The sequence below is a fragment of the Sitophilus oryzae genome, unplaced genomic scaffold (assembly GCF_002938485.1).
Source record: "Sitophilus oryzae breed Bouriz unplaced genomic scaffold, Soryzae_2.0 scaffold_168_pilon_pilon, whole genome shotgun sequence".
Taxonomy (NCBI): domain Eukaryota; kingdom Metazoa; phylum Arthropoda; class Insecta; order Coleoptera; family Curculionidae; genus Sitophilus; species Sitophilus oryzae.
Genome location: NW_022146379.1, coordinates 97705 through 169793, shown reverse-complemented (window position 1 = coordinate 169793; position 72089 = coordinate 97705). Strand labels below are relative to the sequence as shown.

At 32.8% G+C, this 72089-nt stretch overlaps 2 protein-coding genes across 2 annotated transcripts; one reads left to right on the top strand and one right to left on the bottom strand.

The window, feature by feature from the left end:
• The first annotated feature begins 15774 nt into the window (after nucleotides 1-15774).
• Nucleotides 15775-54039, top strand: LOC115880980. The gene is made up of 4 exons (XM_030898325.1): nucleotides 15775-16028; nucleotides 32168-32467; nucleotides 38311-38544; nucleotides 53677-54039. Exons 1-4 carry the CDS (start codon nucleotides 15930-15932, stop codon nucleotides 53902-53904), a joined length of 861 nt encoding a protein of 286 aa, XP_030754185.1. The 5' UTR covers nucleotides 15775-15929; the 3' UTR covers nucleotides 53905-54039.
• A 16717-nt stretch (nucleotides 54040-70756) lies between these two features.
• LOC115880983 lies at nucleotides 70757-71686 on the bottom strand. Its single transcript, XM_030898328.1, has 2 exons — nucleotides 71528-71686; nucleotides 70757-70950 (listed from the first exon to the last, which is right to left on the bottom strand). The coding sequence occupies exons 1-2, from the start codon at nucleotides 71652-71654 to the stop codon at nucleotides 70772-70774; spliced, it is 306 nt and encodes a 101-aa protein (XP_030754188.1). The 5' UTR covers nucleotides 71655-71686; the 3' UTR covers nucleotides 70757-70771.
• Nucleotides 71687-72089: the final 403 nt, after the last annotated feature.

Genomic DNA, 72089 nt, shown 5'->3' with positions numbered 1-72089 from the left:
TTAATTGGGTTTGTAGACATTGTAAATGATCGTAAACTAAAAAGTATAAAGTGTAATTAATTGAAACTACTAATTTATTCCACTAATTGGGAGGTTCTGAATGAAGCTTTAAGTGTAATTGAAACCAGTAATTTATTCCACTAATTGCGAGGATATGACTGAAGCTTTATTCAGACAGCACCTCAAGAGCTCTATTACTCTTTAAGAGGATTAAGAGATATTGCAGAAAGTATTGTTTTTCTTTCAATCTAGCCTTGACGAATGTTTAACGACTTTCCTAAAGGGACGAAGAAAGAATATTTATAAAATATTAAGAGATCATAACAAACAAAGATATTTTACCAAGAATGGTTGGACAGCTTCCGGGGCAGATACAGGAATGTATTTTAGGGGGGCCCAAAATAAAAAGCCATGTATAATATGCTTTTTGGGGCACCATTTTTAACCCAAAAACCTAATAATTTACACAATTTACAGATCTAGGGGGGGGCGGGCCCCATGCCCCCCCCCTGTATCCGCCACTGGACAGTTTGAAGGAGAAATCTACTTAAACTGTTAATTCCTAAATCTCTTAAACTTGTGGTAGGTCTGAGTGACAAATCAAATTTATTAATTTTTGAAAACCCATAAGGTGTGGTAGTTTACTCAATAGGATTGGTGTCCTAATATTATTAGGAGTGCAATCGTTATATTTAGACCGGGTGCGTGCGTCTCAAAAAATGGGTTATACTTACTCTCTCTCATACTTACTGTAACCTTTTATTTTTTTCAGACAAAAAGGCAAGATTTGGTATATTACATAAATTAGGATTGATTAACGTATTCAATTGTTTTCGGCCACTTCCTCTTTCACCGTAAATAATATTTATTATAAATCTTAAAGGTACAATTATTTAAATTATTAAAGTGAATACAAGAGGCATCCAAATACCCCAACGATTAAGACAAATTTAGCTAACAGGAATTCTTTGTCATCGGCTTCTTTCATAAAACGTTCTATTTCCAGTTGTGTAAATACTTTTGATTTCTTCGCCTGATAACCGAAAGCCTTTGCAAACAAACCTTATTGCAAAAATGCAATAAGGTTTGTGAATTTGGTAATATCTACGTTTCTGTTCGGGTTAATCATGGTGCAGAGCATCGAATATTTACTCCACAGAGTTGACGGCTTTAAGGTAGTGAATAACTTCAGGAAATAGACTAGCAATACCTTTTCTGTGAAATTCTCAACATGTTTTTCTTTGACCCAGATTTCAAAGTTGTTGTAGGTGGTCTGGTATAAGTTTTTCGACTTCTCGGGCACTAACGTGGATACCCCAGTTTCAGCAGCTTATTGAATATCCCGTCATTATCACTCAATTTTTCACAAAACTTTGTAAGAAACACGGCGACGTTTGAACCTGACAGAACTTTGTCTTTAAACAATGCATAAACAATGCCTTAGAAACCGATTACCAGAACATTTTAAAAAATGTTTAAAAATAAATAATAATAATAGCATGAAAATCTCAAATTATCCGCTTTCACAAAAAATCTTTTAAGCTTTTAAGCCTCGACGCATTGTCAATTTTGCGTCCCGTGCTTAAAACATATTCATTTCGCAACTTGTTACATAAATAGCTATTTCCAAATAGTTTAATGAGCTACCCTCATTCCATTTGAAAAAATTGAGATATGATAGTGATCAGATATGACTTTTAACCGACCAATTTTTAATCGACCAGTAGTCATTTCCGGTGAAACAGGAAGTGACCGAAAACAATTGAATACGTCAATCAATCATAACAATTAATATCATTTATGTCATATAGATACTATCGTACCAAATCTCGTTTGAATATCTGAAAGAATAAAAAAGTTATAGAGGTAAGCCACTTTCTGCAAAACAAATAATCAACCATGCATATTATTTCAGAATTTTTTATTTAAATTAAAATTCTGTCGGAGAAAATCTTTTATGACTGGTTTGACATGTGGAACCTCAGGCAAGTTCAGGTCGCAGAGTGTTTCACTTTTACTTCATTATCATAATTCCGTATCGGGCAGAAAACTGGACGCGAGAATTTTTAGGATTTTCTTTTTATACTGACACAGTTATTATTTTCCGCATACAGTTATAATAGTTTTTATAAATTTATCAATCAACAATATTTTCTTACCATTTTTAGAATCTTTCTTTGAGCTTATCATCTTTCTTTGTAGTACTCGTCTTTCTGAAAACAAAAATAGAAGTTCAATAAATATTATTACAACACAATTGATATTTTATGAGTTATATCTTCCCTCTTTCAGATCGTGCATGAAAATTAAAATGCAAATATTTTATTACTACTGCCACTGCTATTACTCGCTGACGAGTATTATTGACACGTATCAGAATATGGTTACGCAAGGCGTTTTCTTTCATGACTTTTGCTGTGACTGAAAAGCCCGATACGTGCTGTTATCTCTCTTCGGACACTCTTCGAATCTCATTGCTTTGCTGCCCTTTACTTTTTGGTTGTCGCTGTTAAGTGAGTTTACAATTCTTCTCCATTCCGTTTTATTGTGCGCTGCTTCTTCCCACTTATTCTGCATGCTTATCTCCTTTAAGTTGTCGTGAAAAATATACTTGTACCTTTTGAGTTGTCCACTCAGTTTCCTGTTACCGTATAAAAGCTCATTCGGCGGATTCCTTGCATCCTGCATACGTGACCAGCCTGTATTACTCTTTATACAGGGTGGTCCGAATTATATTCCGGAAACTTCGGCAGCATATTCTAAAGATAAAAATAAGTAAAAAAGTTCGTATAAATGTATATCCGAAAATGCTTAGTTTCAGAGATACAGGGTGTAGAAGTTTAATTTTTATTTGGATTTTTTCCAAATAGTTTCTGAAGTAACGTCAATATTTTGACGAAAATTGGTGTCTCGGAGTTTTTTCACATGAAAAATTTTATTCTGAAGTCAATATGACTCCTACTGGTAGAGGGCGCCACCTACATGTGTTTTAACTGTTTTGAAGCGTAATAACTTTTTGTCCGTACCTGTATAAAACTAGCGAGGGAAAAAATATACATCTCTGTGACTTTTTACGTAAAAAATATCTCTTTGTTCGCTAAAAAAATCGCTACAAGCAACCGTTCTCCAGATATTTAGAATGGAAATAGTAAATAGATGTCATTATTGACGAAAAATAAACACGTTGAGTAGATAGTTGTTATTTCACTGAATTAATAAATTTGGGAAATTTTTATTTTTTTAAATTAATCATAATTTTTTCTGCAAAAAATAATGATAAAACAGTTTCTGTTGAACTTTTGGCACAAAAACTTTCAAATTTATGATGTCAGTCTAATAACTATTTAGTCAACATGTTTAATTTATGTCAATGATGACAGGTATTGATAACTTCGATTCCAGATATCTCGAAAACCAATACTAGAGCGATTTTTACCAAGAGACATTTTTTACGTAAAAAACGTCGTAAATATGTGTATTTTTGTGTATCCAGTAGTTTTATACAGGTACGGACGAAAAGATATTACTCTTCAAAACAGTTAAAAAATATGTGGGTGGCGCCCTCTACTAGTAGGAGTCATATTGATATCAAAATCAAATTTCTCATAGCAAAAAACTCCTAGACACCAATTTTCATCCAAATATTGACGTTACTGCAGTAATTATTTGGAAAAAAATCGAAATAAAAATGAAATTTCTACACCCTGTATCTCCGAAACTAAGCATTTTAGGACATACATTTATACAAACTTTTTTACTTATTTTTATCTGCAGAATATGCTACCGAAGTTTCCAGAATACAGTTCGGACCACCCTGTATATCACCCAAATATTGTATTACTCTTTTAAAGATACATCTATTTTTTCTCTTTAATTCTTGATGTTCTGATTCAAGTAACTACGACTGATACAAGATATTTGATACAAGATATAAGAGTTTCTAGTTTACAGTAGGATAGTATATTCGTATTATATGCAATATTGGTCCACAGCCAGTACTGGAAATACTGATATACCCCGCTGGCAAGCGAACCTTTGGGTCGGCGTTTACATGTATACGAGTGAGTCGTTATGGCAATCTAGTAAGTCGGAGTAAACAAAAATACGGAGTATTTATTACATAACTAGATTCCATGCGCTTGGTTTCATACGCTAGATTCCATGCGCTTGGGAAAATACTCGCATTCTGTCTTTATTCAGTACATCTTATTTTACTAAGCATGTTGGCCGTACTCTTCGTATACATGAAAATCGGCACCCAAGACCAGAAATGCCGACCCTTAGTATGATAATACTGAAATATAATCCGTAGTGCCATAAAACACTGGATCAAGAAGAGTAGACCGTAAACCAATTCTAAAACAACAAACAACTGCTAAAGCATAGCTGAAATAAAGTTTTGTATTGCTGTTAAATGCCACTTGATCAAACTTTTTTGCTTTCAAAAGCTTTTCAAACTTTTTTTCTCGTAGCTAAAGTAAAACAAGCTTTCCAAACTTTTTTTCTCGCAGACAATTTTCAAAATTTTATTGGTTTTGGTAGATTTGCTGCTACATTTTTATTCCCAAAACTCGTCACAAAATGTGAAAATTAGATCTAACGATAGAAATTCATCACTGACTGTAGATTCCCAAGCGACAAAGATCCTGAAATAGCAGAGTACTGAGTAGTAATATGTCACTTTGAGGCTTTCGATCCAAAGCGATATTTTCTATTGGTAAAATCTGGGCTCAAACTAGAGGAACTGTGTGCTCATATCCTGTCAGAGACATAAAAGATTAGAGCGGGGCACAGAGATAGTGGCCTGGCTGCAGACATAGAAAGAGAATACAATAGACCTTGTAGGTTACAGCGTTTCCGGCATAGAACCGCTCCTTAAGATCGGGGAAGAATATGTGCAATAAATGTATCGTATTTATATTCATCATCATCATCATCAACCAGCCACTAAAGTGTACTGGTGGATGTTGGCTTTCCTCGTTTACTTCCATAACTCCCTATCTTGAGCTATTTGCATCCAGTTACTGTGGATGAAAGAGTCGATGGCGAAACCAGAAGAATGGGCTGGCAGAAGGGAGCGTGCTGGCACCAATTCTTTTCAACATATATACAAATGAAACCTATTCCAGATAACGCTAGAACCTTTGCATATGCAGATGACCTAGCAATAACCGGTAAAGGCAATGAGTTCGAAGATATCGAGGAGAAACTAGAAACCGCCCTAAAAACAATGTCAACTTATTACAAAAAGAATTCTTTAAAACCCAACCCTACCAAAACTAAAGTGAGTGCATTCCACCTGAATTCAAGAAAGGCGACTCGCAGACTTAGTGTCATGGGACGGGACACCACTACAACACACAGATAAGCCTACCTATATTGGCGTCGTGCTGGACAGAACATTGACTTACAAATATCACTGCGAAAAAACACGCAAAAAAGTAGAAGCACGAAATTCCCTTATAAGGAAGCTGACCAATACTAAATGGGGAGCCAAACCTATCGTGGTCAGAACTTCAGCTCAAGCTCTATGTTTCTCAACTGCAGAATATGCCTACCCTGTGTGGTGTAGATATGCCCACGCAAAAAAGGTGAACATCAGTCTGAATGAAACATACAGAACAGTGACAGGTTGTATGAAACCCACCCCCTTAGAAAACCTTTACAAGGCGGCATGTTTTACAAGCCTCGATTTACGCAGAAAAGCTCCTGAACATACTGAGAAGCTAAAACAAACCTGTCATGATCGTCACTCAATTTTTGGCAAAGAGTGCGGTACAGGTAGACTTAAATCCAGACGCCGTTTTCTAAGCCACCCCCTGGATGAACCTCCCTCCCACTATCCACTTAGAGAGAACCCACCAAATGGTGTTTTTAGCGACTGGAAAAGCTGGAGAATGCTCAACCGATTCAGAAGTGGGATGGCCCCAGTAAAATCTAATTTGATCAAATGGGCTTTGCTGGACAGAAATAACGACAAATCCCATATAGCACATCCAAATGAAATTACGTTTCTACAAGGGAGACACATGAGAAACAACATATGTTAAAGTGCACCTAAGTGTTCATCTAGTTCTGACATATGCATATGAGATACACGCAGGTTTATATTGATAGAATTGTATGATACAGTGTTTACTAGTTGTATACCGTATGCACTCAAGATTCTAAAGAGTTTTTTGAAACGTAACAAATCATTATTAAAATGATGAAATCTGACGTCGGTATATGAGACATACAATGTATATGTCATATGTATGTGTGATACTTCGTATCATAGTTGTGCCTATAGTACACACCTTGTAAAAATGTGACGTATACACATAATATAAATTTCTATATAGACACTTTGTAATAGTGTACTGTGGTACTATTGTGTCTACATTCTAGCATGAAATGAAGGTGTGTGCCCGCGCGGATAGCCTCAGCGTAGATACACCGACTAAGTGTATCTTATGTGTTCTCTCTCCTTTCCCCTTTCTAGGAGTGGTATGTGTTAGCTGCCATTATTGTTTTATCATTCGGAAGCTCTATATAAATGTTCTGTTTGTGTGTAGTTTAAAAGAGATTTTAAGGTAAGCACAAGTTTTTAATTACCTTGTTACACCTTCCTAAGAGTATTATTAATATTACAGCAGCGACTCTTCCCTTATTCGATACCCAATTTACCAAATTTTGACTCCAATGAATGAAAACTCCAAATATTCTCGTATAATGATAAAGAGGTGAGCTGAGTTAGCTCTGCAATATAATTTTTTTTAATTTGGAAATAAAAATCTAAATGTACCAGAGAAAGAAAGATTTAAACACTTCAAAGAACTTCTTCTTAAGAAGTTATTGATGGATCAATATACAGATATGTTTAATATTCAATAATCAGTTTCATAAAAAATTTAAGGGTGAGATTGTTAATCTGGAAATAAAATACAACAAAGTCCAACAGAGTGCTCGATGAATGAATATGCTAATAAACCAACTGCTTGGAGGGAAAAGAGGAGAAAAAAATGACTAAACGAGGTCCACCAAATCGTGGCGATATACAGTGTTTACCATTTTAGTATGTTGTTATACTAGGTACTTATATTTTTAATACATTTTGATACAAATTCTGTTCTTTTACAGTGTTTTCTTACTTCTGGTTTCTGCAGTGTAAATAATTATTATTATTGTGTTATTTGCGCTATTGCGTTTCATGATATAAAGAAATATATGAATTTTATTTTTTAACCACTTCATCCATTTTATGGAAGAAAAATGGTACATTTAATACAAAACAAAAATGGAACAATTTTAAGGCTACTTCTCTTGAACTTACCATCGAGATACTTTTGGAAAATACAAAGTTTTGCATTCCTAATTTTCATTCTAAAAATATATAACTGGTATCATTGAATAAATATTTCTTAAAAAGAACGAAAAGTTAGGCATCAAAACTTGTATTATTTCCTAGATTCGTTCATAAGAAGTAGTTTTATCTAGCACAAGATGTATATACGAAGCAAAATACATACGTATACAAGCGGTAGTCACAACTACAATGTGTAAACATAATTTAAACGTAATACACAAGCACTGTGTATCCTACGGCACACTGTGTATCCCTTACTTTGTGTATACGTAAATGCTATACTGTGGCTGACATTGTGAGGCGGACGTTTAACCTTTGTGCATACGTGTTGAACTACAATGTGTAAACGTAGCATATTTACATCGGGGGAATTGTGTCACCCTGTGTCTACATCTAATAATGTAAACACATCGTAAATGTGATTTGATGTACTGTATGGGATGCGACTGCGGCGCCTTTCAGGACATGGAACATCTTCTTGAATGTCCTGCATAACCTAACCTCCCACTACCCACTTAGAGTGCACCCACCAAATGGTGTTTCTAGCGACTGGAAAAGCTGGAGAATGCTCAACCGAATCAGAGCTGGGGTGGCCCCAGTAAAATCTAATTTGATCAAATGGGGTTTCCTGAACAGAAATAACGACAAATGCGACTGCGGCGCCTTTCAGGACATGGAACACCTTCTTCAATGTCCTGCATGCCCCCGCAGATGTACCCTCGATGACCTATGGCTGGCTAAAATAGCCATTACTGGGTTAATAAACTATAATATAATCCGGATACGAAAAAGTAATGTAAGTACTGTGGATACGCCTTAAGTCGTCATGCTATCTGGTTCGAAGACCAGCCTCTGCTTCTGAATGCATCATGTGTTGATCTCCATTTTATTATTTTCTTCGTTCATCGGTCATCGCTTTGCAATGTGTCCTGTATAATTCAATTGTAAAGTATTTTCTCTATGACATTCATGATTTTTGTTCTGGCTCGTACTTCGATATTTGGTACTTTGTCCCTCAGATATAGTCCCAACAATGATCTTTCCATTGCTCTTGTGTTTCTGTTATTTTGCTTACTGTTTTCTTGGTTAATATTAGGGTCTCCGCACCATACGTTAGAACAGGTAGTATTCATTGATTGAACCTTTCTCTCCAAACATATCAGAAATGCTCCTCTCAAATATTATATAACATGTATTTATATTAATCCCTAATAAATAAAAAAATAAATCAAAAACATCTCAAACATGTTTTATAACTAATAACTATTCATATTTATATCATCTACGGAACTGGTGTGATTACTAAAAAAAACGAATTGATGGAAAGTGTAATACATTTACCAGTTTTAAGTTTAATTAATATGTATTAGTAACGCTTCTTGCTAGTATGGTTGTAATAATTATGGTAAGTTCTTATTCCGAATTATATAATACACCAATACACCATTACTGAGCTATGAATAATATTAGAAACATGAATATGCAATTATTCTATAAATAAATTTAATTAAATTTGAATAATCAATTACTTTGACATTTTCTTTAAAGGGTGTAAAAACATAATTAATTAATTAATTACCTTTTATGACATTCTAACCTGAAACTTGATATACATAAACCAAAAAATAAAAAAAAAACTACGAAAAGAAATTTAATTGGCATAAAAACTTTAATTAAAAGAACTGGTTGTTTCGTTTATATTATTATTTCTTTTAACTTTAAAATAGTAAGCGTTTCTTTTCTGTTATTTTCATTATGTGTTTTGTATCAATTAATTCTTCAATTAATTAGGTATTATAATTTGTCTCGATGACTGATTATGCTGAAATTGTGTTTAATAATTAACACTATCAATGTAGAAAAAAATGTTTATGCGTTGCATGTCAAACTTATGAAATGAAAAATCATGCGGCATGGTGTAAACAAATCTAACAGCATTATCCTACATAACCTTCTGCTACCACCTGAGGACGACGACGAGTGAAATTTTCAAAATTTCACTATCTCCGCGCGAAAACTTGTTTTCCCTTAAAAGAATCTCTTTCTCCAACTAACTGTGTTCCTACTATAGAGATGGGCAAAGATTGAACAAATCACTGGCCATCTCTCATAAAAATATGACAAGAATATGACATAAATTAGGATTGATTTGACGTATTCCATTCTTTCGGTTACTTCCTGTTTCACCGGAAATGACTACAACTTTTGATTTTTAAACGGCACCGTCGGTGTTATTTTACTTTATTCGATAGAAAATGACACTCTGAATAGAATGACATTTCATATGTCAACTTTTTACATATTCGCTTAAAAAAACATCGTATTTTAGATTTCAATAGTGCCATGGCTGTGTTAAAAATATTAATTTTTAATCTAGGAGTCTTGGAAAAATAGATTTGACCGTCTAATGTTTTTAGTGTCTGGTCGGTTAAAAGATGTCCAAATCGTATTTTTAATCATATCTCCATTTTTTTGAAATGGAACTAGGGTGGTTTATTATCATAATATTTGGAAAAAGCATTTTACGAATAATTTGTTACCACACACTTAATATTTCGAGTCAAATTCTCGTTATGAACTGCATGTTTCAATTTCAAATAAACCATATGCAAAAATGTCAAAAATTGACATATTATATGGCATTCTATTCAGAGTGTTATTTTCTATCGAATAAAGTAAAAAAATATCGAGGATGCCATTTAAAAATCAAATTTTGTAGTCATTTCCAGTGAAACAGGAAGTGACCCAAAACAATTGAATACGTCAATCAATCCTAATTTATGCCCAAGTAGCATTTTCACGACTTGCGACCACATGCTTACTAAACACAACGTTGGATTAGTTACAAAAAATAGTCAGTGTACCTTGGATATTAAAATAAATGTAAACGTTGTTGTAACGTTGTGCCGACGTTGAACTAGTACTACAACAAAGTAAAAGCTTCTGCGACGTCGAATAAACGTTGTCTTGTAACCTTTTTTTGCTTAAGTGATCTTTAGGTGATTCGGACAACGTAGTTACAATGTTGGGCAATAAAGAGTTTTCCGACGTCACTTTCAGGACCTATTCCAACGATATGCAAACGTCGTCTGTTTTGCTAATTCCAACGTTGTTTAAATTTCCTTATTCTTATGTTGGTAGGACGTCGAGCCACTACCTTTTTGCAACTGTATTGAACCATAACCTTAAATCTTAAATTTTCATTTCATTGTTCTGTTCAGTCAGACAGTTCAGTGCTGTTTTTGTTTTTATAAAAAAAACTTAATTAAAATGGGACGTAAGAAAGGCACATATAAAACTAAATTTAAATATACATCGACTTATTACCGATACTTTATCCACTCCCTCGTTTATTTAGAATACCTACAGGGGGCGGCACAAGCTAGACTCTAGGACCTCTAGGATGACTAAATTAGGCAATCTTGTGACTCCGACTTTATTAGTCCAGTACGCGACTACTCGAACTACTCCATCTTAATCTCCAAAACAACAAAGTGAAAACCGCCATGTTGTTGAATAAGAAAATGTTTCGTTCCTAAAATAGCAATTCCTGCTTTTTTAATACATTAACTTGAAATATTTGACCCTAAACAACACGCGTTAACAATTTTTTTTCGACTGCGAATAAATTATTCTCATTTTACTAAAAAAATTTCAAGAAACTTTTTAACCCTTCTTTAATTTTAAGGGCCATTAGTATTTTTCAAAGTAGAAACAATACATTTATCAATAAAGTTGTTTGCGTTTAACTTTTTTGTGTTGGGTAATGAGTTACAGAGTTGGTTACAGTGTTTCATATAACATCCTCCACACTTAAATACTTTTGTTTTGTTTTCCTTTACTGCCATCTGGCATATGTCTCTAACTAAATCATAAAAATAATATTTTTACTATAATTATCCCAATTTATGATAAAACGCGACTTAGACGCCATATTATTATAGTTTTGTATTTCTGTGAATAAGGATTTTAAACTACGTTGCAGTTTGTATTAAATTAGGCTGCTAGCCAACGTAGGTATCCAACGTCGTTTCGATCCAAAAATTATTCTCCAAACTAGTGCAGATTAGGGTTGGCACGAGGTTGTGCCGACGTTGCGCCCCGACGTTTGATCGCGTGACACAACGTTGTCCCGACGTCCAAATGCTGCTTGGGTGTCATATACTAACACACTAAATTTCGTTCTTTTATCTGAAATAATAAGAAAGTTATAGGGATGAGCCACTTTTGACATAGTCTTAATTGCCAATAGTCCCGAAGAACTACAAACACAAATTGCAACACAATAAAACAAAATGATTTAGAAATATGTGAAAAAGTGCTGTACTTTTATGCCTAGGCGTTAAAATGACTTTTTTATATTGTCAATCACGTCGCAAAAATTGATACTTTTGTGACGGAAAGAAATAGTACGAGTATATAATATGCGTAATTAGGAGTAAAAATTATACTTCTCGTAGCCAGGGTATACCTCGAATACCTCGGATGCAAAATTACAAGCTCAGGATTCCTGGAAGAAGAAGTAAGGAAACAAGCCAATAAAGCTGCCGCAATATCAGGACATCTTAAATATCCCATATGGAAAAATAAACATTTGAGTACAGAATGTAAGTCAAGAATATACAAAATCTGCATACGACCAGTGATGACATATGGTGCGGAAACCAGAGCTGAAACATCAGTAACAAAGAGAATCCTACGAACTACTGAAATGAAGACCTTAAGAATGATATCTGGATACACATTGAGGGACAGACAGAGAAATGTAGACATAAGAGAAAAGTGCCAAACAAACGACGTTGTCAGATGGATAAGGCAGAGAAGAAGAGAATGGAACCAGCATGTCAATAGAATGGGCCCCGACAGAATGGCCATAATAATTCGCAACAACGTACCCCTTGGCAGAAGACCTACTGGACGACCACCTAAACGATGGCAAGTTGGCAGTCAACCTCGCAAGAGTTGCTTAGACGAGGAGGAAACCGGAACTAAACAGGCGCTACGCCTTCTAAAAGAAGAAGAAGAAGAAGTAGCCAGGTTGTTTGACATACAGCCGAAGCACAAAAAGTAATTTTTACTCCAAATAGAATATGCCATTTTTTTCAAACGCCACAAATAAGTTTTTAAACAGTTTCAAACGTTCCAAACAATATAAAAAAATTAAAAGTCATACCTTGTATGTAATTATATATCGAGAAACTATGGTTAAGCTCGTTGAATTTGACACTTTATGTCAGTTTAATAATATATTTTCGTACTTTTATGCTTAGGCGTAAAAGTTCTTTACTTTAATGCCTAGGCGTTAAAATGACTTTTTATATTGCCAATCACGTCGGGAAAATTAATACTTTCGTGACGTTTGAAAAAAATACAATTATTGTACCAATGAATAAAGTAAATATTTTTCAAAATTTATTGAAAAAGCAAACTTTCCGCAGCCCTAGAAGTCGCGCGTTGCAAACTCGAAGGTGGTAATTTTAAAACAACTGTCTCATTTTGACATCACTTGACCTACGTAGTTCGTATATATTTATCGGAGTACACCTCTATCTGTCAATACCTGAAAAACTGTCAAACTCATGCTATAAGTTAAGTTTTGAATGACTTGTAATTTTGAATCTATTTTAAATAAATAATACTACTTTAAATAAAAGTAGAGTTTTAGTGCACTTTATACAGAGTGGCGCACCTCATTGGCCTCGGTTGATTATACGAAAACGAAAAGATGTAGAAACAAAATATTTTATGGGGATATATGGGAAGGTAATGCATAATTTAAAATGATTTTGAAATGTACAGGTTGTGTCAGCACGAAGATTTATACCAAAGTTATATTTTTTCTTATGGAATACCCGGTATTTTATTTCATTTTTGGATTCCTGGATATAAAATAAGGCATTTATTATAAGGGTTTAATATGTTTAAAAGCTTTGGTTTTTGAGATATTTAAAGATATTTAAATATGCATGCCATAATAAAAAAATTTTCAACACCTTGTACATTACTTTTCAGAATTAATTCTTGTGCTGAGTTTTAGGTCAGAGAAACAACACATAAACTTACTAAAAAACTGTATTGCTTCCTAAAATGTATACAGGGGTATCAAAAATTGCTGGTCTATTTTAAGTATTTATTTTATACAAAAACTTTGTCATTTCAAATGTAACACTATGTATTTTTTTAAATAAGTCGAAGCAGATTTAAATGCTCTTTCAAACTATATTAGGATTTCCTATACCTATCTGGCTCAGATTTTGAATAAAAAGCGATTTTTCAATAAAATTGTTATCAAGATGGCTGGTGTCGCCATGGCAATTTTCTAGTAACACTTATCTTATGAACTTTATTTAAATTTATATAACCAGGTTATTTTTATTTAGTTTACCTACAATAAAGTTAATAATTAAGTATTTATTATTTTATCAAGAAAAATGAAGCAGTATCTGCTGGCGGAAGGAATGGATATGTTACTAATGATTTTATTTTGTGAGAACACACAAACATTTTGTGAGGACACATATTTTATGTGGCCTGAAGGGTTTATACTCAAAGATGTACAAATAGGAATTTTCTTGACAAGCGTTCCTTAAAAAACTACTTTTTCTATTTCGCAGAGCTGATGTATAAGTGTGGTATATGAAAAATCCATTAGGCAGAAACCTCTCATTGGGAGTGAAGAAAATGAATTTGCTTTAATTGGTTCTTTTATAGAAAATCCCATATAACTACAAGACATCGTAATATAAATCAAAAAGAACTACTTCTTTATTTTTCTTGATAAAATAATAAATACTTACTTATTAAACTATTGTAGGTAAACTAAATAAAAGTAAACTGTTATAAATTTAAATAAAGTCCATAAACAAATGTCGATTTTCAAAATAGTTACTAAGTGTCACTAGCAAATTTCCATGGCGACACCAGCCTTCTTGATTGCCATTTTATTAAAAAATCACTTTTTATTCAAAATCTGAGCTAGGTAGGAATACAAAACCCTAATATAGTTTCAAAGAGCATTTTAATTTGCTTCGACTTATTTAAAAAATACATAGTGTTGCGTTTGAAATAACGAAGTTTTTATGTAAAATAAATATTTAAAATAGACCAGCAATTTTTGATACCCCTGTATACATTTTAGAAAGCAATAAAATTTTCTAGTAAAGTTTATTTCTCTGGCTTCAAAGCTAGCACAAGAATTAACTCTGAAAGTTAATGTACAGGGTGTTGACAAACTTTTTTATTATAGCATGCATATTTAAAAATCTTTAAATATCTCAAAAACCAAAGCATTTAAACATATTAAACCCTTATAATAAATGCGTTATTTTATGCCCAAGAATCCAAAAATAAAATAAAATACCTGGTGTTCCATAAGAAAAAAATATAACTTTGGTATGGATCTTAGTTCTGGCACACCCTGTACATTTCAAAATAATTTTAAATTATGCACATTGCCCCACAATTGCACCCATAAAATATTTTGTTTCTACATCTTTCCGGTTTCGTATAATCAACTGAGGCGAATGAGGTGCGCTACCCTGGATATCTATAAACCCCCCAAGAAACAAAGCAGTGGTGTCAGAAGTGGGATAGATATATAAACTCGTAAAATTGCAACACAGAAACGAAATCTACGAACTGCAACGCAACCTCGTCAAACTTCGTGCTCAAATACAATTTCATCGCCACGTTGGTAAGTCTGCTGTTTATAAATGTTGTTCAACATGGCTCAAGTAACACCAGAATTACTCCAACAACTATCGGGATGAGTTGTCAATGCCATACGACAGTACCAAATACCTGGTCCAATAGAACAAACGTCATCAGCACAGCCTGGACCACCCCAATTCTCCATGCATATCGCGCTGCCGACGGAACTTCAATCACGGACTACTTTACACGGTTCACCTGGGCGCTCAATCTGAGTAAAGTCACTGAAGAACAACATGCTCATTATGTAAGTATCTATATGGGTTCTGAGCTCAACGATGCCTTAAAGATCCTTGTCAGTCCTGAAGATCCAGAATCTTTAAAATGTTCACAAATTCAAGCTAAAATTAATTCGTGCAAAAAAGTATAAATACGATTCCTTAAAGATCCTTGTCAGTCCTCAAGATCCAGAATCTTTAACATGTTCTCAAATTCAAGCTAAAATTTAATTCGTGCGAATCGCTTCAATAAAAAGAATCTTAGATCGCCCATCACTAGTCCGCGACGCGCGGAGGGCGCACAAAATCCAATCGCCCATACCGACTCGTCGAGAGATCAAGGTCTCGACCGTGACCTACCCGTTCCTCCTCTGCTTCTTCCGTTCTCGGTTTCTCGTAACCCTAATTTCTACGGCCGTCTTCCACTCTGGTCCATCCATATGACACACTTCCCCGGCCGGTGGTAGAGCTTCTAGGCTCGATCGTATAAAACGATCCCTCTACTTTTTCCATCTTCATTTTAGCCGCTAGTTTGGCCACGTGCTTTTAGTACCAACCGTAACATTCTGAAGTTGGTACCTAATTTTTTTTTCAATATACATATATTGATTTTTTGCTTGGTATATTGATTGAATATACGAAAGGGTGCCAAAATGAACTGTCAAGTGATATGTGCAGTGTTCCTTATTTCGGTGGCTGTTGTCGCTGCTGGACCTGTTGTAGATGACCATAAAGCATCACATGCCAATGCGGTAGGTTTTTCGATTTAACAAAAAATAGTTATTTTTTATATAAGACGATAATGCAATTTTATCGTCGTGTATAAAACAATATTTTTTCCATAGCGAGTTACGTTTTAAAAAATATTCAGAAATTATTATTTCAAGGAATTTATTACGAGTAGAAAAAATATTGTGCTGGGTTGGCGTTGGTTTCTATGTAATTTGACAAATAAATAAAGCTCTCTCTTTAGTTGTCAGTTTTGAATCAATATTTTTTAATTCTCTTTCGTGTCAATTGCTGATTGAATTGAAGCCAGAAATGGCTCAAAATGAAATAAGTAAATTACCAACAATGCCATATCCAAACTACTTCCATTTAAATCCCGAATAACTTATGAAAAGGAATACAAAAATTTTCAAAAATGGAAGCAATTAAAAAACGTGCGAGAAGAAATAAAGTTTTTAATCTATCCTCGCTGTTATAGTAGCATTTAATCTACCCTTGCGGTTAAAATACTATTTTATCTACTATTTTTGATAGATATAAGGCAAATTTAACGGTTGCTATGGAAAAAAGCTATTAATACAATACTTCACTCAAAATAACGTGTAAGTATTTGGGTATAAAGCAGATTTTTTGCAGAAATATCATTAATGTTCAATCCTGAATATTTGTTAATTCTTAGTTTTTTAATTTTAATCTATCTAAAATCTAAAAGAATTACTAAAAAAGTTTCAAAAAATTCCAAATTTTCGAAAGTTTTTTTCGTAGAAAAATCTCTATCGTGTTTCTGCATTCGAAATATACTACCCCTAATAATATTTGGACTTATTTAAGACTCACCCTATATAATCAAGTCGGTATGAAAACAAAAAGTAAAAATAAAATCTCTACAAAAATAAGCAAGAAAAATAGTTATTAATTCAAGAATAAAAACATATATCTGCACTGCCTTTTGAAAAGATTAAACTGTTACTAACAAAACTTATACCTAAAGCAGTTTGGTTTCAATATAATTTAATCTCTTGAAAATATTCACTGTAATATTTACTAATAAATCAATTATAATGATCTGCTGATGTTGCTAACATGCCTAATGAAGGATGCATACCTTGTTCAAAGTAAAGGGTTTTGGTGTATTGTGATGAATTAGTGATTAATTTTAATAAATATTAAAACCTCCAAAATTAGGAAGTAGGACAGGAATTGACTATATATTTGGTATAATGTCATCATTAGTATAAACTCATGTGTAAAAGTATCGAATGTTTTTTAATTTTTTTCATAATAAATTTTTGTAATCTAGTCATTTATACATTTACTATGAAACACAATTCATTTCTTAAAAATCTTTACTATGGAAAGCAGTTTAATTTTTAGAGTATTTAAGATAAAAGTAATTGTCAGAAATATAAGCATTATAAAAATGAATATGCTTACTTAATGCTTGTAATCTTCTCGACATACGACTATGTCGAGTTTGGAAATTGAAGCTCTTGTGCCGTATAGGGAACAGGATTTTTTCTAGTATTTTTATGTTATCATCTTACATCGAGTTAGTTAGTCACCATACTAGTCCAATTAACCAAACCAAATAACACCAACAAATTCAACATTAATGTAAACAACATTACCATCAGTTAACATTTAAAGTTATTATCTACAATTACTATTCAATAATTTTTTTATAACTTTAATTCGTAAAAATAAAAAATAATAACATAAAGTCAAATTTGGAGTTATTACATTATTATGAAACATTTTTATTGCATTTCGTTCGTTAGGCTAATTTGTATAGAAGTAAAGAACCGCTCAGAGATTAGTCATAGATGCGAAATAATTAGTCATTTTCAAGAAATAAACCCGTCAAAAAAACAATGGCATTTAATACTGACGTTATTTTGCTCCGAATTTTGTACCATCTCTTTTAAAAAAGAAGATTTGGATCTCTATCAAAATTAGCAATTCTAAATTTTAATCATTATACCAAACTTCCCTATGAAACAAATAAAGTAAGAATATAAAAAATATCTAAGATATATATTGTATAACATCTGTAATTATTTATTAAAAAATATTCCTAGAAAATCAAGCTTTCCTGGAACAGCTTTCAATACTATTTAATCATACTTTATGTGAAAAATTATATGCAAATGAATAATATTTTAAATTTAAACTTGATTTGGATAAATGTATATTGGATATCTGCTAATTTACACAGTCATGTTCAACAAACCGTTCCTATCTGTAAGAGTGCACCTGCTAGGCAATAATAAGAAGTAGAAAATAGTATTAACAATAATTACAACCTGTAATATTAAAATTATAACTATTCTAATACCGCTATAAACCTAGAATTTTCATCTTAAATACCAGTTTTCTCAAATAAGTAGCTTACACACTTTTATTTTATGAAATCCGCATATAAAAAAAATTTAACACTTCTTGTAAAAAACTCTTTATACAGGGTGTCCCATTTAACATGGATACAAGCCAATATCTTAGTTGTTTGTTGAGCGATCTTTTTCATTTTTGGCAGGAGGCTGTATGGCTATAAGACGTACGTTTTGCCCAGGGTAAGAAATGCGATACCTCATAGAGGTACGTTTTAATGGGGTTTGATATTTTTCGAGTCAAGAGTAAACTACCTTTAGGACAGTATTTATTTCAAATCTGATAAATTATATTGAATCCTCCTTACCTAAGGTACTTAAATTCTAATTTTTATAAATATTGATAAAGGGTGTGTCATTAAAATAAGACATTTTTATTTTTATTATTATATTTTTAAGTACTTACGACGCCACTGGATAAACAACTGGTTTATCATCAATAACCAATTATCAATTAATAATCGATTTAAGTTTGGTCGAAGATGGTCGAAGATGAGTTTTAGTTCGTTACAGTTTTATAAATCTTTGTTTAGAGCATATTTTTCAAAGTTAATAGTGATTGTTTTAAATAACTAATTTGGATTTTTTTAAATATTCCTTAATAAAACGAATAAAAATCGTATTTCAGATCCCATTGAAAACTGGGGTTTTAAATTATTTTGTAACTCATTTTATTCATTTGTATTAGCAAACTTAAAAAAAAATGAAAATATTTAGTTTTTTGTATCGTATCTTAATTATTATAGAAGCTATCTGAAAACTTAAATCGATTATAATTGATAATTGGTTATAATTGGTTATTGATAATAAACCAGTTGTTTATCCAGTGGCGTCGTAAGTACTTAAAAAATAATAATAAAAATAAAAGTGTCGTCTTTTAATAACACACCCTGTATCAATATTTATCAAAATTAGAACTTAAGTATCTTGGGTAAGGAGGATTCAATATAATTTATCAGATTTTAAATAAATACTGTCCTAAGGGTAGTTTACTCTTGACTCGAAAAATATCAAACCCCATTAAAAGGTACGTCTATGAGGTATCGCATTTCTTACTCTGGGCAAAATGTACGTCTTAGCCATACAGCCTCCTGATGCCAAAAATGAAAAAGATCGCTCAACAAACAACCAAGATTTTGGCTTGTATCCATCTTAAGTGGGACACCTTGTATATATTTTATTATTTCAAATTGAAATTTGAATTTTATTTTATTTATTTATTAATGTGTGGGTGCATGGAAATTATTGTTCTTATTCATTATTATTCATTAGTATTATTCATTAATTATTCTTCTGTGATAGAATTTTAAATAGAGTATGTCCCCGAATTTTCTTTACAAGAGAGAAAAAAATTATTATTGACATTTTCAGGTAAATGTATGCTTCTTAAATATTTTTGCTTGTTTTAAAATGGCCAATCCTGTTTATAATTTTCCAAATTTCCATACCGTTTTAGAGAAAGTAAAAAAAACTCAAAATATAGTTTAATATGTTTTTTTAAGTCCATGGATATATATTATTTCGATTTCATTCTTTGATAGATGGTTATTATTAATCTGGATTAACGTCATATATACTTTTTAGAAGTAGTAATACAGTAGAACTTCATTTTTATTTCTAGAATTTTTAGATAATTTTGTAGAGATGTATATTCATGTTTATTTTATTTTCCCTAAGCGGTATAGAAATTTGCAAAAGTATAAACTGGATTAACCATTTTAGAACAAGCAAAAAATTTTATGAAGAATATATTTTTCCAAAAATGTCAATAATTAAGAAATGTTCCTCTTGTAAAGGCAATCCAGGAATATACTGTATAAATATTAAATTGAAACTTTATATTCCTTTGATATCCAATGTGTAGAATTTTTCCTTTATTTAATAACTATTAACTCCAAATCTTGAAACTTTACTGTTTTTACATTCAATAAGCTAATTATTCATTTTTGTTACCTAATTGTAATCTTGAACTTGAACTAGACAAGTCAATATCATTGTATCATCAAGTATTTACACAATTAGTACCAATGAAAAAACTTGTCCTCCTAATGACTTCTGTGAAATTTTAAACATTCAGGTTAACCTCAATTTTTGTATCACACACGGCTGTTTAAATGTGGGAACGCGAGAATTAGAAGCTGCACCCACAGTAGTAGAATTAAATACAATGAATTATTTGAATAGCACACTTTGATTAAACAGAGATATGCAAAGTGAAATTGGATACACTGTTTCATTTCTTTATTTAAATTTAACAATAAAATAAACAAGTTAAAATCTTGTGAATAGTCTATAAGAAATTAATATAATTTGATTTCTCAAATATCTAATATTCCAGTTAGTTTTAATATCCTAAATAGTTTGACTACAATAACATTTTTGATAAATGATTATTATTATGTGAATATTTGAGTAAAACTATTAGCTCTATTTTCAAATACAAGTCAAATAATAAGAATTACAAATCATATTCGTACTATTTATAAATGTTTATTTTAAGCAAAAGACTGACAATGCTATTTGTATAATGTTTTGTATTCTCTTTTGTTTGTTTGTTTACTTCGTTTGTTTACTTTACCTTTGTCTACAAATTTAAAATAATTTTGACAATAAAGGTATTTATTTATTATTTATTATTCAGTGTTGATTGAATGGCATAATCAACCAAAAATATGTTATAAAATGTTTATAGTATAAATGTTTGAGAACTTTTTATCTGTGAAATTTCTAGATTCCTAAATGTTTGAATTAAGTACTATAAAGGGAAAATGGCAACGTTAGTAGAACACAGGCAATAAAGTAGACAATAATAAACAGAAAATAATAATAAATAAACCGAAATCTAGTAAAAATACAAAAGTATTGACAGATGGAGAATTACCCAAAAAAAAAACAATTGACCGATAAGAAAATTACCCGAAAAGATGGATGCCCGAAAAGAAAAATCACGGAATTAAGTTGACAAAGTAAAAATTCAACGAAATGTATTTCATAAAAGATCACTCTAAAGCCGCGTTCAAGCTAAGCGAACAAAATGTTCGCGAACATATATAATTAAACAGATATTAAGTGAAAATTGTGAGATAGGTGGATTTATAAATAATAAAGCCAACAAGTACAGCTAGCCTAGGCCTACTAATGAGCGCGGAGCGCCTAACGGCTAGCTTGTACGCCAGAGCGTGCGTCTGCCTATGCTAGAGCGCGCGCGTTCTTTTTCCGACGGGTGTCGGTACATCAAAAGGAGCGAACGGCGTGCATTTTGGCGGACATTGTAGCGGACACTTGGAAGGGTCTCATTTAATTTCGGGCGTCCATTTGTGATTTTTATTTTTTACCGAGTATTCGACAATGGGAGACGCAGTTATTGACTGGGATCGTGAAAAACATTTACAACTAATTTGTTTACACAAAGAAAAGATTTTATAATTTTAATTTTATTGTGGGTTGAGTGTGAATAGATATGTAGCTAGACTTCGTCCATATAATTTCATTTTGGTTAATAAAGACCTTTATGATTATTTTTATTCAAAACCGGAATTATTATGGGATTCTGAAATTAAAAAAAACTACTTAATAGGAAGTTTGACACCGGAAATGAAATTTTACAATTACATTTTTAGAAATAAATATACCGGGTGTTTCAGAAAATTGGTTCACTTCTATAACTTTTTTAATTTTTTAGATAAAAAACGAGATTTGGTATGTTAGTATAGGACATAAATCAGGATTGATCGACGTTTTCATTTATTTTCGGTCACTACCTATTTCACCGGAAATGACAACAACTTTTGATTTAAATGGTACCCTCGGTATTTTTTTACCGTATATGATAGAAAATGACATTCTAAATAGAATGATATATTATATGTCAACTTTTGACATTTTTAATTAAAAAATGCGCATAAATAAACGTAACGACAATTCTAAGTATGTAGTATCAAATATGCTGAGCCAGCCTAGTACCATTTGAAAAATTTGAGTTATCATTAAAAATACGATTTGGGCATCTTTTAAGCGGCCATGAAAGTATACGAAAAAAAAATTACACGATCCAATATATGTTTCCAAAGTTCTTTGATTACAATTTAATAGTTTTAACTCAGTCTTGGCATTCTAGATTGAAATTTAAAATGCTCTTTTTATTTAATTGGAAATGTCTAAAATTGATGTATGGTATGTCATTCTATTTAGAATGTCATTTTCTATAAAATAAAGTAAAAAAGTACTTAGGATACAATCTAAAAATCCAAAGTTGTGGTAATTTCCGATGAAACAGGAAGCGACCGAAGGTAATTGAATACGTCAATCCCGATTTATGTCATATACCTTTGCATATACTAACAAACCAAATTTCGTTGTATTATCTCAAAAAATAAAAAAGTAAAAAAGGAGTTTTGAGAAACTTGTCACTTTTGAGAAACACCTGGTAGAATCGGCTGAAAATGAATATAGGTCTTAAAAATACACTATAACTAATATAATCAAAAAAAACCCTGTGACCCTCGGCCTGCTAAATATTGATTCTTCAACGACAAAAGTTCTTAAACTGTTTACCGGTTAATTTATTTAATAAAATGCTTGCACTATAGTTTTCTCAGCTTTGCATCAATTTTGTTTTGCTACAGAGTTTCTTTTTTTGTTTTTTTTGCAAGCCTCAGCCAATACAATAAAAGCAGCTGCCGCAATTTTCACCTTATCATCCATATTTATTTTTTCAACTCACATTAAGACGGGCACTCAAAAAAACAGCGATTGACTAAACGCATCCTAGATCTATAGAGTAAACTGGTTGTCGCATTCTTCCCCGCACCTCAGTCCTCGGGACCGATGTGATGGGCTGTGCCGTCGTTTACGACCTGCTGCTACGAGTATATAGTGCCAATTATATATGTTCGCGAACGTTTTGTTCGCTTAGCTTGGACGCGGCTTAATACAGAGCATTTAAACACGAATTTAATAAAAACCAAATCAAATCAAACATTTTCTGTTTCCCCTTTTTACTGACTACAAATTCCAATGACAATGTAGGCGTTTATATACTCGTACATAAATAAGTACAATAAATACAATTTAGAGAAATTGGCAGGAATGACAATGAGAAGGAATTACTGTTTCTTTTTTCGGGAAACTTTCTGGTTCGGTAAAATATTTATGGGCGAATTATATCTTTTTGGGCAATTCTCCATTATGGCAACGTACGTTTCGGTCAATTGTTCATTGGCCTTTTCGTGCAATTTTCTGGACCCAAAAGCATCAACAGCCTCTAGAAGAAAAAGAAAATAAGCTTCTCTAATACAATCAGTTACAAATGACATTAATTTTCAGGCATTTGTAGATGTGATTAATGTATGGCTGAAGCATAATACGTTTAAAATTGAAAAACACATGAATATTAATCGTCCCACAAAATGTATTGAGATATACGCAAGAATATTCTTATTTTGTTTATAAATATTTTAGATTTCTAAAGGCAAACCCTAAAAATAATAACTATAATATTCAGCTATTAAACACAGGAGTTTATCTTAGCAAGAGATCGGAAAGGATATCTATGACCAAAAGACTATAAAATCAAGCGCAAAAAGTAGGTTTAGTGTTTAATGAGAAGAAAACAAAATTTATGGAGTGGTCAGATAGGGATTTTGAGAAGGGAAGATGTCTACAATTGACATCTGAGAGAGGTAAACGATACAAGTTTGAGGAAGTAGATACATTCACATATCTAGGAGCAGTATTTCTAAGGAATCCAAATGGAACTCAAGAAATTATGGCAAGAATAATGGCAGGAAATAGATGTGTCAGCGCATTACAGAAAATTATTAAGAGTAAGAAAAATTCTAGAAGTTTAAAAATCAGAATGTACCAAACAATGATAAGACCAATAATAGTGCTGTATGCATATGAAACGTGGACGTTCAATGCAACGGAAAGTTCGAGGCTAAAGATTTGGAAAAGAAAAATACTGAGGAAGATTTTTGGAGGAAAGAAGATAGACAACATATGGACCAGAAGAACAAATAAAGAAAAGTAAAGCAACTATATCGGGCACCGAGTATAACGGAAGTAGCAAGAGCACAAAGACAGAGATGGCTGGGACACATTGAACGAATGGTCGAAGGAAGAATTCCTAGTATGATAATGAAACGTGAAATAAGTAGAAAGAGAAGGAGGGGTAGACCGAGAATCAGATGGAAAAAGGATGTAGAAGAGGACTTGAGGAGGATAAGCGTGGATGGGTGGAGAATAAAGGCAAAAGACAGAAACAAATGGAGAAAGATAACCAATCAAGCCATGACCTTTTAGGCTTTTAGAGCTATTTATATATTAAACAAAAATTGTGTGAATCTTATAAATTTTAGAAATCTAACTTATTAATATTTTTAATATATTCTTCAAAAAATACCAAAATATTTTTTCAGAAACTTAAACATTAATATATAGCAGATGATACTTGTATCACTTGATTTATGTATAATTTTTGTTTTAATTATTTAATTTAAATATCGATACCTTACTTTCAGTTGTATCAAGTAATATATAACCACAACTCAATGTATTGAGTTGTGGTTCTATATCTAAAAAGTTTGGAAGGAATCATAATAATTTGTTTCTAAAGTTAACTAATATTAATTGTATTGTATATAATTATATACAAAATATACACAAACTTTCAGTTATTTGTTTCTTTGTTTTAACATCCTTCCAAAAAATTCTGTTTATCAAATTAAGCCATTTATTCTTATTTGATTTCATCCAATCTCTAATTTTGCTTTACCCGATTTTGGTTTGACTTGGAGCCATGATGAATATGTCCTGAATATAGAACGTTAATTATATCACTCGACGTATGCTTGTACCTCTAATAAGACGCTTGATGTTACCATTTGGATTGAAATTACTGGGTATGAAGTTATAATAATCATTTGCAAATAACATCAATTGAATATAATTGCTTAATACGACTATATTGAGATATTCTAATTAACAATTTTATTTTTTTTCGCTTTAGCCTTTTTTACTCACCCAGTACAATAAGAAAAACTTCTATAATAAATGCTAAAAAGGCACGTGGTTTTTTATTCTAATTAAAATATAAAAGAAGGTTTTTAAAAGCTGATGAATATTTATGGAGAGATTTTATCTTGGGTACTAAAAAAATTTAAATCCAAATAAATTGAATTTTTGAATTGAAATGCTCTATTTTTAGGACCCCTAGAGGCTTTTGTTAAGGACTATTCTATCACATTTAATGAATTTTGTGCAGTTAACTATACCCTGTGTGCAAATTAAGGAATGCACTCTGTTTAGTCCAGATTTAGTTCAAAGAATAATAAAGTTATTAAAAAATAATTCTGTAGGTCTAAATTTACCAGATTTTTAATTAAATCTGTTTAAATATTGATCAGTTTTAGCTGAATAACAGCTCTATCTTACATAAAAATTACGAGAAAAATAACATTTTACTTCACTGCAAAAATAAACGCAGAAGTTACTTTAACCAGCCTGAATCAATGTTTTTGTGTAACAAAGTAATATAAAAAGGGTAATTAGCTTGAAAAAAATACCCCCACTGACTAAGCAGAAAAAATGAATGTTTCCAATAGATTCAGTTTATTTTTAAAATACTAAGATTTATTTTCAGGCGATTTGAGATTTTGTAGGTTTTTTTTATTCAACTTATTCTAATTAGAGTAATTATAGTTCAAATTAAATAAACTTTTAGTCACGTAATTAAGCTTATTAAGGGAACAAAAATAAATTAATTATTATAAATATATAAACAGTTATTATTTACATCAACAAAACTCACCTTCCTAACAGCATTTTAAGGGACATAAAGGGCCATTATTATCGCTTTCCCTTTCAACATATTCTAATAAAGTTGCGATGATTTCTTTACGGCTATAAAGTTATCTTGTACACTTCGCTCAAAAAGAGGTTCTAAAAAGAACAATGTGCGACTGCAAGTTTGTTTGTTACGTTCGGTTGGTTCTGACTCACTTGGCTAGTTTTACCACCTCTGCGCCTACTGGATGCCAACTGACGTTAAGTTTGTAAATATTAGTTTAGTTCTATTCATCTGATGATAATTTTTTTTTCATAACAAGGGGCCGTCCTCTGCCGGAAACACTGCGACCTGTAAGGCCTGTTGTGTTTGTCCCCTTCCTATATCTGCACCTCGATCTGCACCCATTCTCCTATCCCTGTGCCCTGCACTAACTTATGCAGGTTCTAGTCTAGCTTTCCCAAATAAAAAGTGTCGCTGGCGATCCAGAGCCTCGCAATGACATATTATGTGCTCCACTGTTTCAGGATCTTTATCGCAGAGTCTGCAGCAAAGACTTCCTTGATACAGGTTGAGCTTATTCAGGTAACACTTGACAGCCATGTGTCCTGCCAAGAGGCCTGTTGTAATCCGCACTTTATTCCTGCTAAGCATTCGCAGTTCTCTTGCGGTTATAGAGCTAGTCCTTGGATAAAAGCCTTGCCGTGCCTGTGCCCCTGTCTGTTTCCCCAATGGACATTCTGCTTTTCCCTGATCCAGAGTTGTAGTGTACTACAGGCCATACATTTGTGTATTCTCAGTACTGGCTCTGGACCAAGATAGGATGCCTATGATCCTTGCCTAGCTAGCTCATCGTTGCTCTGGCCCGGCACACAGAATAATTTAATTCTGTTCCTTCGTGCCAGAGCTCCCAGTTCACCTAGGCATTCCCAGACGAGTCTCACGATACCTTTGGGCTCATAAGCGCCCCAAGTGCCGCCTGATTGTCTGAGCATATATTGATGAGCTTACCTGAATAAGCTCTTCTATTGTTTTCTCTCACACATTGTAGAATGGCGAAGATTTCTGTCTGGAATACGGTTGAGTGTTTACCCAAGGAAAAGGATAAGCTTACCCCTGTTCTTTCCCCAAATACTCCAGCTCCTGTTCCTTCAGCGGTCTTTGACCCGTCTGTATACCAGGTTAGTCCATCCTGAAGGAATGTTGTATCTGTCCACATTCTTCGATCCATTTTATTCACCTCGAATGGTTTGTGGTAGTGATAAAGAGGGGTCATTTGGTCCAATCTCATTTGCTGTTACGGAATACTACATTATCACCATTCGCTTCGGCATTAAAATGCGTGTAAGAGTGCAAAAGTTTTAGAAAAACGGTTTACCAATGTTCTTAAAAATAAACAAAATAAATTAATTACCTTTTCGAGGGTCTGTAACTTCTTTGGGAAGCATTTTACGGCTTTTTCTTTTATTTTTATCTATAGAATCACCCACCAAAGTTAAATATACTCTTTTTTGAAACCCTGTATATATAACAACCATAATTATATATAAATTTTAAAATCTATTGCAAAGTTGAAAAATCAAACGAGTTCAGTTAAGTATAAACTCACACAAATTTAGCTTTACCTCCCTTATTTCTCATTAGAAGAGGTTTGTGACCCGTTTATCAGCGGAGAATATGGAAAATCACGACTTAACTTACGATATTAATACAGTGCGCGACTGGATGTGTTGGATCATTAATCTCAAATTAATGTTCGCTTAATCCAGAAATTAAACGGCGGATACGGATTAAAGGCATGGAATACGGGGAATGAACGCTAGTGGGAATTCTCACTATACTGAAAATAGATCCATGATTATTATTTGATTGATTATTATAATGTAAAATAATTTACAATGTTATTAATTAGGCAAAATATAGTTCTTTCGCCGTAGTTGTTTTAACAATATTTCGATGTTTGGCATAAAAACAAAAAGTTTCGTGATATTGGGCTAATGAATTACTATCTATACAGGGTGTTCCTTAATGATATTATGCTAATATTTAAGGAGGTGATTCTTAGACCTATTCTAAAGAAAAATACTTCATATGAATAATGTCCTAAACATTTTAACTTTTCAGATACATATTGGTAAAATTCTCTAGTTTTTTTAATGCCTCTTATGTTATATTTGATACACGTTTTCCATGCATCAAAATACTTATTTTGAGAATTGTTTTATTTCTTAATTTCTTGCCAGCCGATGCAGAAATGACTTCCACACAACAGTCACTACATCAGATTTTCCGCGATTTGACCCTGAAGTAAATTGACGAAAAAATCAAGAGATAAAAAATGTTTCGAAATGAATGGAAATTTTGAAAATAATATTTATTTTAAGAGAAGTCAGTGGTGTACTACATTTTTCTTCAAAAATATTCATATATTAGATCACGAGACCTATAAATTTAATCGATTAAACTATTCAAATATATTTTGCGCGTGATTTTGCTTGGAAAATAGTTGAATACACAATAATTTAATAAATTTATTCTAAAATTATTGTGCATGAAACTATTTTCTAAAAAGCAATATTATGGAAAAATTTATTTGGGTAGTTTAATCAATTAAATTTATAGGTTGAGTGATATACGGCTAGATTATTTCTGGAATGACTTAGAAATGAAGCGAATGACTTAGGATAAAGCATATAACTATAAGAATTTTATTAACTAGAAAATTTAACATTTACGGGCAACATTTTTTTTACAAACAACAAATTCTAAATTTAAAATAAAATTTAAAGACGTTTCAAAATGACGTCTCGTAAGTAATGTTTGTGCTTCTGCTACCTTGGTTACGCATCCCAATAATGCATAGAGGACCGTTCATGCCCTAGACACTCATTGGTAATTTTATAGAACTACAAATTTAGTTTCTGCCGCATCGCCAGACGGCGCAAAAGATATTAAAGTACAGGTTTCTAATTTATATATGAAGATGACATGACAGTCTCTATGTTAACTACTGTCTATGGTCTAGTTTTTGTCTAGTTGACAAAATGTTGGTGATCCGTCAAGTTATTTCTAAATCATTATTTAAATAATTATTAATTCAGATATTCCTGATTTGTCGGAAATTTCCTTAGATTAAGAAGAAATTTCAGTGATTTCAGTGATTTGTGTTTATAGTTTGTGTTTTTATTAGTTTGTGCCTTCTGATATTTACAGTCGATCATCATTTTCGTGTTAGATACTAAACATTTTTATTAAAGTCATTTTGACATTTTAGAAATGATAAATTTATGAACCAAATAAAAAATTAATTTAATCATAAATAAGTAAGTACATAGTTGGTAATATATAGTACTTTTAGTAACAGTTAATAAGTAGTCTATAATATTTTTTACTATATTATAATTTAGTTGTTAAATCAAAAAAAATAGGCGCTATGTGATCTATTGTTGGTGTTTAAAATGTATTATGTATTCATACTTTTAATTTTGTTTTAATTATGTTACACTTCTAATGGTCTAATAAAACATAAAATGTAGTAAAACAGTCTATATTTATTATTTTATATTTTACAAGGAATAATTTTGCGCTTGAATAACGTTACCGTTTTAGTTAGCGTTAATAAATAACGGAGCGCTAAAATTCGGTTATGCCAAAACTCTCCATTAGTTTCTTCCGGATCACCAGGTGGCTCTAAATGACGGACCCATTTGTTTTATATCAGTGTCCAATCTATCTCTAGTACGTGACGTTAGTCTATGGGACCGTTTCGCATGTCAACATATCAAATTCTGACGTATTTTTTTCCACTTATTTGTTCAAAATACTGTCGAATAAGGAGTTTTCACCGATTAAAATCGTTATTAAGTCATACATATGAGTTGTAAATCAATGTTTTTAAATGAACTGTTGCCAAAATATCTCAGAATTAGTGATAAACGACAAAAAGAAAACCCAAAAGGAAGCCGAAAAAATAATCGCGGAACAGATTAGCTGATTAATCCATTTTACGATGAGGGAAATAATCAAAGTAAAATCCGTATGTACGACACTTGTTGAAATAAATAAAATTCTTTTTAAAGGTATTTTGATGCATAGAGGACGCGTATTAAGTTTCATAAAGATAGAATCACTGTTATTATGAAAAAAAGTTTTTATTTTTAAAATGTTACCACCCCTGTATCTCAGAAATTAAGATTTCAGGTTAAACCAAGAATCACCCCCTTAAATATTAGCATGTCAATAAGGAACACTCTGTATACCAGGTATCTCTCGAAAGTGGTTCTCCGCTATACCTTTTTTATTTTATTTTTTCTGATAAATAAACGAGATTTGATACATTAGTATATGACAAAACTCAGGATTGTTTGAGGTATTCAATTGTTTTCGGTCACTTTTTCATTGTTTCACAGGAACTGACTACAATTTTGAATTTTTAAACGACACCCTCGGTATTTTTTTACTTTCTTCGTTAGAAAGTGACGAATAGAATGAGATATGTAAACTATTGCGGGACATCGCTTAAAAAATCGTATTTTAAATTTCAATCTAGAGTGCCAAGGCTGTGTTAAAAACACTAATTTTTAATCAAGGAGCCTTGGAAAAATACTTTTGGTTGTCTAGTATTTCTCATGTCTTGTACTGGCTGGTTCAAATCGTATTTTTTTAAACATAACTCACTTTTTTTCAACTGGACCATTAGCATATTTGGAAAAAGCATTTTTTCCGAATAATTTAGTACTACACGCTTAATATTTCGAGCTAAAATGTTATTATGAACCGCTTAATACAATTTCAAATAAACCATAATGTGAAAATGTCAAAAGTTGACACGTGCTGATATCATTCTATACAGAGTGTCATTTTTTATCGAACAAAGTAAAAAAAGGCCGAGGATGCATTTACAAATCAAAAGTTGTAGTCATTTCCGGTGAAACAGGAAGTGACCAAAAACAGTTTTGAATCCGTCAGTCAATCCTGATTTATGTCATATACTAATGTACCAAATCTCGTTTTTTATTTGAAAAAATAAGAAAGTTATAGGGGTGATAAACACCCGGTATTTTATTATAATTATGACTGTGCCAAAACATTATAAACTAATCTTATAGAGAGTTAAAGGAATTTTAAAACTTTAACTTTTCCATTATTATACGAAAATATGTTTTCGTTTCAAATAAAATGGTTAGATAAGTTTTCGTATCTGACAAGAATATATTTGATATTTCTATGTTGCATGTCGACAAGGTATAAGTTATAACCATTGTTTCCGAGAATAATAAGCTTATCCTGTGCATTGCTGTTCCCTGAAACAATGGAAGCAATATGGATCTCGTCTTCATTTCCCTAGGACTAATTTCGTTTGTTAAAGCAAACCAGACATTTCATAGCAAAATGTTTTATTCAATGTTCTTTATTTTTGATTTAAAAGAATCCTGACCTATATCAACTGACTTCTGAAAAACTATACCTTGTTAACAGTATTTTAAAATCGTCGATCTATACCCTTCTGAGATTTAATATACAGGTTGTGTCTTATATAGGCAAGTGTAAATATTTTCAGAGTTGGTAAATCTCGATAAAAGAAACATATTTTCCCTTTACCGTTTTTCGAATAAGTCCAAATTAACTGAGTTAGTTTACTTTGAACATTTACAAAAAATTATCCTTGCTCAAATTGTGAGAACCATTGGATCTTAAAAATTAAAAACAAATTCAATTTTTTTTTCAATGGAACAAAAATTTCAAAAAAATAAAGAAAAGCCAAAAGAAAATGGATGTTAATGAATTGACATATTTTGCTGTCATAAATGGCATAATAATTGCTGATCGCTCCGTACAAATTTGACATATTTTACCTGCTTTACACATAACAAATTTTTATAAAGCAATATATTATTTTCTATTTTCACATAATATAACATTTCCATTATATCTGTTTCAAACGTGAATCAGGAAGATTAATCTAATAAATATCTTTATCCTTTTTCAGATTCACTCAAATGAGATCTCCACAGAAGAAACCCTACTGAAGAAACTCAAAACAAAATGCTACAACGGCGACTTCTCCCCCTGCATGATCTTCCTGGCAGTCAGTTACTTCAACGACATGTTGAAGAAACCCCAGGCCGACTTTGGAAGCGTGGAAATCACCAAAAACACCAACTCGATCATCCCAGAAACGTCCAGAAGCTTGAAAGATATGGAACATCTGTCGGATGAGGCCAAAATCAGTCAACTCATGGCAGACAAACTGTACAATTACGTTAAATCTAGGTCGATGAAATGGCATGTAAGTTATCCATTTTGACAACTCAAAATATACACATTGCTACGCACTCCTAAACACTGGATGGCCTTGTACGATGGTTTAAAATTGATCAGTTTTAATCATCTGCTTATCCGCGCATCCAGTGTTTACAAGTAAAGTGTTCTGGTGCACCTGTAGTGAATTAGTGATTTATTTTGCTGTTATAACACCAAAAGTTCCAACCTCAACTGTAATCTCCAGATATTAGATAACTAAAATAATATAATTATTATCAATTCTAATAAAAGCCATCTAAAAATACTGTAATACTAATAATAGAAGAAATTTTCACTACAAAAAACGCAGTAATTTCATAAGAATACCCTATATTCTTATGACAGCATGAATCTTAAAAATTGACAATGATGGCTATTGAAATATTTCCAAAAACTGTCAGAAATTATGTTGGCCTTGTATGGGTAAATACTGATGGACTGTCAGTCATAGATAAAGGAAACAAGGACATGTATGAAATACCTATGAAACATTGGAAAACGATGTTATGCCTTGATCCACGATGGTTTTTGCAGTTCACACAGCTTTTTAAGCTTTTAATGCCACTTTTTTCTTACAACTATCACGGGTTTGAGTAAATAAAATTTAAATTAAACTCACAAGATAGCAATAATTGCTTTGAAAATGGACGCTTTAAACACTTTTCGGGATTTTTTACGGGGAGCGGTTTACATTTTGGAAGATTCTATAATTTTTGAAGATTCTGACTTTGACAAGAGAAAATTATTTCTATTCTTGTTTGGCGGTTGGTCTTCGCACCCGCTATAGCCCTATAACGTATACACTCCAAAACAATTATAAGTTTTGGCGGAACGCTGAGCATTCCTACCTAAACTTGTTTCCTTTATCTATGCTGTCAATATACAGGATGATTCATGAGAAATGTCAATACTTCAGGTTCATACTCAGAGCTCAAAAATTAACATAAAAGTACATATAAATACATGTGCGCAAGGCTTTCGTTTTCAAGATATAGAGTTATACAGAAGACAAAAAAATTCCGAAGCTGATTTCCAAAAAGAAAATTTTGTCACATCAAGCTATGGAGGCGCATAAAATAAATTATGCTCTAATAATCTAGTTGGCGAAAATATGGAATTTTGTGTTAATATCGCAAATTATAATTGACAATAAGCTTCATAAAAAGCTTAAAAAAATTAATAAATTTTAAATTAATTAATGTTAGGGTTTATTTTTTATTGATACATACATACATACTGCCATTACTCGCTGGCAAGTATTTGACACGCATCAGAAGATGGTCACGCAAGGCGTTTTCCTTCATGAGCTTTTCTGTGACTGAAAAGCCCGATACGTGATGTTATCTGTCTACCGCACTCCAGACATTCAAAAATCTCATTGCTTTGTTGCCTCTTTACTTTTTGGTTGTCGCTGTTAACTGATTTTACAATTTTTCTCCATTCCGTTCTATTGTGAGCTGCTTTTTCCCACTCATTCTGCTTGTTAATACCCTTTAAGTTTTCGTGGAAAATATCCTTGTACCTTTTGAGTTGTACACCCGGCCTCCTTTTACCGTCTATAAGCTCACCGTAAAACAGAGATTTAGGTATGCGGTTTTCTTGCGTTCTGCATACGTGACCAGTCCATCTTAAGCGGGACTTTCTAATCATGACTTCAATACTCAAGCAGTTAGCTTTTTCAAGGACCGATACGTTTGAAATATGATGGAACCATTTTATTTTTAAGAAGTTGGGTCTAATATATCTGTTGCAACTTGTTTAATGCGATCATGTGTCGGCGGTACGGCACCCAGGTTTCGCTTCCATATAACATGGTGGGAATTATTATTGCTCGGTACACTGCAAGTTTCGTTTTTGTGCTCAAGTCATGATTGTAGAAAATCCTGTCTTTTAATTTCCAGAATGCTCTTGAGGCGCTGCTAATCCTGTGTTGAATTTCAGAGTCGATATTGGCCTTTTCCGAAATCAAACTGCCGAGGTCATTGAATTTCTCTACATATTCAATAGTCCCGATTTTTATAGCATTGTTGTGATCTTCCGGGGGAGTGCACATGATTTTAGTTTTATTGATGTTCAGCTTAAGTCCCAAAGCCTCGTATGCCCATGTATATGTGTTCAACATTTCTTGCAATTGCTGTAACGTATTTACAACTAGAGCACAGTCGTACATGTACGTACAACTAGCACATGTACGTACAACTAGAGCACAGTCATCAGCGTATTGAAGTTCTGTGATGAATTTTGTACGTGTTTTTGTCCTGAGTCTTTTTATGTTGAACAGACCGCCGTCGTAACTGTATCTAATGCCCAAACCCCTCTACTGCAGTTTGCTGTCCACTATAATGGAGAGCGCTGCCATGAATATATTGAATAGGAGAGGCGCTAAGACACATCCCTGCCTAACGCCTGTGTTTGTTAGGAAGGGATCGCTTAGTGATCCATAATATGACACCCTTGATTTGTTCTTGTTATGGAGGCTTTTACACATTGTAAGAAATTTGTTGGGTAGTCCGAACTTTTTCATAATTGCCAAAAGTGCATCTCTGTTGACAGAGTCGAAGGCTTTTGTTAGATCGATGAATGCAACGTAAAGTTTAGACTGCTGTCCTTTTACTTTTTCCTGATGTTTATTGATGCCCTCTAACGGACAAACGAATCACTTTTATATAAAGGTAAATTATGTGCAATAACTTATTCTGATTCAAAAGATACTATGTCCACGGAATATTAGGACACCTTGTATAGTGAGAGATTTATATACTTAAAATTATAGATTTTATTAAAAAAATAGAAATATCTCAGAAATCAAAGCCTTGTGGAAACATATTTATATGTATATACCGTATGACTGAAAAAAACGGCGTCCAATTGGCTTGGAAATGAACATCAATGACATTCCCCATATAATTTTACATATAAAATGACATCGTTCTTCATTCCATACCATAGCCATCGCTGACGCAGTTTTTTTTCGATCATACAGTGCTTTTTTATACTATTTTTTTCCTCGGGTATCATCACCCTGTCAAAATATTATCCGGAACATGTTTTCCAATTTGCTTTATTTAGTTAGAATAATAGTAATAAGCAATATACAAATTACTAATTTTCATGAATTAACAACATATAAAAACATAATATACCTCGACAACAAATAATGAAGAATATCCATAAATACACCCATAAAAACATTTCGGATGTGAGTGATCTTCTATAATATATCGTTACAATTTGCTGAATGACCATATAAAGAAAACAAATTGCCCGGAATATGTATTTTTCCTTTTTTTTATCCGTAATAAACTCCACAATAAAGAAGAAGATCGTTCAGATAAAAACGCAAATTAATGGCTTGTTTCTATGGTCATAACGCACCACTTGAACAATATCTTTTAATTAAGAGATTTCGTATACTTGGTTTAATTAATGATACTTCAACATACAAACTAAACCATCTGTCATGGTGTTTTTTACTATTTGACAATGAGGTCTACATCTAATTATCAATTATATTATTACAGCTTTCTTTTCTATAAAAAAAAAACATCTGGTTGTAAAGAACCTATTTTAGTAGGTTGTCCATATTTTGCAATATAAATCTTTGGGGCCACTAAAACGATTATTATATTTAAACTTATTTTAGGTACAACCTTTATATTTTGTGCTTTCTTTTCATACTCATATAACATCTACATTTCATATAACAACTTTTCATTCTCATATAGTATCTCCATATTCAGTAGATACAAATAAGATAATAAAAAAGTTCGTATAAATCTATATCTTAAAATGCTTGGTTTCAGAAATACAAATTTCTTTTTTTAACAACATACAAGTTTCTTTTTTCCAACCAACCAAATCAAATCTATTTTCAGTGGTTTTGTAGAATGCCTAATGAAAACTAGTCAGATTGCACAAAATATTTTACTATTGGTAAAACTCACCTAAAATAATCTCAAGACATTACTTGAACTTCCCTTTCAAAATGAGGAAATAATGGCACAAAAAGTGATAATTCTGTTAAATAGAGTATGGTTCAGGACGATTATTATAAAGATCTAAATTTTATTCTAAAAGAATAAAAGTTCCAAAAACAGAAAGCAAAGTTCCACAAAGAAGCAGCCCTGTACACAGAATTGAATCACAGAGTATAATAATTAAATGAGATATTAATATTAAGGTTTTAATATACAGGGTGTTTGAAAACAAATGCGAAAAACTTCAGGGGGTGATTCCTTGTTAAAAATAAAGGGTAGTTTGCTTTATAAATGTTGGGTCAAAAGTCAATCATTAGGGAGATATCGCAGTACATAGATGGCGGAAAAACAATGTTTTTATTTTTTATCTTGAAAACGAAAACAGATAGACTAATGAAATTTTATGGAAGCATTACTGTTATGAAAACACACTTTCTGGTAATTTTTTTACTTTTTTAAAATGAGTGAAAGGGGTTGAAATAAACTACCCCTATCATTCTTGTTAACGAAATTTAAAGAAAAATCGTATCAAATACATGCAAAAAAGTTAATTTGGATAGTTCAATTTATTTAGCAACTTTTTTATCTCTTGTGTTTTTTTGATAAAAGTCACCGATTTAAAATTAAAAAATAAAATGTAAAGCATTACGTGTCAGGGCAGAAAACATTTTTAGATAAAGAAAAAAGGCTTTGGAATAATTAATTGATCGTAAGATAATAACGTATTGCAGTAGAGTAATGTCAAATAAAATAATATTAGAAACATCCTAAAAAGTGACAACCTAACCTAACCTAACCTACTAGATTCTTTATCTAAAAATGTTTTCTGTCCTGACATGGTAATGCTTTACATTTTATTTTTAATTTCAAATCGGTGACTTTTATCAAAAAAACACAAGAGATAAAAAAGTTTCTAAATAAACTAAACTATCCAAATTAATTTTCTTGCATGTGTTTGATAATATTTTTCTTTAAATTTCGTTAACAAAAATGATAGGGGTAGTTTATTTCAACCCCTTTCACTCATTTTAAAAAAGTAAAAAAATTACCAGAAAGTGTGTTTTCATAACAGTAATGCTTCCATAAAATTTCATTAGTCTATCGTTTTTCGTTTTCAACATAAAAATTAAAAACATTATTTTTCGGCCTTCTTTGTACCGCGATATCTCCATAATGGTTGACTTTTGACCCAACGTTTATAAAGCAAACTAGCCTTTATTTTTAACAAGGAATCACCCCCTGAAGTTTTTCGCATTTGTTTTGAAACACCCTGTATATTTTGTATTTAAAATTATGTTACTTATAATTGTAATTTATGAAATAGGGTTCAAGTTGTTTTCGTTTAAACAAAATAAAATTTTGACATAAATTATTGTTTTTGTATATGAAAATATGGGGTATTTTTATTAATTTATTTAAGCGTTAATTATTCAGTATGCTTATGCTCATAGCTGACTAAACTTTCATCATATTTTAATCTGAAAACAGGCACTCTTTTTGCAGAAGTGTACAGAAAATATCGCCATTGTTTAATATGCTTAATTCTGATTAGGTTTTTTGCAAAGTTACTGAAGATAGATAGGCTTTTTGTAAAAATTCCTTCTTTTGTTTAAAAAGCCAGCGTTTGATAATATGCCTAGTCTTTTTGCAAAAAGCCAATTTATTCTATGCGCCTGCTACGTGTACAATATTTTTTTATATCAAACACAAAAAGAACTTTAAACTTTAGAGGCATTTAACACACTTTTTTTATTTATTTATAAAACAAAATATCTAGGGAATATTGGAGGTTTTTGAGTTGATAAAACTAAAAGCTACATTAAATCATGATAATAAAATGCTATTACTTTAGGTTACCGATGATGCTGACTTGGTTGTCAGTGGTCGCAGTGACGCAAGCGGCGGACTCAACCTTGGCATTTCCCTCCAACCCAACGGTGCCACTGAAGAAGGTCGTAAGAAGAAAGACCAAGGAGGTAACATGAACGGACTGATCGCCGCCGCCATCATGAAAATCGGTCTCCTCAAAGCTTTGGCTTTCAAAGCTCTGGTTCTCCTCGTCGGAAAAGCAGTAATCGTCAGCAAGGTAAGCTTAATAATCTCTCTTCAGCTCCTCGCCCAACACGAGGGTATAGTGGCATCAGAAATTGTTTCTACCGTTGTATTCAATTCTGATTCTCCTAAAAAATTTCTCTTATTTGAGCCCATATATGTTTTATACCACTTGTTGTGTACTTGTAAAACTTGTGAAACACTGATGACACACATCGCAAGTACATGCGAGAGGTAGCCGACGCTCTATATAGAGTATGGCACTGTAAGAAGAAGATATTTTATAGTTGTGCCGATTGTAGCTATTTTTTTGTTCCAAATTGTTGTTTAATCTTGTAGTCCCATTTTATAATAGGATGCCTCCTCGAGTCTTTTACGTCTCTCGTATATCAATATATAATTTTCATTGTCCGTCTTTCATCAGTTCTACTTGCTATGTGTCCTGTCCATTGCAATATGAGGAATATATTTCTTAAAAAATAACGACTGTTATCTGGTTCTTGTATCTTATTCAATATATCCTGTTGTGATACCACTGTGTTATTCCAAATCTACCTACATTAATTTATAGATATTTGTGTTACCAAGAGATTCCTTATGAATTCTTGTTTAAAAGCATATTTTTTGCAACCATATGCCATAGCTGGTAACGTCATCTCTTGTCATCTGACAAAGTTCCATTCTTGACTTGAATGAATGGTTATGGAATTCCTCTCCAATATGTCACAAATATACTACATATATTATATATACTGCCATTACTCGCTGACGAGTATTCGACACGCATCAGAAGATGGTTACGCCAGGCGTTTTCCTTCATGAGCTTTTCTGTGACTGAAAAGCCCGACACGTGATGTTATCTGCCTACCGCACTCTGGACATTCAAAAATCTCATTGCTTTGTTGCCTCTTTACTTTTTGGTTGTCGCTGTTAACTGAGTTTACAGTTCTTCCCCATTGAGTTCTATTGTGAACTGCTTCTTCCCACTCATTCTGCATAATTATGCCCTTTAAGTTTTCGTGGAAAATGTCCTTGTACCTTTTGAGTTGTTCACCTGCCCTACTCTTACCGTCTACAAGCTCACAGTAAAGCAGAGATTTTGGTATGCGGTTTTCTTGCATTCTGCTTACATGACCAGCCCATTTTAAGCGGGATTCTATATATAAAATTGCGTCACAAATAATGTTCTATTTCGATACAAAAAAGTAGCAATTCATGTAAAAACATATATTCTATATATTAATATATTAACATATTCTTTATGAAATATCTAAAAAATCTAGTAACGATTTACATAGATATGTTAAAATTTAACTACGGGTAAATAGAGTCGAAGTTACTTCATTAATTAACTTTCAGATTAATTAAATAAATCACAAGAATTAGTGATATAAACTTTCATACAGCTTATAAAAGAATAGTAGTAGTGAATTCTGAACTAGCTTGTATCGATTGATATCGAATTTATTGTCATCAATAACCCAAGAACAACTTTGTTCGACAAGAAGCTCTATCCTATCAGAGTTGCCCAAACTTGTTTCCAAGTGTAAAATTTAAGCGCCTGTATTTCCACTGCCCTCAGAATTATCCCAAAGTTTCTCTAGATTAGTTTCTGTTTAGTTATCAATCTATAACTTACTTTTGAGATCTATATCTACTGCTATTGAATATACTTATTCAAACGAGGAATTTGGACAATTTTCTGAAGCTTGTAACTAACAAATCAATTTTTTAATTTACAATTTTAATCCAAAACTTAAAATTTTAAGTCGTTTATTTATATTATTTTAGTATTAATTGAATATCCAATACTAGCAACTTATATCAAAGATTAATACTAATAGTTTAGGCAACCAGATAAACTGCTGAGAAAAGCATGCGCTGCTTAATGTAGAAGAGAAAGCACAGCAGGTGACTTTAAACTATTTATTACATTCATAAATAAGTTTCTTAATGGTCCGAGAGAAGGCAGCAGCATGCATCTGATAAATTTAACAAGTGATTTGAATTGACTTCAATTTTTTCTACAAGTTATTGCTTTTCTGATAGAACAGTGTAATTAGTAAGGCACATAAACCTAAATATATAGCGTAGAAGAGAAAGTCTTAGAAGTAACTTAATTTTTTGTCTTCTGTGGTGCAGTATGTTCCCGGATTGTCTTTACAAAAGGAAAGAAACACTTTTTTATTATTGACATTTTGAGAAAAGTGCATTTTTTTAAATATTTGCTTGTTCTAAAATGGTTAATCCCGTTTGTGCTTTTCCAAATTTCCATACCGTTTTAGAGGAAATTAAAATAAACCTGAAAATATAGTTGAATTGTATTGTTATTATAATGTTACAAATCAAGATGCGTTTCTATGGTAATTTAATTTCGTTTTCATTCTTAGATAGATTTTTATTGATAGAATTTTAATTAAAGTCAGTTTTTTCTGTTTTAAAATGTTAAATAAGCTCAAAATTTATTTAGTTCAATGCTACGGAAAGGGAGATAATAGTTATCGGAAAATGTGATCCTTTAACAACAGCAAAACATATTACACGTTAATCAAAACTATTAATAACCATCTATTGAAGAACGAAATCGAAATTATATTACGATAGAAACGCCTTTTGATTTCTGGGACTTAAAAAATTTAACAATATTTTCATGTTTTTATTATTTTCTTTTCCTAAAACGGTATGCAAATTTAGAAAACTATAAACGGGATTAACCATTTTAGAAGAAACAATTTTTTTTTATGAAAAATGCATTTTCCTCAAAATGTCAGTAATAGAAATGTAGAATGTTTAGGAGGGGAGTTAATCACCGCGACCTTACAGATCTCTATTGTGTGTTCCCCTTTCTTGAGTTATAACAAGTTATAACTCATTACGCAGTCTCAAAGCTTTGACAAAAGCCAGTATCTGAGATGGCTCTACAGAGGCCAGCTCTCCATCCTCGACATCAGCCGTACCAAAGTTCATGGCACGCTTTAGTCTACTGAGGTGTTCGTTGAGGAGACAGGTGTCCTGTCAAACCCCGTGACAATCCGGGGTTTTTTACCCCGGATTTTTTTTTAATTTTTACTAAAAAGCTTTTTTTACTTAAATCAAGGAAAACCTTTGATTTTTCTCGGTCGTAAGTTCTGAGGAACTTTTTCGAATGTCTTGTGAGAGCGTTGGAGGATTCCCATTCCAAGTTACGGATGGAGTCTTCTAGATTCTCCAGTTCCGCTTTCAGTTGGTTCCCATTTGAAAAACAGAACGGTTCTGGTCCAGTTAGTGGAGTGGTCGCTCCTTTCCTAGCTAAATCATTTGGTTATTCATTGGCCTTTATCCCTTGGTGAGCAGGCACCCAGAGTAGGAGGACTTTATTTTTTTTGCCTAATTTATTGAGTTTCTCTAGGCATTCTTTGACCAACTTCGAATTGATGGTTACTGCATTGATCGCGTTTAGTGCTGCTTGACTCTCGGATAGGATGGCAATTTCCTGTTTCCGATAGTTCCTATCTAAGATAAATTGTACGCATCTTTCGATAGCGTAAATTTCTGCCTGCAGGATACTGGAGTAGGTGCCCATTGGTTCGGAGTATTTGGTAAATGTCAGTAATAAAAAAATGTTTTCTTTTGTAAAGACAATCCGATATACAGTATGTCCCCGGATGAACAAGATATAAGAATCATTTAGATTTACAGCAAATGTTTTTTTTACTGCTATCGATGAAAAAGTTTTACATCTGTAATCAAAAAAATCTTTTAACTCTTACACCTGTAATCAAAAACAGTACAGATATAATCAAAAACAATTATGTAAAAATGACAACAAAGAAAAACAAACATAATTATTTTATTTGCTATTCTGATTGACAGTCAATAAGATAATGAAAATTTGATTGTAAATCAAGATTAAATTCACAGATTGCAATATATCTTTTTTGATTTAGAATAAATTAATGGGTTGGTACAATTGCTTTCTGATGAACTTAACGTAGCCATAACGAAGCCTTAACTTAATGATTCTTTGTTTTCAAATATTAAATTCACATTATATACTTTATAAAGACCAAAGAGAATAGTAATTCACTATGAGTAAACTTATTCTTATTTTAGTTTATAAGAAAACATACCGAATTATAGAGAAATGAAAAAGAAAGTAGGTTATATTTATACACATTTAGCAAAAAGCCTCTTCTGTCATGGGAGAAAACCATAAACTTCTACAAATCGCTTTCACTAACTTCTCTTTATATCTTTCCTTAAGTATCTCCGAAGACCAACAAGAACTCCGCTTTCTTTATCCATAAATACGAGAAAAAGAATTGAACTTCCGAAAATCTTTATACAAGAATTTTAATATTATTCTCTCGTCAGTAATATCAACGAAAAAAGTTCAGATAATGTTTTGAAATAACATGGAACATATTATTCCGCCGTAAATATGGAAATTATTTTATTATTCGTATTTATACTTGATAAAATAAAGCGTTAGAATTTTATTTCTATTTTCCTTTGTGCCTTAATATTTCCATAGTGTAATAAAACTATCCACGCAACAAATAATTTATAAATCGTTATTTTTTTGTATACGCTCAGTAATTCTTTGGTTCAATGGTTTCTCTTCCTGATGTATTATATTTTTGATAAATTATTATATTTATCATCACCATTTTCAGCTTATTCAACCATTTCCAGTTATGGTGTAGCCTCCCTCACATATTCTCTTTGTAGTTGGGCCCATTGTTGTCTATTGTTGGCTATGCGAGCCCAAGTTATCCCTGCTAATTTCCTAATATCATGGTCCCATCTCAGGTTCGGTCTTCCTCTAGGTTTCTTAATTCCTCGTTGGTACCATGCTGTAATTTTTGTGTTCCATCTGTTGTCTGTTCTTCTTGCAAGGTGTCCTGCCCATTGCCACTTGAGGGATTTGATTCAGACAATGATATCTATTACCTGGGTCTTTTGTCGTATCTACTCTATTCTTTTAAGATCTCCCTTGGTTATTTCCAGCATATTTCGTTCCATTAAACGTCGTGTGACTTGCAGTTTCCTTATGATATCCGTTTTAAGTGTCCAGGTTTCCCATGCATAGGTCATGACTGGTAGTACACATTGGTCGAATGTTTTCTTTATATATAGTGACATTCTAGATGTGAATATGATTGAATTTCTTCCATAAGTACTCCATGCTAACTTAATTCTTCTGTTGATCTCTGGTAGTGGAAATCCCGAGCTGTGTATTAGTTGTCCCAAATATATATTTTTTTCTACTATTTCCAGTGTTGTGTTATTCACTAGAATGTCCCTTCTCTCCACTAGTGTATTGTACATTAGCGAATCTTAGATTATTAAGATATACTCGAACTATTTTTAATCTTTGTTGGTCCAGTCCAATTGACAGAAGATTTCTACCAATGTTGCTGTAAACAGCTTTGGGAATATCGCGTTTCCTGTCGTACTCCTTTGCCAGTTCGTGTTGTTTTTTAAATAATTTATCTTGCTTTGGCTTCTTTGTATATATTGGCGAGAGTTTCTCTATAAGGCCTCTCAATACCTTGTTTCGCTAGCCTGGTCCGGTAATAGATATGTATCATAAATCCGGCGTAGTCTGTAGGACTACGCCTTCTAAAAAGTATAAAAAAAAACACAAAAACCAAAAAATAACAAATTTTTATTTCATTATATATTATATTATGTATAATTGAACTAATCTAGACAAAAATGGGTTCAATTAATATAAACTTTAAGAAAATATAGTACAAAATAAAATAACATACATATAAATTTGAAAAAAAAAACAATTAGGTTTTTACTAAGCTCTAAAAAATAAAACCAAATTACTAACTGCCATTACAATATAGAAATAAGTTTTTAATACTATATATAAAAAAAAATAAGTTATAAAACTGGAGTTAAAGAAAAAGTTTTTAGTTACAGCATGAGGCAAAGTTCATTGTTTTCCTGAACATGTTTTACAAAATGGATTCGTACATTCTAGGCATTAAAAATAATTAACTAGGACATAACATTGTCTTTAACTCTGGTTGCACAGGAATTGCAAGTATTCTACCAATTGTAAAGTATATTTCTCGTAGAATATTTGATATTGTCAAACGCATTTGTCTGGCAAATTGTTATATTGTCACTGTCACAGTCCTTATCATATCATTTTAATAGAATTTCTTCACAACTAGAGTCTCCTAAACGCACTCCTTTCGAAGGCCCGGACATATTTTACAAAAGTTTCTCATACACAAAATCTTACACAAACGGTCCGGCGTCACGTCGTCTGAGAGACTACGGCTTAAGTAACTTCTGTCAGAACTTCTAAAAAACTAATCCAGTTTGGACATAAATATGGCGATCAGTCGTTGACCGAGAGGGGGAGGATTAGCTGGAACGCCAATCCTGTAGGTGGTCCCAGTAACTAATGAGAATGAGTTAATTATTTGGCGTAGTCTGTCAGACGACGCCGGGCCAGTTCCATTAGCCGCCAGGCTATTCGCTAGGCGTTTCGCTATACTCTATTGTTGCACTAGGGCTTCTATATTCTTAGGAAATTATTATATTATCATGTCATCATATATTCATGTCATCATTATATTATCATATCAAAGTCAAAAACGGCTGGGGAATGACAATCGATAATAATTTTGGCGAGGTCAATTCCTGGACATCATTTACTAAAAACTGACATAATACTTGTCAAAAATTAACACTAATTATAGAAAGATTAAAACGAATTGAACATTTTCAGACATAAATATATTTCAAAATGTATTTTTCTAATTTCAAACTACTTTGTTTAAAGATTCTTAACTTTTTTGGTGAAACATTTTATCAAAAAGTTTGGTTTACTTTTAGTCTGTAATATTTTTTTCTTTTCTTAAGTAAGCCTCTATTTTGTTCTTTTCCCAATTTTACACCAGTTTTGACATTAAACGATATTTATTCGAAAGTATATAGAAAGTATATATATAAAAAATTATTATTGAAAGGTTTGTGTCGATAGAGGAACAAATTAAGTAGGTCTGTTTTACAAGGAAATCAGCCAAATTATTCAATGACTTTCTCAAACTTTTCAGTCAGACGTTTCTTAAAACTTTTTGACTTGTATTTGGTGTGGTGTGTTTAATGTTGGACTCTCTTTTTCTTTTTATGAGTATGCCGTAGTTTTAGTTGATGCTAGTAAAAGCTCCTTGTTCGTAAACGGGGCAGTTTGTTTTCAGCGTCTCTAACAATGGAATTTAAGAGCAAGACTAGATTTCAGTGTCATTTCAGGTTTATATTGCGGTGTTAATGAGAAAGCCCTTATCTGACGCATTAAAGAAGTTAAGTTCTGCTTTCTTAATGTTTGTAAATAAGTACTTTTATATAAAATAGCCGTCGGATTTACACTTGAGATGAAACTAAATTTTCTTATAACTCGGAAAATAAAGCAAGAAAAGGTGTTTTTGCTTTTCATTTGGTGGGAAATAGCGTTAACTTTTTAATTGCACACTTGAATCTTAATAATTGTAGTTAAAGCGTTTACTTAAACTTTAACGGCTATAGGTACTGAATAATTTTCCTTTAGTGGCTATATAGAGTGGTTTTAGAGACCTTTGTTTTAAATTACACTATTTAATAGAAAACATAACGTAGACTGATAACAAACATTTTTTACAAACTCGACATTTTAGCGATTCGAATGAAATTTTGAGGGTAAAAGTTACTATAAGTGCGACATATTTTAAAAAAATGTCGACATATTCGTCATATTCTTCATGCGTCATAGCATATGGGTTATCAGTGGAATATTTTTCTAAAAAAATATGTGCGCCACTGGCTTTCTTTCTTTTGTTGTCTTTCAGTCTTTTGCAAAATGTCTACACACCGTTAAGTGCTGATTAAAAGTAGTGTTTTCATATTTAGTCTATTTGGGTCTCCTTGATGAGATAAAAGAAATTAATTTTAACGTCATTAACTTGCCAAAATGTTAAATAAATACTCATTGATTTCCCATAAAAAAACATAAAAAAGTCGCTGTAAACAAGAGTGCGGAAATGCATCATTTTAAAGATACAAGATTTTAAAACTTTTAAAAAATAGACCTGTAGTAATTATCTTAAATAAGTAGGTACCATTATTTTTTTGGGGAATTTGTTGTAGATTGTAGATAGCACTGTACATCAGTGTTATAAATGTTAATAAAATTTAGTAATAAATTACATTAAATAAGCAATTTATTAATTTTCTTTTTATTTTAATTTGATTAATGATCATTAATAAAATTGCGTTTATCTCACCGAGGAGATCAAAATGGACAAAATATCAATACACAACTATTAATCGGCAGTAAATGGCCTACAACCCTTTGTTAATAAGAGGAAAAAAGTCAGTGGCGCACATGTTTTTTAGAAAAATATTTCAATAAAAACCCATATACACGTCCTTGGTGAATCTGTCGACACTTTTTTAGCATTGACATAGGTAGCACTTGTAGTAACGTTTACCCTCAAAATTTAATTTGAATCACTAAAAGCATTTGGAAGAATAAATCGAAAAAGAATGAAGTATTTAATCTCGTGTTCCTACGAAACAATCGGACTCATGTTGATATAAAAAACAAATCTTATTTTTACGTGAGGAATCACCCTACCAGAGATGGAACACCCTGTATGAATCAGCATTCCGTGCACTAAACAATAATTTATTGCTTTACTAACTTATTCAGGGCCCATTGACTTGACGGCACACGTATCCTCACTACTGCAATTGCCTGCGTTTGCGAAATATAGAGGAATATTTTGCTCGACGTGTCTGGTAGACGGTAGACCACTCTGTAGCCGTTAAGTGTTAACTCAGTATATTTTCTAAAAAAAATAATAGGTACGGGTGCACTTGAGCCAGACAGGATATTTTTACTGATATTGCTGTCTGCTTTACTGATTTTGTTGTCTTTTTACTATTTTTACTGCCTCGTTCATACTTTTTGATGTGTGTTTTACTGTTTTTACTGTTAGTTTTTCTGTTTTTGCTATCTCTTTTATTGTTCTGGCTCTCAATTTATAGAGGTATAAAAGCTGACAGCATAAAAGCAATAACACGAGTAGCAAAAAAGAAAAAAAGGAATAGTAAAAACAGTTTAATAAACATTAAAAACATTAAACAGTATGAAAAAGACAGTAAAAACAGTAAAACACACAACAAAAATAGAAGATCAGACAGCAAAATCAGTAAAAGTTTGCTGTCTGGCTTAAGTGCCCTTACACCAACTACAGAAAATCGAAATCACAGTTACAATGTTTTTAAAATGTTTTGAAGTTGCTAGTTTGCAATTGTAATCATTTTGTCCATTTTTAGGTTCCGTACCCCAAAAGGGTAAAAACAGGAACCCTATTACTAAGACTTCGCTGTCCGTCCGTCTGTCCGTCTGTCACAAAGGTCTATCTTATGAACGGATATAGCTAGACAGTTGAAATTTTCACAGATAATGTATCTATGTAGCCGCTATAAGAACAAATACTAAAAACAGAATTAAATAAATGTTTATAAATAAAAAAGTACTTTCACTAAACATTATCTTTTAAGTGAGAATTTTACAAGTAAGAGTCTTTCAAGTCCTCGGTGGCCGCGTGGTTAAAGCGTTAGGACTTTACGCTGCTATGACGCTGGAGCCGTAGTAAGGGTGGTTCGAATCCTAGTCAAGGCGAATTTTTTTTAATCGTTTTTTTTTAATTTTTACATATTTTTACATATTAATTTTTACTTTTTACATATTTATTATCGATTAATACAATTTTTAGTAATGTGTTTCTTCATTTTTTTTAAATTACTTATACGCGCATTCAAAATTTCAGCTAAATCGAAAAAAAAAGTTTATAATAATATAGTGTCTAATGTTTTATAGATAATGAATGGTACGGAACCCTTCGTACGCGAGTCTGACTCGCAACTTGACCAATTTTTTAAGATGGAGAAAAGTTGAAATAAAAAATCACGATATTCTTTAAAAATATTTAATACTGATGCTGTAGGTGACACCGCATACAAAAAGAAAAATATTCCATCTGAGAAAGTTTAACTTCATTTCCATAATCGGTTGTTGGTCGGCTCTCACCTGTTTCGAATACCGAATCAATCTACAGGTATTTTCGAGATTTCTAACGCCTTGAACTTGGCAAGAATCCGCTGCCAAGGTGAGCCGTATACGGGAAAGAGTCAAGATCACTGGGTCACGAGGCTGCGTTGCTGCGGAGAGAAATGAACAACTTTCTACTGAAGCATGCGGCGCTCGTTATAGCCATTCTCTTTGGCCGTCGATTTCCATCTCGACATAGATATATATCGCGTGGAGATGCTTGTCCATTTTCTAATATCGCCTTAAGGGGATTTACACGCATATTTCAACCTGTTAAGTATTTTAATTTGCTTCTTTTATATGGGTGTGACGTACAGGATGCTTCAGTTTCCGTGAATTAAATCATATGATTTTGATCTCATTATTCATATTAATTTTTGTAATAAGTAGTAAAAACTTGGTTTACTATCTTGAATTTATTAAATCTATAAAATCAACCTCTCATAGTCTTGAACTACCTGCGATTTGCATATGCCACAGTCTTGTTATCCGACTGCATAAAGCATCATCATTTTCAGCTTATTAAACAATTTCCAATTATGCTGTAGCCTTCCTGACAATATTTAGATACTCTCTTTGTAGTTGGGTCCATTGTTGTTTATTGTTGGCCCCAGTTATCCCTGCTAATTTTCTAATATCATGGTCCCATATTAAGTTTTGTCTTCTTCTAGGTCTCTTAATTCCTCGTAGGTACCATGCTTGTGGTCCAATTTTTGTGGTCCATCGGTTGTCCGTGCTTCTTGCCAGGTATCCTGCCCATTGCCACTTGGGGGATTTGATTCTGTGGATGATATCTATTACCTGGTTTTTTGTCGTATCCACTCTATTCTTTTATGGCGTCTCTTGGTTATTCCCAGCATATTTCGTTCCATTGAACGTTGTGCGACCTGCAGTTTCCTTATGATGTCCTTTTAAGTGTCCAGGTTTTGCATGCATAAATAGTACATCATAACACTGGTAGTACACATTGGTCAACTGTTATCTTCTTTAGATAGAGTGGCATTCTTGATTTGAATATAATTGAGTTTCTTCAAATATATATATATATTCTTCTACTATTTTCAGTATTGTGCTATTTATTAAAATGTCTTTACTTTCCGCTATTGCGTTGTACAGCTGGTTCCAATAAAATTGAATACGATTTAAAACATATTTTTATTATTTCGGGCAGTACATTCTATGATACCCTCCCCAATTTCTCTACTCATGTCATGCTGACGTCCTGAATTTTTTTTTTGCCACTTTGTCAAAAGCAAAGTTGTTTTATACAATGTCACAATAACCTTAAAAGAACCTTAACATGTCAAAATACTTGACACATTAAATATACACTGCCCAAATATTCGAAAAAATGTGTAAAAAGTCGTATTCATTTTTTTTGGAACCAGCTGTACATTACTTTAGTTTTTTTCTAAATTTATTTTGAGACCCACTTTATTGTTGGCTGTATTTAGTCCATTAATTTGTGCTTGTAGTTTTTTCAGGACTATTAGCAATTGGACTGTATCATCAGAATTAAATTTTATACAATCATATTATTATGGTTTTTATCTGATTCTTATTTCTTTTTGAATATAGCAATGAATCGGTTCACCGTCTTGAAAAAAGGAAGCGTATGGGTACTTATTTTTCTCTTTGACTCAACTTCAAAAAAGAAATCCATAATTGAGAAAAACACTATACGGGGTGTACTACGCTGGAGTTGCTATCTAACAGCATAAATAAATTTTAAGAAATGTTACAAAAACTTTGGTTGACCTCTGAACAATTCTGGTATTAAAAATCAAAATTCCAATCTCAGAAACCCAGATATTGATAAACCTTGTAATTGTCACTCGAGTATATTATATTAACACACATCAAATTATGGAAACCTGGTTACAAGTATTTGAATAAAAAACGTATAAGCAATGGTAACCGAACTTTGGAGCTTATCAGAAGAATATGAGTACCTAACTTGAGCCGATGATTGAAATAACATTTTAAAGATGCACTTCTGTCTGTTTTGACGTACCTATGGTACGGGGACCCGAACATTGACGCAGAAAACTGCGAACAAATTTAAAATCACACATCATGCAACGGAAGTTCTCTTATACAGGGTGAGTTTCGTACGATGTTCTCTATGGGCAACTCGGAAACTACTGGAGATATAGAGTCGGTTAAATGGGGAGAGAATTGCAGTTTTGTGAGGTTATAAATATACGCCTTTCAGATTTTTGAAAAAGTTAATTGATTACTAGATATTTCGAAAAAAACAAAACTTGGCTATTTTAAAAATTGTCCCTAATTCTATTATAATCTATTTTAGACAAACAGTTTTCAGATAAAAGTTGTAGATAATCACATTTCTAATGAGATTGTGTTCTCCGATTTTTTCTAAAGCCTGTTATTTTTGACATATGACACAAAAATATGTTTTTTTAAATGGAAACCATAGTTGGCCATGACTTCATAAATAGCAACATTTTTTAAGCTTTTCAGCGATATAAGCTATAATATGTTTCTTTCACAAAATTACTGAGTTATAGCCAATTTTTATATTTCTTGACTAATTTTATTTAGTTAGCCATGGAAACAAGTTCAATCGTCGTTGCTCTCAGAAATGTGAAATTGTCACATCCAATCTTTGTAAATTAAAATAAACAAGAATTGTAAATATTTTTTTTTTAAATGAAGAAAAACGTGTAGGATTATTGGTTCAACTTTTCTTGACCATACAAGATACGTTGACCAGTGAAAGTTATTTACGTTTTTTAGAGAACGGTTTCCAATGGTGTTCTAATTTTGTTATGATTTATAACTTATAAAAAGACAAAATATATTATTAAACGGCTCTTTACAATTTACATTACACAAACTAAAACTTTAAAAAATAATCAATACATACACTTTTAAGTTATTTTAGAAAATGTTCAAAAAATCCGCAATTGATTTGAGTACATAAATGCATCTTTTTAAAACTGAATTTCTAGCTATTGTCACAGAACGACCGGTCGACTTAATTAAGCTTCTCCTGTTCCGCCTCTTCGAGTGCCTCTCATAAGTTCATAAGTTCTTTTGTAAACCTTGTTGTAAACCATACCGCATAAAAAAAATCTAAAATGGATAGGTCAGGTGACCGTGGAGATCCAAGCAATTGGTCCACCTCTTTCTATCCCTGAGTCGACATAATTATTATAATAAAATAATTTTTAACATTTCTTACAACCGTTCTCTAAAAAACATAAGTAACGCTCACCGGTAAACGTATTCTCGAAACTGTATGGCCAAGAAAAGTTGAACCCACACGCTTTTATTCATCTGAAAAACTCGTATTTACAATTTTTGTTTATTTTAATTTACAAAGATTGGACGTGACAATTTCACATTTCTGAGAGCAACGACGATTGAACTTGTTTCCATGGCTAACTAAATAAAATTAGTCAAGAAATATAAAAATTGGCTATAACTCAGTAATTTTGTGAAAGAAACATATTATAGCTTATATCGCTGAAAAGCTTAAAAAATGTTGCTATTTATGAAGTCATGGCCAACTATGGTTTAAATTTAAAAAAACATATTTTTGTGTCATATGTCAAAAATGACAGGCTTTAGAAAAAATCGGAGAGCACAGTCTCATTAGGGATGTGATTATCTACAACTTTTATCTGAAAACTTTTTGTCTAAAATAGATTATAATAGAATTAGGGACAATTTTTAAAATAGCCAAAATTTGTTTTTTTCGAAATATCTAGTAAGCCATGAACTTTTTCGAAAATCTGAAAAGCGCATATTTATGACCCCACAAAACTGCAATTCTTTCCCCATTTAACTGACTCTCTATCTCCAGTAGTTTCTGAGATACCTATAGAGAACATCCTAGGAAACTCACCCTGTATAAGGCGATATATCGATAGACAGAGTAGCGAATACCAAAGTACGAGACACAATAAGAATCATAGATGCCTAGAAAAATTACCAACATTAGAATAGATTGGCGCATTGGATATTGGAAGGCTAAACGATTTTGGATAGACTAAGGAAACTGTAAAATTTAAAAAATAAATATGAAGATATAATCAGAGAGTCAGGCTGTACATAAAGTGGACATGAGCTCAAAGGTAATTTAGGTAAAAAAAAACAGACAGAAGTAGAGACGTAGTAAGCTCTCCATCCAAAGATCTAATTCTAAAACAGCAAAGGAACTGCTAATGTTGAGGAGGAATAAAATGTGGATTAAAATGTGGAATTGAAATGTTTGTATGATGAGGCTGTGTACGGTATTCGCATCTCAATACCACATTCGCATACCACATTTGAAAAACATCAGAGACATAGGTGACAATAAGAAAAATCAGGGCTCTTCATTTAGTCTAAATTTGGTGCTAAGTGAAAACGCTACTTGAATCTTACACATAACATATATTTTTGTGAAAGCGTTTTGAAATTGACAGTTTTTGATATTTATTTTAGATTCGAGTATCTAAAAGTGTATATATATACACTAGTATCTAAAAGTGCCTAATAATAAAAAATATCGTAAAATGGTCTCGTATAGGTTTTTCGACTTCTCGGGCACTAACGTGGATAGCGCAGTTTCAGCAGCTTGTTGAATATCCAAAGACTCGCCATTATCACTCATATTTTCACAAAACTGCTTCCGTCCCGTGCTTAAAATACATTCATTTCGCAACTTGTTACATTACAGCTATTGTTAAGTTTGGTCAGGAAATTGCGTGCCCTACACAGTCTTCTTTTGATTGCAAAATAAAACACTAAATCATCACAATACACTAAAATACTTTTAATTTTACACATTTTTTTGTGTAAAAACAAAAGTGTTTTGATATATTGTTGTGATTTAGTGTTTTATTTTACTGTTGTTACCAAAGATTCCAACCTCCAACTGTACTCTTTTGCTTTCTACATCGTATCCTACTTTGTTGCAGATCAACTTAACAATATATTCGTATACATAATCAGAATTTTGTCCTTTTTTAAATTTTACTCCAAATCCTATTAAAAATTGACAATTTAAATCTCGTTTTTCATTACAAACTAACAAAACTTCTCTTGTTACAGCTCGCCCTTGTACTAGCCGTCATCATCGGCCTGAAAAAACTCTTCAGCCAGGACAAGCACGTGACCTACGAGGTTGTGGCTCAGCCTCACCACGACCACCACGAGCACCACGAGCACATCAGCAGCGGCGGCCACGACAGTTACGGGGGCGGTGGCGGTTGGGGCAGGAACTTCGACGCCAAGAGCGCCCAAGAGATGGCGTACCGAGCCCAAATTCCCGCCAACTAACAGATTTCTCCTGTCATAGCTGCAGTACAAACGGACTATTCTTAGTGTTTTAACACCATATTGGTGTCCAGTGTAATTTATTTATTTATTATTGTCTTTTGTGTCTGTTCTTAACTTATTTCTCGTCTGTTATGTTTAAAAAAAATAATAAAATAAATTGTTTACAAAAAATTAAGCATGTATTTAAATTCGTCGAACTAAATAAGGGGTAATCAGATAAAACCAGATAACTCCACAGTTCCACAGTCGGGCTAAATTAGCTTAATGATCGATTCGTATTTCTTTTGGTGGTATAAATCCGGTGATGAAGTTAATTTCAAAAAAAATTTGTTAATTCCCACTTAAAATCCGATTCAAAGTCGAGCGATTCGAACAAAACCAGACCAATTCACAAAACCAAATTGCATAGGTCTGGTTTAAACGAAAAATCATAGCCTCGTCTGTGTAAGGTTCTTTAATTGTATTCCTAGTATTTTTGAGCATTGATAGAGATATTTTTTTGGCTTTTTCAAATGCTTTTAAAAAATAAAATTTTTATTTATTTATTTCATCTGAAAACAATGGGTATTTCGCCACTGTAAGAAAATCCACAAAATAATATAGTAATTTTTTTAAACACTGCCACAACAGAACGTCAACGGTTTTTATAGATGTATCCTTCCTAAAACTTAATTTTCCAGTCATTTTTCGAAAAAAAAAATGATAGCTTAGATCGCTAAAAAGCTTAAAATGGCGCCTTTTATGAAGTCATGGCCAACTATAGTTTCCATTTAAAAAAAAACATATGTTTGTATCATATGTCAAAAATGACAGGATTTAGAAAGAAAAACACGGAGAACACGATATCATTAAAGATATGATTATCTACAACTTTTATTTTAATTTTTTTTGTCTAAAACAGATTATAATGAAATTAGACACAATTTGTAATATAGACGAAATTTGTTTTTTTTTTCGAAATATCTAGTAAGCCATGAATTTTTTCCACAATCTGAAAGGCGCATATCTATGACCCCACAAAACTGCAATTCTTTTCTTTTTTAACCGACTCTCTATCTCCAGTAATTTTCGAGATACCCATAGAGAACATCGTAGAAAACTCACCCTGTATATCGCAATAAAGTTCAAGTAAACTATTTTTTTTTTGGTTAAGTTGGTTCAAAATCTTACAGAATGGATTCTGTAATCAACCAAATGACAACAATTCAAATTCTTAATTTTCTTATTAAAATAGTCAATATGTTGTATATTTCTTCTTAATAATCAAGGAATCTCTCAACTCTGGAAAGAAATACATTTGTTCATTTTGTCCTGGATCATTTGATCTAGAATTTTTTATGTAGACTACAACTTGAAACATAATTATCAATTGCAATACAAATACAAGTATACATTCCATAATATAACCGGTGATTCTCAAAAGGGGCTCACCTCTGTAACTTTTTTTATTTTTTTTTCGGATAAAAAACAAGATTTGGTACGTTAGTATATGACATCAATCAGAATTGATTGACGTATTCAATTGTTTTCAGTCATTTCAACTTTTGATTTTTAAATAGCATCCTCGGTATTTTTTTTTTACTTTATTTGATAGAAAATGACATATTATATGCCAACTTTTGACATTTTCGCATATGGACTATTTTAAATAGTAACATACGGTTCATAACGACAATTTGACTCAAAATACCAAGTATGTGGTACCAAATTATTCGTAAAAAATGCTTTTCCAAATAAAAAACCACCCTCGTTCCATTTAAAAAAATGAGATGATTAAAAATACGATTTGGTAATTTTTTAAACAGCCAGGATAAGACACGTAAAACATTAGACGTTCAAATCTAATTTCCAAGACTCCTAAATTAAAAATTAGTGTTTTAGTAACGTCATGACACTTTAGATTGAAATCTAAAATACAATTTAAAAAAAAATGTCAAAAGTTTACATATGATATGTCATTCTAATCAGAGTGGTATTTTCTATCGAATAATGTGTCATTTAAAAGTCAAACATTTTAGTAATTTTTGGTGAAACAGGAGATGACCGAAAACAATTGAATGCGTTAATCAATCCTAATTTATGTCAATTTGTGCCAAAAACAGTTATAAGTGTAAATCACTTTTGAAAAATCCGGTATGTGTATTCCTAACAAATAAACGAAGATGCCATTCAAAAATTTAAAGTTGCAGCCATTTCCACTAAAACAGGATGTGATCGAACACAATTGAATACATCAATCAATCTTAATTTTTGTCATATACTAACATACCAAATCTTGTTTTTTTATCCGAAATCATATAAAAGTTATAGAGGCGAACCACTTTTCAGAAACACACCCGGTATTATTCTATCATATAAGCTTCATTCTTTGTGATGATCAACATACCTATAAGAAACTGAATTAGATAATATAATAAAATAAATAATAATAAAAAATTATAAAAAAATTATTTATATTTTTTTATCTTTCTATTTTGTATAGTAATATAATTTGTCTATTTAATTAAAGTTATTATTTCTAAACTGAATTTGTTAAATAAATAAATAGTGCTGTTTCTCACCGACAAGATTTATTTATTTCTTTGGTGAGCAACTCAGTTTATTTGCCGAATTAGAAAATCTATAACTAAGGAATAGCTTTATTTATTTTTGTTTTCTTATTTTTCAGGAACTTTAGTTTTATCTTTTTTATTACTTCCATTGTAGTTATTGAAATCCTTACTTTTTGATAAATAAACTTTACTTTACTTTACTTTACTTGCCCAACAGGAAAAAGACAGTTTAAAATACTACCAAGCAAATGAGCATGAATGTCACAATACACACTATTGTATTGTATTGTATTGACTAAGAGTGGGTCCCATGGGACTCTCCACTGCGGCCGCGAGGGCCTATTGTGGCTCAGTTTCTACAAACTCTAATATACAAACAGCGTTAAAGTTCACCCTCAAGACCCAGCTTTTTAACATAGGCCGTTATGTCCTAGGGTGATATGTCTCCTAGGTCTGATAGGTCTAGCATGGGTTTGCCAAACATCTCAAACCTGGTCCTGCCCCCAGCGGGGCAGGTACACATAACGTACTTCATTGTTTCGTCATCTTCCATACAGAGTCGGAATTCGGCGTCTTCCACCAGTCCCATCCTCTGTAGTTGAGATCTTAGCCGGCAGTGGCCCGTGTACAATGCAGTGAGTGTACGCGCTCCATTCTTACCGGCCTTTAGGAGTTATCCTGTTCTATGTTTGGATGACCCTGCTAGGATTTTCTTGGCATGTTCCATTCCGGGACTGTCATTCCAGTCCCGGAATGACAGTCCCGGAACGTCGCACCCCTAATCAAAAATACACACTAACTGCATTATTTAACTTAAGCATGAAGTACATTGGTGACTAGTAAAAATTTAACAAGTTTTAGAGTAAAGTAATTTTATGTAGAAATTCGAAACCAGGTAGGCATTTTACATTTTTCTACTTCATTCATCAGAAACATATCTTTTTTAGTTGGCTTTGATGATTAATTAACAAATGATACATTTACATAGTAGTTCTTCAAAATGCGTTATATTTTTTATTTGATTGGTATATATTATTTTATAATATAGGTACTATTTCTAATTAAACCTTGCAATAAGTCCGGTTTTACCAAATTATTTTACCAAGGTAAATACAAACTTCAACGAGATAAATCCTATTCAAATACACATAACGATCTAAACCCCATATTTTACAGTAGCAACTACGAGCAACAGGTGGTTTAGCACAACGTACACACACACAGGTTAATGTTAATGACATTTTTTTTATCAGACTCGCCTACTTTAGCTCTAATGGGAACGAATCGTAGCCGTAGTAATGATTAAATAAATCTAATCCGGCTGCCCGAAAAAGGTTTTTAGGAAACATCAAACGGAAATGAAGTAATAACCATCATTAAATGAAGAAAAAAGGGATTGCGGCCATGTTATGTGGCCATTTTTAATGCTTCATGATTTGAAGTAAGCCCAGAATTTCGTGTACTCTTTGAACTTTCAAAATATATCTTTTAATTTTTCGTGTACGGTTTCATATATCACGCGGAAAGTTTAATAACTTAACTAAATTTACGTAAAATTAATTGTTTTGTCATTTACTGACAAAGAAATAGTAAAGGTTCTAGAGTTTCTTTATTTAAAAAAAAATGCTTAAAAATAGTGTCTTATTAGCCTCAACATAAAAGGTCAACAAAATTAAATTAATCATAGATTAATTAATTAATCTATAGTATATGACATTTGAGGACTCTCGAGGATTAGGCACGATTCTCACTATAAAGCGGCCCATACATTATCAAACAAAATGCGCAACACAGGCTGTTGCGCAACGAGTTGCCAATGTACGGTAACGTTTGATGCGTTGCGCAATTGTTTGATAAGTTTCAAGAATGTTTGAATTCTTTTGTACAACAGGCGTTTGCGCAGCGCGTTGTGTAGTGTATGTTTGTGTTTGATTTACAGTGTAATTACAGAGTAATACATCGTTGTGCAATATTTTAGTTGTTTCATCCAAATTCTTTGTTTTCTTTTTCGTTTTTTGGTATCATTGACATCATCTAGGGTATATACGATAATAATTGACGCAATGGCAATTGAGGACTTGATTGTTTCTCAAACAATGCACAACTTTTAATAAAAAGTTTGATCAAAATAGTAAAATTTTGATCAAAGTGCATGGGTGATACAGTTGCGCAACTTGTTTGATAATGTATGGACCGCTGAATCAGTTGTGCAACGCAACGTTGCGCATCGCCTTGTTGCGCAATTTGTTTGATAATGTACGTTACCGTCACCGTCTCGTCAAGCCACCGCCTCGACAGAAAACATGAAGTAAATGGGAGATGGATGTTGCCACGATCAACAACCGCATGGTGAACCGGGCGAGCTAGACGATCCTCTGAGAGTAGGTCTTAGCGGAGCAGAAGCACAGAGATACCTGCGACTGCTCCACGAAGGACTTGCTCCAGTGGAAGCAAAAGCGAAAACACTCCTCCGAAAAAAGGAGAGTAAAGAAACCAAGAAATAACCTGACTCATCTCCATCAAAGGGCAAGAAAGGGAGCGAGAACTTCTCACCTCTTCCCCGACAGGGAGAGAAAAAAGCCAGGATGGAAAGCCGTCCAATACCGGGAGGCAAGCAGAGACGTAACACCCGCTTTGCCGCTATTGCTGGAAAAGTGAAAATGTCGGTGCTGCCAAAGGATTTCCCAGAGGTTGCTCTGACCACCGACCAGCAAACGTCTCTAGAAGAGGCTATACTGGACGAAGTAGTGGCGATCGGATCGCAACACAATGATCTACAAAATGTGGGTCAGCTGCGTTTTGCGGGGATACACTTACGGGTGAGCATGATCCTCATAGATTGTGTATCTCAAGAATCGGCGAATTGTTTGGTGGAAATCGCACTTAAAATTAAAAATTGATAAGGGCCGGAACTGGTTGCAGTGAAGGGAGAAAACATCCCTAAAGGGGTGGCCATAACGGTCTTTCTGCCGAGGAGCAAGGGAAAAGACACCACCTACTTGCTGAGCCTTGTCCAAGATCAGAACTTCAATGTAAGGACATCGAGTTGGCGAGTCATCAACTCGAGGGAGGAGGGTCATGTCAGGTCCTCACAATAGGAAATAGTAAAACCGAACCAAACCAAGGAGGCAATAGAGAAAGAGGGACATATCCTCTACTATAGATACGGGACAACACCGGTATCAGGCCTAAGGAGAGAAAATGGGATAGATCCTCCAGCCTCCACCTCACGGGTGCCTCAGTCAAGGAGGCAAGCTCCTTGACTGTGAAGAGCGGCACGGAGGGCCAAACTCCAACCGTGGAAGGGTGTGTATCCTCGGAGGAAGAACTGTTATCAGAGGAGGATGGGAAATACCCTGTCCCCTCTACAACAGGGGTATGATGGGTTATGGATTGTGTCATGATTCAAGGAAGGGGGGCACAACAGATCTTTACGGTCGCAGTGATTAACCCCCCCCCCCCTCTTGCCCATTCTACATTCTACATCTTCAGCGCCGCCAAACGCAAGCCGAGATCAGAGAACTTTCCGGCCGCGATTACGTCTCCCGTTCGCTGTTTTAGTACACATCTCGTTCACGGTATAAAATAAAAAATAAGTTCGCGCGTCGCGATGACCGATCCTGAGTGCGGCTGTAAAAACGAAATAACTTTGCAAACATCCATCAGTTCTTTGGTGTATTCATAAAAAATAAAACTATTGAAGAAATACCTCCAAAGCATATTTTGAATATTAATTCTAAATTAAAATAGCGTATTCGTTATTTTTTTTGAAAATGTTTATAAAAGCGAACACTGGTTATGTGGTTGTAATCTTGCCTACCATTTTATCTAACAGATACGTTCACAGCTTTGCTTTTTTTAACTAAATTTAGTCCTTTTTGATTAATTTTTTAAACTGTTACATTTTTTGTATATTTTATTTTTGTAACTGCAAAATTCAAGACTTTAATATAAAAAAAGGAAAAAAGTTTATTGTGTTGGTAAAATATTAATTGCAGTTACTTATTACATCCCCTTGTATTGACGCCACGCTACGCCGCTGCTGTATATGAACAAAGAGAATATGTTTTTCCTAAATTCTGGTATTAAATATATCATACAATTAAAAATTAAGACATTTTAAATGTGTGTAGTGATGTGTTCGATTTTCCTTTTCAAGCCAACTCAGCACCCATTTTTTCGATCATACTGATTTTTCGATATAACTGACAATAAACATGGTTTTTTATCAAATGGAAAAAGTTTTGGAACTGTTTAAATTTAAACGAAAAGTAATAATTTCAAAAAAATGTAAAATACATAAACCAGCTCTCTGGGAAAACAACTTTTAGGGCACATCAAAATGAAGTCAAGTAAGACTCATTATTAAACGAAAAAAAATATAAACACTGGTAAAAAAGGAAAATATTTCTTATTAAAGGAATTGTGGCCTTGCTATTATGAATATTTCATTTTTAATGATGCAAACATCAATAAAAACAAATTTGAAACAAATTCACGATACGAACTTTTTTGGACTTCAATAAACATGGAAAGTTAATCTTAACATCCTCTTTTTTCGGTGTTTTTATGACTAAGGAACGAATCTTAGTAATTAATTAACTTTAGATCTTTATCATTTGGGTTAGTTCTTAATTATATTTTTTTTGTGAAAATATAAAATTAATTCCAAAAATTCTAAAGTTTTTTTTTATAAAAATATGTATAAAATAGAATGTAATTAGTGATGGGATAACACAAGCGAAAATTCGCTCGAGTACTCGACTATTGCAATAACCGACATCGCTCGATTATGAACGGTCGAGGCAAGTGACCAGTTACGAGCGACGAACACAAGCTATCCTAGAATGGAGTAAATTGAAATCAGACTTTAATGTGACATACTGGATACAAAGCCGAGCGAATTTTATACATACATTGCAGGTAGCAAATTTATACGACGCGACGTTATCCGTTGCGTGACAAAATTTTACCACCTACATCGACAATACTTCAAAGTAAACTAAATCAAGCGGTTACTCGTCGCTTGCTACTTGCCATTCGGCACCGAAAGAATATGTGGTCTGCGCACGCAACTTACTGCTTAGTGTTACGAGTTGCAATTACAAGCGACAAGCGTGTACTTGCACGTATTCTTTTTAATCTGCGTCGGCCATATTGGATCCGCCATTTTGAATTCTGCCAATCCGACGTCAGATTCATGCTCAGCGACCAAAAAAAAACCCTTATACCAGTTTTAGTTAAGATCCGTGCGATATTCAAAAATCATGACTTGTGCTCTCGTGGTGGTGAGGTTTTTTGAGGTTAGAAAAAATATGAGACATGCTAGCTCAATTCTGAAGGATGTTTTGAGTTTATCAAGCCCGTTTACATTAGGTTATAGTGTTATAAAAATATTTTTCTTATTTTTCCTACTACATTTTCCTGAATTTTTACGGATTTTTACGAAGTTTTTGAGGTTAGAATTATAAGAAGTTATGAGGTTATCCAGCTACGAAGAAGAAGAGCACAATGGTTTCAGAGGCGGAAGATCATGTACAGATAGTATCTTTACATTGAAACAGATGCTCTAGAAGAAATCTGCAATTAACCAGAAAGTTCATATAACATTTATCGATCTACAAAAAGCATATGATACAGTGCCAATAACAAAATTATGGGAAGTATTGCAGTAATCCAGAATTAACGCAGCTCTGATAAAAGCTGTACAAAATCTTTACCATGGAGGAAAATCACAAATAAAAATGTGGTCTCTCAGAGGAAATTGCTATCACTAAGGAGCCCCGACAGGGTTGCTGTATATCCCCAACACTAATTAAAATTTACATTGACAAGGCCTTACATCTATTGACTAGAAAATGTAACGGAATGGGTATAGAACTAAATGACATAATATACACCTTACAATTTGCAGACGACTAGGCCATAATTGCAAACGACACAGATGACAAAAATATGCTAAATGGGGTCTCACAGTAAATACAGAAAAAACGAAATACCTCCCAATTGGAGCCAATACAGAAAATCTAATTTTGGACAATAATATGGAAATTAGGGCATGTGAAGATTACAGGTACCTGGGTTCGATATTTACAGGAGATGGAATGGACGATAGAGAAATAAACAACAGAGTAATTAATACAGGCACGAAGAGTTATCAGATACATAAATGGCATTTTATGGAGCAATGAAATTATAAAAAACAGGAAATATAATATATACGAGACACTAGTTAAAAGCATATTACTCTATGGATGTGAAACATGGCGACTCACTGAAAGGAATAAAAGGAAATTAGAAACAACAGAAATAACATCATAAAAAAAACATCAAAGAAAGCATTCCCGATAATTAAACGAGGAGAAAAAACATAAACGTAAATGAAACAAAAAGAAAAAACAAGTTTTTCATACTAATTGCGAGCCTGTTATTACACTTATTTTATTTTTGATGATACCACACCCTACAAAAACAAAATTTGAAATGAACCAACGATCTGGTGTTGTTTTTCGGCTTTAATAAAGTTCCAAAGTTAATCTTAAAATCTTCTTTTATGTGCGTTTTTCTTCGCTTACACGCAAATCTGAATAATTAAATTATATTTAGGTAAAAATAGGGATTATGCCCGAGATTTTGTTGTTTTTGTTTAAAAGCAAAAAGCTTTTTAAATATAACACTATGTTTGGTTTACAGCTTCGTGAATATAAAAAAGGCCTAAAACTTTTTATAATCTTATAACCTACATGGAAAGGAAATTCTCTTTATTCTTGTTGAGAAACACATCAGAGACATATGCTTATTTGACGTCTTTTTCTTTGACACTGTTTTGATTTTTAAATGCATTGTTGCCAACCATGGATGTATTCGGCGCCAGGCTGACTAACTCGAATTTAAATTTCCCGCTGGGGATTCAGGTGGTAGCTCTGCTGTAAAAAATGTCAAGTTGCCATATTTATTTATTTATTTCCTGCCATTGTCATTCATTATGACACTTTAGTTTTGTATTACGAGTTTTTGGTTTAAATGAATTGTATATATATATATATAAACGGGATTTGGTTTAAGTATTTAATACTCATTTCCAACTACAGCCTATTGCTGCCTTCCCGTTACCCTACGCCACACATCTCGATTTAGAGCGTCATCAGCTTCTAGGTTACGAGCTTCCATTGCTTCCGTAACCGTTCCGTTCCAGGATTTTCTAGGTCTACCTCTCTTTCTTCTGCCCTGGGGAGCCCATTGAAAAACTCTTTTTGGTCACCTGTACTCCGGCATATGCAGAACATGTCCAAACCATTTTAAGCTGGATTTTTCGATTCGATCCAGTACTGTCTCCTCCGATGCATTCATGATACGCCTGACCTCGATATTTGTCTTTTTTTCCATCCTAGATATACCTGCACTTCTTCTAAGGTAGTCCATTTCAACAACTTGGATTTTGCGCTTCGCGTCTGCACTCAGAGTCCACAGCTCTGAACCATAGCAAAGAACTGACTCCACCAATGTTCTTCCAAGTCTCTTTTTAGTTGTTGCAGATAAGTTTCGGTCCCACCAGAGGCTGTTAAGACATCCAATAACTTGTTTGCTCTTCTGAATTCGGGTTTGTATTTCTTCTTTGCCCAAACCCTCGTTGTTGATAGTAGCACCCAGGTATTTAAATTTGTCTACTTGTTGAATCTGGACGTTATTATTAATGAAGACTTGCGTTGGTCAAAACAAGCGTTGGAATTGACAGCTAAATATTCGGTCTTCTTTAGACTAACCTGAAGTCCCCATTTGTTGTATTCTTGATAAAGCCTCTTAGTCATGAACTCTAGATCGTATGAGTCCTGCGCAATCACGACCTGATCGTCTGCAAAGTTCAGGGTAAATAGTGTGTTGTCCCCAATGGGTATTCCCATACCTTGACATTTTGTCTTCCATTCCCTTAGGGCTACTTCGACGTAAGCGTTGAAGATCAGAGGAGATAAGCTGCATCCTTGTCGCAACCCTTTTGTGGTGTTAATTGGATTAGATAGCCTGTGTCATAACTTAACGTACGATTCATTTTCTTTATATAGCTCTTTTATTATCTTAAGCAAAGGTCTATCTACTTCTAAGATATTCAAGACTTCCCATATCTTGCTGCGGGGAATAGAGTCGTACGCTTGCTCAAAATCAATAAATGCTAGATGGACTTCTTGATCTACTGCTATCTTTTTTTCCATCACCTGCTGCAGGACAAAAAGGTTATCTGTGCAAGATTTCCCCGGTGTGAATCCGCTTTGGTCTTCCGAGATTTTGTCACCAATATTGTCCCTGAGCCTACCCTGTAGCACCTTTCCAAAAAGTCTGCTGACCGAACTGTTAATGCTTAGGCCTCTATAACAAGTGGGGTCGAAAGCTGGTAACGGATCTCAAAGAGATACTCCAATGTCGAGTAGGAGTATTTCATCAAAAACTGAGAAATGTCCACTGTTTCATAAGCTCTGCCAGCAAGTCCTATTTTCTACGTCCTCGAAGGCTCATGAGAGCCGCGTGACCACTGGTAATGTATGGCATCCAATGGATGGGTGTTATGCAGCTAACAGGAATAGGGCGAAGGCGAGATTCCGGCGCCTCAAAACCGGTTCTCTCGGCTAAGGATGGGCATCCCTACAGAAAGGCCCCTGGTCCTCCAGGTTGGGGGTTGAGGCAACGGGCTAGCGACCTGTTACTTGGAAAAAAACTTAATTGCTCAAAGAACCCTAAACACGCCTCGGAATTCGGACAGATATTAAATGAATTGTGTTATGATAAAAGTTAGCTTAAAAGTTTTTACTAACAGACCTTGCAGTCAAACATTTTTCTTATTACAACCTCTTTTAAGTAGTAGGTCAATCAAGGCGGGAGGGTTCACTTGAAAAAAAGTGTTGGAAAGCTAATAATGATCTTGATGTGTTCAGTCGACATGAAAAATAAGTATCTTAGTGTTGCACGGTTGCTCGACCGCCACTCGACTCAGGAGGGCCAAAGGATGGTAAAATTCTTGGACTTTTTTCAGATTTTTGCCTATAGTTCCGAAATGTTGCGTTCTAAAGTAAAGTAAAGATTTCAGTTAAAGTCTCCTTTTTGCTGCCAGGGCTAATCTGGGGGGGATCAGAACCGCGATCCTCGGCCATATCATGGTCAATGACCTACCGACTTGGCAAGTGTCTAAATCGACTCTTACTCAAGAGATATCCGATCTCATCCGGCCTCGAACCGGCGTGAATGAGCAGTGTGTGTCAATAGATTTTACACCTTTGCCTTGGACAACAGCACGATACAGAGTTTCGAACCGGTCACCCGTCCATCCACTAGTATCGCCTTACGTCGCTTAACTTCGGCGTTCTATGGGAATGGGAACCGGTGTTTCGACGTAGCTGTGCCGTTGCCTTCTAGCCAATATTCTACTATTACAAAAATTAAAGACCATTAAATACTGCGTATAATGAGTATTAATGCGTTCAATTCGGTGCACAAGTATGGCAGAAATCGAAAGATGAACTATTGTGATATTTATCTATTTCACTTCTAAAGGCATTAAAGTGCTATTCAAACGTTCGTCACACAGAAATAATCAATCTAAATAATAAACCATACAATAAAAGTTGCAGAGCACTGAGCAATTAGCATTTTACATCAAGTAATACATACCGAGAAAATAAATATTTTTTTTTGTGTTGTAACGTTTTTAGTTCGTTACATGTCTTTTTTATATATAATATATGATGTCTGGCCTATCATCACCGGATCTCGTTCAGGCCGGATAGTTTATTTGACGCGTAATTTTTACGTTCCCTAGTCGCCAACCCTGTTATCGTTCGACACAACCCTGTTATCGCTCTGAGGAGGCGCTGTCAACATCGCTTCAGTCAACTCTGTCCGTGCTTAACCTCACTTTGTTTTGACGCTCTGTTGTATCCCAGCTTTTAGAAATGGTGATTATTTAAATCTTGCTGTATAATTTGAATCAGCTGCTATTTCGAAGCTACAGATAAAGATGTGTTATTACCTTTTATAGATTCGATATTGTTATTGAATATCTTTAGGGTAGAGTTACGGATGTCCCAACTTGTATTTGTATTTTGCTGGTACGTGGGCGCCCCTTTTCATTTGTCCTCCAGAATGTCACATGGAAGAAAGGACAGGTTGTTTATTATTTATTGAGCCCTCGGAAGTGTTTCGAGGTAGGTTTATTTTGTTTATTAGACCTTGTTTGGTTTTAAACAAGAGTTTCATATTTTTAGGGTCCAAGGTACGGATATTGTCTTATGTACGGACATTATCTTATGTACGGATGTCCTGTGGACGAGTGTCCCCAGTAAGAATGATTTTTTCTTACATATAAGTGCCACAGCGTGGATGTAGCTTGACTCCCATGCTGCTTCGTTCCCAGCTATAAGCTAGTTAGTTACGGCTGTATCAAGTCATGGTGTCCTCATTCTGGCCCCTTTGGTTGTGTTGGATGGCTGAGTACAGAGATGCGAGACCACCTCACGCTGTTACTGTTTAAAGCAAGATTACATAAAGAACAGCTAAGTGTAGATTTAAGTTCTAGTTTTACATTTAACATTTAAAACATTTACAGTCTTAAACAATAACGTACATCTTAAATAATATCGTACAGACTATGTTTAGTGGTTAGATTGTTAAGAACATTCATGTCGATTTAATATTTAATATAATAATTAATACTAAATATAATTTAGATCTTAGGTTTCATTGCATTACATCTTGTAATGGTATTACTTTTATAGATATTATTATCGCACTATTTTAACAGATGAATAACCAAACATAGATTCTAGAATCTACAGGTTGCAACATCTTCGATTTAGCATCATATGGAATATATCAAATTAATTAAAGTAATGCTACATTTCATATATTCTCTTAAACATTACATGTCTTGTATTTTATCGTAGTTGTTTTCATTGATATTTAGTACGACTCTTACCACCACTTTCTTTGACATATAACCACTATATATTTATTAGAACTCTACAATATCATGTACCATCTAAGAACATCATGAATAAATATAGTCATTAGTTTTAAGTAATATACAACTGTGTTTTCTTTCTCTGTACATGCCTGGCGCCCAATATTTATAATTTCGAGTTATTATTGTTAATTAGTTTCTTTCAAGTGAAATACCTTATCCACGATTGCTCTACCAACGAAAAGCTGCCGTTCGCATGATAATGTTTTAAAAAACGTTACAGTGTTCCGTCGTCCAACAATTCTGCGTAGAATGAGTATCAATTCGTTCAATTCGGATCACTAGCATAGCTAAAACTGATGCTTAAAAATAGTTATTTTTACCAGTTTTACCACTTCCAAAGAAGATTTCTTATCCAACGACCGTAATAAAAAAACGTCTAGTTAGCATGCTCCATAAAAAGCTAGATGATGAAGGATTTATTGTAAAAGTAACAGAGGAAGATGCTGATATATGATTGCCAGACGATCACCAAGTCCAGACGTGGTTAGGACAGGCTAAAAATCCTCCCGAGTGGGGATGAAAAACAACAAAATACGGCTTACTATGAAGGAAGTAGCACCTCCAGAACTATACTTAATAGCGTGTCCTACAAGTGTTCTACGGAATGCCGAGGTTGCTGCAATTGTCAGAAACCATTAGGGGACCAGAAAGACATTCAGGCTCCCCAGAAACCAGTAAGAACATATGACATTCATGCCCAAATGCGCCCGATGATGATGACATCTCGCTTGTCCTCATTAATGACGCGCACTTGTTCAATGAAGATCTAGATCAGTCAGGTATATATTACATTTGCTTCATATGCTCTTGACGCAGTAAGGCCCAATTCGCGTTTTATGTTACAGATTAAGGAGAAGATGATATCACGATTCCTGTCAAAATGTCAAACAATAACAAGTCAGTTTTGAAAGAGATTCGTTAGCCAAATGTAAGCGACTATGGGCCCGCGACTTAAAAGCGTATTTGTAAGAATATGCCATGATTCCTTGAAAAAATGCCATTCGAAAAGCAACCTAAAAATTAAATTATTTTTGGTAAAACAACGCTGCGTAGAATGCAGACGCAAACTAGCTTGTGAGTTGCTTTTTACTCGTGAAATAATTTTACCGAACACAACATTTCGTTTGGCAAATTTATTTTACAAGTAAAAAGTTATTGACAAGCTAGTTTGCGTCTGGATTAGACGCAGAGAGGTATTTACAAAAAAACTTTTTATTTTTTATGTTTCTATTTCAATGAAGGATTTGTGATGATTGTGAAGTAAGAAGAATGCTTCGTATAATGTACGTATGTATTAGTTTAATTTAGAATATTACTTCTTAAGTAATTTCGTTGAGAGTTGGACGGAAAGCAAAAATTTGTTATGGTTTATTATTTACAATGATCATTTCCGTGTGACGAACGTTTGAATGTCACTTTAATGCGTTTATCAGCAAAATTGGTAAATATCACCATTCCTCATCTTTCGATTTCTGCCATACTACTGGAATTGAACGAATTAATACTCATTATGCACAGAATTTAATGGTCTTTAATTTTGTAATAGTAAAATATTGATTAGAACGCAACATTTCGGAATTATAGGTTACGAAATAGGTATCTGGAAAAAGTCAAAGAATTTTACCATCTTTGGGTCCTCCTAAGTCGAGCGGCTGTCTAGCAACCGTGCAAAACTAGGATACTTATCTTTCATGACAACTGAACAAATCAAGACCATAATTAGCTTTCCAACAATTTTTTCCAAGTGACCCCCAATAATAGACCTTATTTGACTGGCCTATAATGCGAAAATTACAACATAGCTTTACCCTTAAAAAACCCGTCGCAACTATATTGAACGGGAAAGCGGTAGTCATGGCCCTTTGTATCCATTAAGTGCTGTTAAGAAGGTGAGTTTTGATGATTTAAATAATAACTAACTGTTTATACATATATTTATTTTTGATTCCTAAAATATTTTGATTAAAAGAAAATTTGTCAAAGGGGGCAACGTTGTGCCGGCCAAGCTTAATCACACGACTAAAAGTTCAGTTGATATGAACTATAGGTATATTTGCTTGCTTCATCTATGTTACCGTAGATGGAGCTGAAGGCTTGGTAGGATTTATATAAATAATAAACAAAATACAAGAAGTAAAAAATTAATGCCTAAAAGGTATATTGATTGGGATGTTTAGACCACGCGGTAAAAATGAGACAAACGGTATAGAAAAAATCAGTTTATCTTCAATATCAAACATATTTTGTAGTGAATTTTTTCACTAATCGCTTTATAGCGCGGGGTTGTACAATTCTATGTTTTTTGACAATACCAAATTGGCAATCCATTGGCACGACAAAAGCCAAGTTGTTGTATTTGCTAAAGAGTTTTTCTGATATATTTTAATATATATATAATTATATTTTTTTTTCTTTTTTTTGCCGTTTTTGTTTTCTTTTTTTATGTTCTTTTTCAGTTCTTATTGTGTTAAACTGTTAGTAAAGTAGTAAATAGTGACCAAATGAAAATTATCTGATAGTTTTGTTGATATCCTTTTCCATAAATCTTATTTTGTTACCTAAAGAGAATAATAGTATTTTTGATAGTTCATTCGGTTTTACAAATAAAAACATTATAAGGGTCTTATTTTTCTGCTTTTAAAATTATTGAAACAAAAATATCTTTTATAGAAGAGATTTATAAGTCATATTTTCTAAATATACTCTCATTTCTTTATTCCATACACGAGGAAACATCATCAAGCGGCTTATTTCTTTTGACTCAATGCTGCTAACATATATATTTTAGTTGCTCTTTCAGTTGAGGGTGTTTGCATTCAAATTTAGTCTAATTCATTAATTCAAATTAATGTTTGTTGTATATATTCTAATTTAGTAATTTAACTAAATTTGATGTGCTTATAAATTTTCTATACATTTATAACAATATTATATAAAAATGCATGTATAGAATTTTATATCTACATCATTTTTTATAACAATTATATTTATAGAATTCCATATATCTTTTTCCAAATGGTCGAGGAATCTTTTACTTTGTTTTCAAATTTGATTATGAATAATTTAATTCTGGTTTTGTTGCTTTTTACACATGAAAAAGAAATATTTACAAAGAATTTTTCAATAAAGCATATGTAATAGTGAAAAACATATGACAATCTGTATTCCAAATTATGACCGTATTGAAAATTATAACTAATTAAAAAAAAAAGATAAAAAATTATAAACTAACTTTGTATCTTATTTTATTTTTTTATTTTTCGTATAAATCGTTTAATGTTATTTGTTTTATACTTAGTTATGACCACTACTGTTCTGAGCTTTGTAAGCTGCGCATACTATGAACTGCTTGCACTCCAGGTCCATGAGGGAACATAGGATTCATCATTACATTGCTATTACCAGTTGGAGGATATAATACTTCAGGATAGACATTACTTGCTTGAGCAGCAGCTCGCATTGGTTGATGGCCACCGGCCGAAAACCCTAAAATCAGAATATTTTGATTAGTTTCTTTAACAGAGGAGAGTGAACATCTGAAGTGGTTAAAATTAATATATTTCCTAATTTTTATAGTCCTAGTATTTTTTAACAGTGTTTAATAGACATATCTGAAAAAAAGTGTTCTTGAATTTAGAATAAATTAATTATTAATTAATTATTTAAAATAGTTTTTTCTTTGTTCTTTGGGTTTTTTGGCTTCCGACGACAGGAAGAGATATACTTCCAGAAACGTTAAGCATTTTTTGTCTGTTAGGCATTTGCCTAACTAAATCTTGTCTATTATTAAATCACTGCTGCCAAGTTGGTCTCCATTGGATTAACACAGCAGTGTTTACATTAAATAACTATTTTATTTTGTATATTTTCTTTCAGTAATGGCAAATAACCATAGAACTTCTTTGAAGAGATAAATCCGCTACAGAGGTAGATGAATTTTTTATAAATATGAATTATGAAATATATTTAAATTGACTTTAATGCCATTATTTGCAAATGTTTAATTAAGATTCTGAACACACTTATAGAATAGATTTTTTGAGACACTATATTTTCTTCGTACCTGTAGTAGGTACACTCCAATAAGTACCAATAAGCTCTTGTTCTTTATTTGATTTTAGTTTAGTAATCAATACAATTAATGACAATATTAAGGCTGCCTTAGCTAAAATGAGAGCTTTTATTGCCATTAGCTTGATTAATCCGAGAAAAATTGATGCAATCAAAGCCTGTCTTGTAAACCAAGTACCATAAGGAATGATGGTACCCTGTCCAATATCCGCTTCTTCTTTCGAAGCTAAAAATATACAAAAATGCATAGTATTGAGAAATTTAGTAATATAAATTTAATAGGTATTGTTTATTTATTAAAAAAAAATAGTGAAAATGAGTAGTTCTAAGAAAAAGTTTCTTCCAAATATGTTGTACCTAGATAACATTATATGAAATCATGATAATTCATTGGTTATGGTTTCTTTTTAAGAGTTTGAGATTAATTTTTGATTAATTAACCCATTCGAAAGCCAATGTTCAAGAAAATTGGAAGAAAGACATCTCTTGTTTTTGCTACTGTCTACTAGATGGAGTCGTATTACAATTTCTATTATAACGATATTTCAAGGACA

Bases quoted from the DNA above. Each gene is read 5' to 3' on its own strand.
- LOC115880980 (XM_030898325.1), top strand. From the start codon at position 15,930: ATGAACTGTCAAGTGATATGTGCAGTGTTCCTTATTTCGGTGGCTGTT. The intron at 16,029-32,167 runs GTAGGTTTTTCG...ATCCTTTTTCAG, and splicing joins AAGCATCACATGCCAATGCG to ATTCACTCAAATGAGATCTC. The intron at 32,468-38,310 runs GTAAGTTATCCA...CTATTACTTTAG, and splicing joins CTAGGTCGATGAAATGGCAT to GTTACCGATGATGCTGACTT.
- LOC115880983 (XM_030898328.1), bottom strand. From the start codon at position 71,654: ATGGCAATAAAAGCTCTCATTTTAGCTAAGGCAGCCTTAATATTGTCA. The intron at 70,951-71,527 runs GTACGAAGAAAA...TTCTGATTTTAG, and splicing joins TTGGAGTGTACCTACTACAG to GGTTTTCGGCCGGTGGCCAT.